The sequence below is a fragment of the Apostichopus japonicus genome, chromosome 18 (genome assembly GCF_037975245.1).
Source record: "Apostichopus japonicus isolate 1M-3 chromosome 18, ASM3797524v1, whole genome shotgun sequence".
NCBI classification, from domain to species: Eukaryota; Metazoa; Echinodermata; class Holothuroidea; order Aspidochirotida; family Stichopodidae; genus Apostichopus; species Apostichopus japonicus.
In genome coordinates, this window is record NC_092578.1 from 10,239,602 (window position 1) to 10,295,061 (window position 55,460).

At 36.7% G+C, this 55,460-nt stretch overlaps 2 protein-coding genes across 2 annotated transcripts; both read right to left on the reverse strand.

Annotated features, from left to right (window-relative positions):
• Positions 1-37,519: 37,519 nt before the first annotated feature.
• On the reverse strand, positions 37,520-47,984 carry LOC139959154 (uncharacterized). The gene is made up of 5 exons (XM_071956751.1): positions 47,893-47,984; positions 47,005-47,385; positions 41,929-41,982; positions 37,841-38,221; positions 37,520-37,557 (listed from the first exon to the last, which is right to left on the reverse strand). Exons 1-5 carry the CDS (start codon positions 47,972-47,974, stop codon positions 37,520-37,522), a joined length of 936 nt encoding a protein of 311 aa, XP_071812852.1. The 5' UTR covers positions 47,975-47,984.
• Positions 47,985-51,223: 3,239 nt separating this feature from the next.
• Positions 51,224-53,576, reverse strand: LOC139959155 (uncharacterized). Its single transcript, XM_071956752.1, has 3 exons — positions 53,570-53,576; positions 52,126-52,506; positions 51,224-51,842 (listed from the first exon to the last, which is right to left on the reverse strand). Exons 1-3 carry the CDS (start codon positions 53,574-53,576, stop codon positions 51,805-51,807), a joined length of 426 nt encoding a protein of 141 aa, XP_071812853.1. The 3' UTR covers positions 51,224-51,804.
• Positions 53,577-55,460: the final 1,884 nt, after the last annotated feature.

Sequence of the window (55,460 nt, forward strand, 5' to 3'; positions counted from 1 at the left end):
TCATCATTTTTGATCAGCACATACTCAGAAGTGTCCGAACGCACCACCACAACCTTTATGGTAGCACCCTCCGGGATGCCTTGTCCCAGGTTCAATGTCATCGGAATTCCACCTTCTCCAAGGTTCAAGGCGTACACTTCCACGTCTGTCAGAGTTTCAGAAACTGAGGCAGCTATCTCATCTGCATCATCAGCAGCTACAGTACTCAACTGGTCACTCACTACTTTGATGTTTGCTTCTTCGCAAGCTGTGGGGTCGAAAATCACAAAAATCATTTCATTTCAATCATCATAGTTCAAACATGTCTTAACAGACAAAATACAGAAACAATCATATGGTGTAACCCTACCTTCAGCTAAATCATCCAGTCTAATTTACATTATATACACTTAGCAAGTTTACATCATCTAAGATTGTTAAATTTTCATCAGTCATCCTCCCAGATGAAGTATGTCCACAGGAAAAGTTGCAATGTTTACTAAGTAGCAACTATCACCCAGGGACAACCTCACTTTAATTCATAATAAAGTACAAACTTCCTTTCAACATCAGTCTCACAATGACTGACTAAGATGTCAACCACATACTCATTAAATAAACAAATTAACCAATGTGTCTGCATAATATTTGTCATTGTCAGATGTTTTGTTGTTGATTTGATCGTTGAGATCCCCAAAGATACCCAAATTTGCAAACAAAGAGGTCACTCTAACCCTAAGGTTATGACAGAACATCTCAAAGCTTTCAAGAGAACAGTCACTGAATTTGATAATTACCTAGAGTGGTTGTGCTCTCTTCAGTTGTTTCCTCTGTTGTAGTTGTCGAGGGAGCTGAAAGAGGAAAATGTAAAGTAATCATTCATTCTTCAAATACTTCTTCTAACACTCAACAAGACTCTACGTTGTACAATATATATGTCTAAATCAGGGGGTAGCTCTGCAAACTTTAACCTGAAAACCTGCAGAAATCATTCAAGCAGGGGGTATGTTTGCAAACAAACCTCTACTGCTGTTCATGTGCAAGGCCAATATACATGATGACATATCTTCTTGAATAAGTAACACAATAATATAGTTCATTTAACCTCATTAATTGCTAAGCTTAGTTCCCTCAGTTCCCTCATCCACCAGATGTACCTGCAGAGCAAGCCGCCTTTCAACATAGGAATCAGTGGCGAATCTTCTTTTTCATTATCTTGTAATACTAATGCATCTTCTAGATGACATAATACTCCCAACAGCTACAGCATCTATGGTGTTATTACACTCTCTACTTCAGTCAATCACATTTTATGCCTCTTATGTATCTACTGCCAAAATCCTCAGTTTCACATTGCTTGCTCAATTGATTATCATCCTTTCAAATCCAATATCTTCAACTTAGAATAAAAGTTTTTGTAATTAAAGGTAATAACAGTACTGCATTTGCTTCCAACAAGTTCAATTCCGCAAGAAACTTTGGGACCAAATCCAAATCTTTGACACAATCAATTGCAGTGGACATTGATAGTAATATGTCATATGAATAGAAAAAGTTACCAACCTCCAGTAGTCGTAGCTTCTGTGGTGGTTGTTGGAGTAGCTAAAAATTTAAAATGGGATTCAGGTGTTACATAATAAAATCTCATTTATTTCCTTCTTCTTTGGGGTATATAGCGTATCTATTAGTGTTCACTGATTATAATGTAAACTGTTCCATCTGTGTATTACATTTCATGCTACTAAAACTGACAGGAAAAGTCAGAAAAGCAAAGTGAACAACAGAAATATTGTCTCAAAGCATAAAGAAAGTGGTCTTTCCATGTAACTATGGCAATCATCTATATATTAACGTATCAATAGAAACAATTCAGATGTAATAACTCACCACAAATCTTCACGGTTATCATTTCTTCGCCGAGAGTAATGCCAGACACCAGTAATACGACTTTGTTTATAGCAAATGTTGGCAGCTTTTCTGTAATCGAGTCTGCTTGTCCAAATTCTACAGGAGTTTCACCATCATCATTTTTGATCAGCACATACTCAGAAGTGTCCGAACGCACCACCACAACCTTTATGGTAGCACCCTCCGGGATGCCTTGTCCCAGGTTCAATGTCATCGGAATTCCACCTTCTCCAAGGTTCAAGGCGTACACTTCCACGTCTGTCAGAGTTTCAGAAACTGAGGCAGCTATCTCATCTGCATCATCAGCAGCTACAGTACTCAACTGGTCACTCACTACTTTGATGTTTGCTTCTTCGCAAGCTGTGGGGTCAAAAATCACAAAAATCATTTCATTTCAATCATCATAGTTCAAACATGTCTTAACAGACAAAATACAGAAACAATCATATGGTTTAACCCTACCTTCAGCTAAATCATCCAGTCTAATTTACATTATATACACTTAGCAAGTTTACATCATCTAAGATTGTTAAATTTTCATCAGTCATCCTCCCAGATGAAGTATGTCCACAGGAAAAGTTGCAATGTTTACTAAGTAGCAACTATCACCCAGGGACAACCTCACTTTAATTCATAATAAAGTACAAACTTCCTTTCAACATCAGTCTCACAATGACTGACTAAGATGTCAACCACATACTCATTAAATAAACAAATTAACCAATGTGTCTGCATAATATTTGTCATTGTCAGATGTTTTGTTGTTGATTTGATCGTTGAGATCCCCAAAGATACCCAAATTTGCAAACAAAGAGGTCACTCTAACCCTAAGGTTATGACAGAACATCTCAAAGCTTTCAAGAGAACAGTCACTGAATTTGATAATTACCTAGAGTGGTTGTGCTCTCTTCAGTTGTTTCCTCTGTTGTAGTTGTCGAGGGAGCTGAAAGAGGAAAATGTAAAGTAATCATTCATTCTTCAAATACTTCTTCTAACACTCAACAAGACTCTACGTTGTACAATATATATGTCTAAATCAGGGGGTAGCTCTGCAAACTTTAACCTGAAAACCTGCAGAAATCATTCAAGCAGGGGGTATGTTTGCAAACAAACCTCTACTGCTGTTCATGTGCAAGGCCAATATACATGATGACATATCTTCTTGAATAAGTAACACAATAATATAGTTCATTTAACCTCATTAATTGCTAAGCTTAGTTCCCTCAGTTCCCTCTTCCACCAGATGTACCTGCAGAGCAAGCCTCCTTTCAACATAGGAATCAGTGGCGAATCTTCTTTTTCATTATCTTGTAATACTAATGCATCTTCTAGATGACATAATACTCCCAACAGCTACAGCATCTATGGTGTTATTACACTCTCTACTTCAGTCAATCACATTTTATGCCTCTTATGTATCTACTGCCAAAATCCTCAGTTTCACATTGCTCAATTGATTATCATCCTTTCACACCCAAAATCTTCAACTTAGAATAAAAGATTAATTCAAGATAATAACAGTACTGCATTTGCTTCCAACAAACTCAATTCCGCAAGAAACTTTGGTACCAAATCCAAATCTTTGACACAATTAATTGCAGTGGACATTGATAGTAATATGTCATATGAATAGAAAAAGTTACCAACCTCCAGTAGTCGTAGCTTCTGTGGTGGTTGCTAAAAATTTAAAATGGGATTCAGGTGTTACATAATAAAATCTCATTTATTTCCTTCTTCTTTGGGGTATATAGCGTATCTATTAGTGTTCACTGATTATAATGTAAACTGTTCCATCTGTGTATTACATTTCATGCTACTAAAACTGACAGGAAAAGTCAGAAAAGCAAAGTGAACAACAGAAATATTGTCTCAAAGCATAAAGAAAGTGGTCTTTCCATGTAACTATGGCAATCATCTATATATTAACCTATCAATAGAAACAATTCAGATGTAATAACTCACCACAAATCTTCACGGTTATCATTTCTTCGCCGAGAGTAATGCCAGACACCAGTAATACGACTTTGTTTATAGCAAATGTTGGCAGCTTTTCTGTAATCGAGTCTCCTTGTCCAAATTCTACAGGAGTTTCACCATCATCATTTTTGATCAGCACATACTCAGAAGTGTCCGAACGCACCACCACAACCTTTATGGTAGCACCCTCCGGGATGCCTTGTCCCAGGTTCAATGTCATCGGAATTCCACCTTCTCCAAGGTTCAAGGCGTACACTTCCACGTCTGTCAGAGTTTCAGAAACTGAGGCAGCTATCTCATCTGCATCATCAGCAGCTACAGTACTCAACTGGTCACTCACTACTTTGATGTTTGCTTCTTCGCAAGCTGTGGGGTCAAAAATCACAAAAATCATTTCATTTCAATCATCATAGTTCAAACATGTCTTAACAGACAAAATACAGAAACAATCATATGGTTTAACCCTACCTTCAGCTAAATCATCCAGTCTAATTTACATTATATACACTTAGCAAGTTTACATCATCTAAGATTGTTAAATTTTCATCAGTCATCCTCCCAGATGAAGTATGTCCACAGGAAAAGTTGCAATGTTTACTAAGTAGCAACTATCACCCAGGGACAACCTCACTTTAATTCATAATAAAGTACAAACTTCCTTTCAACATCAGTCTCACAATGACTGACTAAGATGTCAACCACATACTCATTAAATAAACAAATTAACCAATGTGTCTGCATAATATTTGTCATTGTCAGATGTTTTGTTGTTGATTTGATCGTTGAGATCCCCAAAGATACCCAAATTTGCAAACAAAGAGGTCACTCTAACCCTAAGGTTATGACAGAACATCTCAAAGCTTTCAAGAGAACAGTCACTGAATTTGATAATTACCTAGAGTGGTTGTGCTCTCTTCAGTTGTTTCCTCTGTTGTAGTTGTCGAGGGAGCTGAAAGAGGAAAATGTAAAGTAATCATTCATTCTTCAAATACTTCTTCTAACACTTAACAAGACTCTACGTTGTACAATATATATGTCTAAATCAGGGGGTAGCTCTGCAAACTTTAACCTGAAAACCTGCAGAAATCATTCAAGCAGGGGGTATGTTTGCAAACAAACCTCTACTGCTGTTCATGTGCAAGGCCAATATACATGATGACATATCTTCTTGAATAAGTAACACAATAATATAGTTCATTTAACATCATTAATTGCTAAGCTTAGTTCCCTCAGTTCCCTCTTCCACCAGATGTACCTGCAGAGCAAGCCTCCTTTCAACATAGGAATCAGTGGCGAATCTTCTTTTTCATTATCTTGTAATACTAATGCATCTTCTAGATGACATAATACTCCCAACAGCTACAGCATCTATGGTGTTATTACACTCTCTACTTCAGTCAATCACATTTTATGCCTCTTATGTATCTACTGCCAAAATCCTCAGTTTCACATTGCTTGCTCAATTGATTATCATCCTTTCAAATCCAATATCTTCAACTTAGAATAAAAGTTTTTGTAATTAAAGGTAATAACAGTACTGCATTTGCTTCCAACAAGTTCAATTCCGCAAGAAACTTTGGGACCAAATCCAAATCTTTGACACAATCAATTGCAGTGGACATTGATAGTAATATGTCATATGAATAGAAAAAGTTACCAACCTCCAGTAGTCGTAGCTTCTGTGGTGGTTGTTGGAGTAGCTAAAAATTTAAAATGGGATTCAGGTGTTACATAATAAAATCTCATTTATTTCCTTCTTCTTTGGGGTATATAGCGTATCTATTAGTGTTCACTGATTATAATGTAAACTGTTCCATCTGTGTATTACATTTCATGCTACTAAAACTGACAGGAAAAGTCAGAAAAGCAAAGTGAACAACAGAAATATTGTCTCAAAGCATAAAGAAAGTGGTCTTTCCATGTAACTATGGCAATCATCTATATATTAACCTATCAATAGAAACAATTCAGATGTAATAACTCACCACAAATCTTCACGGTTATCATTTCTTCGCCGAGAGTAATGCCAGACACCAGTAATACGACTTTGTTTATAGCAAATGTTGGCAGCTTTTCTGTAATCGAGTCTGCTTGTCCAAATTCTACAGGAGTTTCACCATCATCATTTTTGATCAGCACATACTCAGAAGTGTCCGAACGCACCACCACAACCTTTATGGTAGCACCCTCCGGGATGCCTTGTCCCAGGTTCAATGTCATCGGAATTCCACCTTCTCCAAGGTTCAAGGCGTACACTTCCACGTCTGTCAGAGTTTCAGAAACTGAGGCAGCTATCTCATCTGCATCATCAGCAGCTACAGTACTCAACTGGTCACTCACTACTTTGATGTTTGCTTCTTCGCAAGCTGTGGGGTCAAAAATCACAAAAATCATTTCATTTCAATCATCATAGTTCAAACATGTCTTAACAGACAAAATACAGAAACAATCATATGGTTTAACCCTACCTTCAGCTAAATCATCCAGTCTAATTTACATTATATACACTTAGCAAGTTTACATCATCTAAGATTGTTAAATTTTCATCAGTCATCCTCCCAGATGAAGTATGTCCACAGGAAAAGTTGCAATGTTTACTAAGTAGCAACTATCACCCAGGGACAACCTCACTTTAATTCATAATAAAGTACAAACTTCCTTTCAACATCAGTCTCACAATGACTGACTAAGATGTCAACCACATACTCATTAAATAAACAAATTAACCAATGTGTCTGCATAATATTTGTCATTGTCAGATGTTTTGTTGTTGATTTGATCGTTGAGATCCCCAAAGATACCCAAATTTGCAAACAAAGAGGTCACTCTAACCCTAAGGTTATGACAGAACATCTCAAAGCTTTCAAGAGAACAGTCACTGAATTTGATAATTACCTAGAGTGGTTGTGCTCTCTTCAGTTGTTTCCTCTGTTGTAGTTGTCGAGGGAGCTGAAAGAGGAAAATGTAAAGTAATCATTCATTCTTCAAATACTTCTTCTAACACTCAACAAGACTCTACGTTGTACAATATATATGTCTAAATCAGGGGGTAGCTCTGCAAACTTTAACCTGAAAACCTGCAGAAATCATTCAAGCAGGGGGTATGTTTGCAAACAAACCTCTACTGCTGTTCATGTGCAAGGCCAATATACATGATGACATATCTTCTTGAATAAGTAACACAATAATATAGTTCATTTAACCTCATTAATTGCTAAGCTTAGTTCCCTCAGTTCCCTCTTCCACCAGATGTACCTGCAGAGCAAGCCTCCTTTCAACATAGGAATCAGTGGCGAATCTTCTTTTTCATTATCTTGTAATACTAATGCATCTTCTAGATGACATAATACTCCCAACAGCTACAGCATCTATGGTGTTATTACACTCTCTACTTCAGTCAATCACATTTTATGCCTCTTATGTATCTACTGCCAAAATCCTCAGTTTCACATTGCTCAATTGATTATCATCCTTTCACACCCAAAATCTTCAACTTAGAATAAAAGATTAATTCAAGATAATAACAGTACTGCATTTGCTTCCAACAAACTCAATTCCGCAAGAAACTTTGGTACCAAATCCAAATCTTTGACACAATTAATTGCAGTGGACATTGATAGTAATATGTCATATGAATAGAAAAAGTTACCAACCTCCAGTAGTCGTAGCTTCTGTGGTGGTTGCTAAAAATTTAAAATGGGATTCAGGTGTTACATAATAAAATCTCATTTATTTCCTTCTTCTTTGGGGTATATAGCGTATCTATTAGTGTTCACTGATTATAATGTAAACTGTTCCATCTGTGTATTACATTTCATGCTACTAAAACTGACAGGAAAAGTCAGAAAAGCAAAGTGAACAACAGAAATATTGTCTCAAAGCATAAAGAAAGTGGTCTTTCCATGTAACTATGGCAATCATCTATATATTAACCTATCAATAGAAACAATTCAGATGTAATAACTCACCACAAATCTTCACGGTTATCATTTCTTCGCCGAGAGTAATGCCAGACACCAGTAATACGACTTTGTTTATAGCAAATGTTGGCAGCTTTTCTGTAATCGAGTCTGCTTGTCCAAATTCTACAGGAGTTTCACCATCATCATTTTTGATCAGCACATACTCAGAAGTGTCCGAACGCACCACCACAACCTTTATGGTAGCACCCTCCGGGATGCCTTGTCCCAGGTTCAATGTCATCGGAATTCCACCTTCTCCAAGGTTCAAGGCGTACACTTCCACGTCTGTCAGAGTTTCAGAAACTGAGGCAGCTATCTCATCTGCATCATCAGCAGCTACAGTACTCAACTGGTCACTCACTACTTTGATGTTTGCTTCTTCGCAAGCTGTGGGGTCAAAAATCACAAAAATCATTTCATTTCAATCATCATAGTTCAAACATGTCTTAACAGACAAAATACAGAAACAATCATATGGTTTAACCCTACCTTCAGCTAAATCATCCAGTCTAATTTACATTATATACACTTAGCAAGTTTACATCATCTAAGATTGTTAAATTTTCATCAGTCATCCTCCCAGATGAAGTATGTCCACAGGAAAAGTTGCAATGTTTACTAAGTAGCAACTATCACCCAGGGACAACCTCACTTTAATTCATAATAAAGTACAAACTTCCTTTCAACATCAGTCTCACAATGACTGACTAAGATGTCAACCACATACTCATTAAATAAACAAAATAACCAATGTGTCTGCATAATATTTGTCATTGTCAGATGTTTTGTTGTTGATTTGATCGTTGAGATCCCCAAAGATACCCAAATTTGCAAACAAAGAGGTCACTCTAACCCTAAGGTTATGACAGAACATCTCAAAGCTTTCAAGAGAACAGTCACTGAATTTGATAATTACCTAGAGTGGTTGTGCTCTCTTCAGTTGTTTCCTCTGTTGTAGTTGTCGAGGGAGCTGAAAGAGGAAAATGTAAAGTAATCATTCATTCTTCAAATACTTCTTCTAACACTTAACAAGACTCTACGTTGTACAATATATATGTCTAAATCAGGGGGTAGCTCTGCAAACTTTAACCTGAAAACCTGCAGAAATCATTCAAGCAGGGGGTATGTTTGCAAACAAACCTCTACTGCTGTTCATGTGCAAGGCCAATATACATGATGACATATCTTCTTGAATAAGTAACACAATAATATAGTTCATTTAACATCATTAATTGCTAAGCTTAGTTCCCTCAGTTCCCTCTTCCACCAGATGTACCTGCAGAGCAAGCCTCCTTTCAACATAGGAATCAGTGGCGAATCTTCTTTTTCATTATCTTGTAATACTAATGCATCTTCTAGATGACATAATACTCCCAACAGCTACAGCATCTATGGTGTTATTACACTCTCTACTTCAGTCAATCACATTTTATGCCTCTTATGTATCTACTGCCAAAATCCTCAGTTTCACATTGCTTGCTCAATTGATTATCATCCTTTCAAATCCAATATCTTCAACTTAGAATAAAAGTTTTTGTAATTAAAGGTAATAACAGTACTGCATTTGCTTCCAACAAGTTCAATTCCGCAAGAAACTTTGGGACCAAATCCAAATCTTTGACACAATCAATTGCAGTGGACATTGATAGTAATATGTCATATGAATAGAAAAAGTTACCAACCTCCAGTAGTCGTAGCTTCTGTGGTGGTTGTTGGAGTAGCTAAAAATTTAAAATGGGATTCAGGTGTTACATAATAAAATCTCATTTATTTCCTTCTTCTTTGGGGTATATAGCGTATCTATTAGTGTTCACTGATTATAATGTAAACTGTTCCATCTGTGTATTACATTTCATGCTACTAAAACTGACAGGAAAAGTCAGAAAAGCAAAGTGAACAACAGAAATATTGTCTCAAAGCATAAAGAAAGTGGTCTTTCCATGTAACTATGGCAATCATCTATATATTAACCTATCAATAGAAACAATTCAGATGTAATAACTCACCACAAATCTTCACGGTTATCATTTCTTCGCCGAGAGTAATGCCAGACACCAGTAATACGACTTTGTTTATAGCAAATGTTGGCAGCTTTTCTGTAATCGAGTCTGCTTGTCCAAATTCTACAGGAGTTTCACCATCATCATTTTTGATCAGCACATACTCAGAAGTGTCCGAACGCACCACCACAACCTTTATGGTAGCACCCTCCGGGATGCCTTGTCCCAGGTTCAATGTCATCGGAATTCCACCTTCTCCAAGGTTCAAGGCGTACACTTCCACGTCTGTCAGAGTTTCAGAAACTGAGGCAGCTATCTCATCTGCATCATCAGCAGCTACAGTACTCAACTGGTCACTCACTACTTTGATGTTTGCTTCTTCGCAAGCTGTGGGGTCAAAAATCACAAAAATCATTTCATTTCAATCATCATAGTTCAAACATGTCTTAACAGACAAAATACAGAAACAATCATATGGTTTAACCCTACCTTCAGCTAAATCATCCAGTCTAATTTACATTATATACACTTAGCAAGTTTACATCATCTAAGATTGTTAAATTTTCATCAGTCATCCTCCCAGATGAAGTATGTCCACAGGAAAAGTTGCAATGTTTACTAAGTAGCAACTATCACCCAGGGACAACCTCACTTTAATTCATAATAAAGTACAAACTTCCTTTCAACATCAGTCTCACAATGACTGACTAAGATGTCAACCACATACTCATTAAATAAACAAATTAACCAATGTGTCTGCATAATATTTGTCATTGTCAGATGTTTTGTTGTTGATTTGATCGTTGAGATCCCCAAAGATACCCAAATTTGCAAACAAAGAGGTCACTCTAACCCTAAGGTTATGACAGAACATCTCAAAGCTTTCAAGAGAACAGTCACTGAATTTGATAATTACCTAGAGTGGTTGTGCTCTCTTCAGTTGTTTCCTCTGTTGTAGTTGTCGAGGGAGCTGAAAGAGGAAAATGTAAAGTAATCATTCATTCTTCAAATACTTCTTCTAACACTCAACAAGACTCTACGTTGTACAATATATATGTCTAAATCAGGGGGTAGCTCTGCAAACTTTAACCTGAAAACCTGCAGAAATCATTCAAGCAGGGGGTATGTTTGCAAACAAACCTCTACTGCTGTTCATGTGCAAGGCCAATATACATGATGACATATCTTCTTGAATAAGTAACACAATAATATAGTTCATTTAACCTCATTAATTGCTAAGCTTAGTTCCCTCAGTTCCCTCTTCCACCAGATGTACCTGCAGAGCAAGCCTCCTTTCAACATAGGAATCAGTGGCGAATCTTCTTTTTCATTATCTTGTAATACTAATGCATCTTCTAGATGACATAATACTCCCAACAGCTACAGCATCTATGGTGTTATTACACTCTCTACTTCAGTCAATCACATTTTATGCCTCTTATGTATCTACTGCCAAAATCCTCAGTTTCACATTGCTTGCTCAATTGATTATCATCCTTTCAAATCCAATATCTTCAACTTAGAATAAAAGTTTTTGTAATTAAAGGTAATAACAGTACTGCATTTGCTTCCAACAAGTTCAATTCCGCAAGAAACTTTGGGACCAAATCCAAATCTTTGACACAATCAATTGCAGTGGACATTGATAGTAATATGTCATATGAATAGAAAAAGTTACCAACCTCCAGTAGTCGTAGCTTCTGTGGTGGTTGTTGGAGTAGCTAAAAATTTAAAATGGGATTCAGGTGTTACATAATAAAATCTCATTTATTTCCTTCTTCTTTGGGGTATATAGCGTATCTATTAGTGTTCACTGATTATAATGTAAACTGTTCCATCTGTGTATTACATTTCATGCTACTAAAACTGACAGGAAAAGTCAGAAAAGCAAAGTGAACAACAGAAATATTGTCTCAAAGCATAAAGAAAGTGGTCTTTCCATGTAACTATGGCAATCATCTATATATTAACCTATCAATAGAAACAATTCAGATGTAATAACTCACCACAAATCTTCACGGTTATCATTTCTTCGCCGAGAGTAATGCCAGACACCAGTAATACGACTTTGTTTATAGCAAATGTTGGCAGCTTTTCTGTAATCGAGTCTGCTTGTCCAAATTCTACAGGAGTTTCACCATCATCATTTTTGATCAGCACATACTCAGAAGTGTCCGAACGCACCACCACAACCTTTATGGTAGCACCCTCCGGGATGCCTTGTCCCAGGTTCAATGTCATCGGAATTCCACCTTCTCCAAGGTTCAAGGCGTACACTTCCACGTCTGTCAGAGTTTCAGAAACTGAGGCAGCTATCTCATCTGCATCATCAGCAGCTACAGTACTCAACTGGTCACTCACTACTTTGATGTTTGCTTCTTCGCAAGCTGTGGGGTCAAAAATCACAAAAATCATTTCATTTCAATCATCATAGTTCAAACATGTCTTAACAGACAAAATACAGAAACAATCATATGGTTTAACCCTACCTTCAGCTAAATCATCCAGTCTAATTTACATTATATACACTTAGCAAGTTTACATCATCTAAGATTGTTAAATTTTCATCAGTCATCCTCCCAGATGAAGTATGTCCACAGGAAAAGTTGCAATGTTTACTAAGTAGCAACTATCACCCAGGGACAACCTCACTTTAATTCATAATAAAGTACAAACTTCCTTTCAACATCAGTCTCACAATGACTGACTAAGATGTCAACCACATACTCATTAAATAAACAAATTAACCAATGTGTCTGCATAATATTTGTCATTGTCAGATGTTTTGTTGTTGATTTGATCGTTGAGATCCCCAAAGATACCCAAATTTGCAAACAAAGAGGTCACTCTAACCCTAAGGTTATGACAGAACATCTCAAAGCTTTCAAGAGAACAGTCACTGAATTTGATAATTACCTAGAGTGGTTGTGCTCTCTTCAGTTGTTTCCTCTGTTGTAGTTGTCGAGGGAGCTGAAAGAGGAAAATGTAAAGTAATCATTCATTCTTCAAATACTTCTTCTAACACTCAACAAGACTCTACGTTGTACAATATATATGTCTAAATCAGGGGGTAGCTCTGCAAACTTTAACCTGAAAACCTGCAGAAATCATTCAAGCAGGGGGTATGTTTGCAAACAAACCTCTACTGCTGTTCATGTGCAAGGCCAATATACATGATGACATATCTTCTTGAATAAGTAACACAATAATATAGTTCATTTAACCTCATTAATTGCTAAGCTTAGTTCCCTCAGTTCCCTCTTCCACCAGATGTACCTGCAGAGCAAGCCTCCTTTCAACATAGGAATCAGTGGCGAATCTTCTTTTTCATTATCTTGTAATACTAATGCATCTTCTAGATGACATAATACTCCCAACAGCTACAGCATCTATGGTGTTATTACACTCTCTACTTCAGTCAATCACATTTTATGCCTCTTATGTATCTACTGCCAAAATCCTCAGTTTCACATTGCTTGCTCAATTGATTATCATCCTTTCAATCCAATATCTTCAACTTAGAATAAAAGTTTTTGTAATTAAAGGTAATAACAGTACTGCATTTGCTTCCAACAAGTTCAATTCCGCAAGAAACTTTGGGACCAAATCCAAATCTTTGACACAATCAATTGCAGTGGACATTGATAGTAATATGTCATATGAATAGAAAAAGTTACCAACCTCCAGTAGTCGTAGCTTCTGTGGTGGTTGTTGGAGTAGCTAAAAATTTAAAATGGGATTCAGGTGTTACATAATAAAATCTCATTTATTTCCTTCTTCTTTGGGGTATATAGCGTATCTATTAGTGTTCACTGATTATAATGTAAACTGTTCCATCTGTGTATTACATTTCATGCTACTAAAACTGACAGGAAAAGTCAGAAAAGCAAAGTGAACAACAGAAATATTGTCTCAAAGCATAAAGAAAGTGGTCTTTCCATGTAACTATGGCAATCATCTATATATCAACCTATCAATATATTAACCTATCAATAGAAACAATTCAGATGTAATAACTCACCACAAATCTTCACGGTTATCATTTCTTCGCCGAGAGTAATGCCAGACACCAGTAATACGACTTTGTTTATAGCAAATGTTGGCAGCTTTTCTGTAATCGAGTCTGCTTGTCCAAATTCTACAGGAGTTTCACCATCATCATTTTTGATCAGCACATACTCAGAAGTGTCCGAACGCACCACCACAACCTTTATGGTAGCACCCTCCGGGATGCCTTGTCCCAGGTTCAATGTCATCGGAATTCCACCTTCTCCAAGGTTCAAGGCGTACACTTCCACGTCTGTCAGAGTTTCAGAAACTGAGGCAGCTATCTCATCTGCATCATCAGCAGCTACAGTACTCAACTGGTCACTCACTACTTTGATGTTTGCTTCTTCGCAAGCTGTGGGGTCAAAAATCACAAAAATCATTTCATTTCAATCATCATAGTTCAAACATGTCTTAACAGACAAAATACAGAAACAATCATATGGTTTAACCCTACCTTCAGCTAAATCATCCAGTCTAATTTACATTATATACACTTAGCAAGTTTACATCATCTAAGATTGTTAAATTTTCATCAGTCATCCTCCCAGATGAAGTATGTCCACAGGAAAAGTTGCAATGTTTACTAAGTAGCAACTATCACCCAGGGACAACCTCACTTTAATTCATAATAAAGTACAAACTTCCTTTCAACATCAGTCTCACAATGACTGACTAAGATGTCAACCACATACTCATTAAATAAACAAATTAACCAATGTGTCTGCATAATATTTGTCATTGTCAGATGTTTTGTTGTTGATTTGATCGTTGAGATCCCCAAAGATACCCAAATTTGCAAACAAAGAGGTCACTCTAACCCTAAGGTTATGACAGAACATCTCAAAGCTTTCAAGAGAACAGTCACTGAATTTGATAATTACCTAGAGTGGTTGTGCTCTCTTCAGTTGTTTCCTCTGTTGTAGTTGTCGAGGGAGCTGAAAGAGGAAAATGTAAAGTAATCATTCATTCTTCAAATACTTCTTCTAACACTCAACAAGACTCTACGTTGTACAATATATATGTCTAAATCAGGGGGTAGCTCTGCAAACTTTAACCTGAAAACCTGCAGAAATCATTCAAGCAGGGGGTATGTTTGCAAACAAACCTCTACTGCTGTTCATGTGCAAGGCCAATATACATGATGACATATCTTCTTGAATAAGTAACACAATAATATAGTTCATTTAACCTCATTAATTGCTAAGCTTAGTTCCCTCAGTTCCCTCTTCCACCAGATGTACCTGCAGAGCAAGCCTCCTTTCAACATAGGAATCAGTGGCGAATCTTCTTTTTCATTATCTTGTAATACTAATGCATCTTCTAGATGACATAATACTCCCAACAGCTACAGCATCTATGGTGTTATTACACTCTCTACTTCAGTCAATCACATTTTATGCCTCTTATGTATCTACTGCCAAAATCCTCAGTTTCACATTGCTTGCTCAATTGATTATCATCCTTTCAATCCAATATCTTCAACTTAGAATAAAAGTTTTTGTAATTAAAGGTAATAACAGTACTGCATTTGCTTCCAACAAGTTCAATTCCGCAAGAAACTTTGGGACCAAATCCAAATCTTTGACACAATCAATTGCAGTGGACATTGATAGTAATATGTCATATGAATAGAAAAAGTTACCAACCTCCAGTAGTCGTAGCTTCTGTGGTGGTTGTTGGAGTAGCTAAAAATTTAAAATGGGATTCAGGTGTTACATAATAAAATCTCATTTATTTCCTTCTTCTTTGGGGTATATAGCGTATCTATTAGTGTTCACTGATTATAATGTAAACTGTTCCATCTGTGTATTACATTTCATGCTACTAAAACTGACAGGAAAAGTCAGAAAAGCAAAGTGAACAACAGAAATATTGTCTCAAAGCATAAAGAAAGTGGTCTTTCCATGTAACTATGGCAATCATCTATATATCAACCTATCAATATATTAACCTATCAATAGAAACAATTCAGATGTAATAACTCACCACAAATCTTCACGGTTATCATTTCTTCGCCGAGAGTAATGCCAGACACCAGTAATACGACTTTGTTTATAGCAAATGTTGGCAGCTTTTCTGTAATCGAGTCTGCTTGTCCAAATTCTACAGGAGTTTCACCATCATCATTTTTGATCAGCACATACTCAGAAGTGTCCGAACGCACCACCACAACCTTTATGGTAGCACCCTCCGGGATGCCTTGTCCCAGGTTCAATGTCATCGGAATTCCACCTTCTCCAAGGTTCAAGGCGTACACTTCCACGTCTGTCAGAGTTTCAGAAACTGAGGCAGCTATCTCATCTGCATCATCAGCAGCTACAGTACTCAACTGGTCACTCACTACTTTGATGTTTGCTTCTTCGCAAGCTGTGGGGTCAAAAATCACAAAAATCATTTCATTTCAATCATCATAGTTCAAACATGTCTTAACAGACAAAATACAGAAACAATCATATGGTTTAACCCTACCTTCAGCTAAATCATCCAGTCTAATTTACATTATATACACTTAGCAAGTTTACATCATCTAAGATTGTTAAATTTTCATCAGTCATCCTCCCAGATGAAGTATGTCCACAGGAAAAGTTGCAATGTTTACTAAGTAGCAACTATCACCCAGGGACAACCTCACTTTAATTCATAATAAAGTACAAACTTCCTTTCAACATCAGTCTCACAATGACTGACTAAGATGTCAACCACATACTCATTAAATAAACAAATTAACCAATGTGTCTGCATAATATTTGTCATTGTCAGATGTTTTGTTGTTGATTTGATCGTTGAGATCCCCAAAGATACCCAAATTTGCAAACAAAGAGGTCACTCTAACCCTAAGGTTATGACAGAACATCTCAAAGCTTTCAAGAGAACAGTCACTGAATTTGATAATTACCTAGAGTGGTTGTGCTCTCTTCAGTTGTTTCCTCTGTTGTAGTTGTCGAGGGAGCTGAAAGAGGAAAATGTAAAGTAATCATTCATTCTTCAAATACTTCTTCTAACACTCAACAAGACTCTACGTTGTACAATATATATGTCTAAATCAGGGGGTAGCTCTGCAAACTTTAACCTGAAAACCTGCAGAAATCATTCAAGCAGGGGGTATGTTTGCAAACAAACCTCTACTGCTGTTCATGTGCAAGGCCAATATACATGATGACATATCTTCTTGAATAAGTAACACAATAATATAGTTCATTTAACCTCATTAATTGCTAAGCTTAGTTCCCTCAGTTCCCTCTTCCACCAGATGTACCTGCAGAGCAAGCCTCCTTTCAACATAGGAATCAGTGGCGAATCTTCTTTTTCATTATCTTGTAATACTAATGCATCTTCTAGATGACATAATACTCCCAACAGCTACAGCATCTATGGTGTTATTACACTCTCTACTTCAGTCAATCACATTTTATGCCTCTTATGTATCTACTGCCAAAATCCTCAGTTTCACATTGCTTGCTCAATTGATTATCATCCTTTCAAATCCAATATCTTCAACTTAGAATAAAAGTTTTTGTAATTAAAGGTAATAACAGTACTGCATTTGCTTCCAACAAGTTCAATTCCGCAAGAAACTTTGGGACCAAATCCAAATCTTTGACACAATCAATTGCAGTGGACATTGATAGTAATATGTCATATGAATAGAAAAAGTTACCAACCTCCAGTAGTCGTAGCTTCTGTGGTGGTTGTTGGAGTAGCTAAAAATTTAAAATGGGATTCAGGTGTTACATAATAAAATCTCATTTATTTCCTTCTTCTTTGGGGTATATAGCGTATCTATTAGTGTTCACTGATTATAATGTAAACTGTTCCATCTGTGTATTACATTTCATGCTACTAAAACTGACAGGAAAAGTCAGAAAAGCAAAGTGAACAACAGAAATATTGTCTCAAAGCATAAAGAAAGTGGTCTTTCCATGTAACTATGGCAATCATCTATATATTAACCTATCAATAGAAACAATTCAGATGTAATAACTCACCACAAATCTTCACGGTTATCATTTCTTCGCCGAGAGTAATGCCAGACACCAGTAATACGACTTTGTTTATAGCAAATGTTGGCAGCTTTTCTGTAATCGAGTCTGCTTGTCCAAATTCTACAGGAGTTTCACCATCATCATTTTTGATCAGCACATACTCAGAAGTGTCCGAACGCACCACCACAACCTTTATGGTAGCACCCTCCGGGATGCCTTGTCCCAGGTTCAATGTCATCGGAATTCCACCTTCTCCAAGGTTCAAGGCGTACACTTCCACGTCTGTCAGAGTTTCAGAAACTGAGGCAGCTATCTCATCTGCATCATCAGCAGCTACAGTACTCAACTGGTCACTCACTACTTTGATGTTTGCTTCTTCGCAAGCTGTGGGGTCAAAAATCACAAAAATCATTTCATTTCAATCATCATAGTTCAAACATGTCTTAACAGACAAAATACAGAAACAATCATATGGTTTAACCCTACCTTCAGCTAAATCATCCAGTCTAATTTACATTATATACACTTAGCAAGTTTACATCATCTAAGATTGTTAAATTTTCATCAGTCATCCTCCCAGATGAAGTATGTCCACAGGAAAAGTTGCAATGTTTACTAAGTAGCAACTATCACCCAGGGACAACCTCACTTTAATTCATAATAAAGTACAAACTTCCTTTCAACATCAGTCTCACAATGACTGACTAAGATGTCAACCACATACTCATTAAATAAACAAATTAACCAATGTGTCTGCATAATATTTGTCATTGTCAGATGTTTTGTTGTTGATTAGATCGTTGAGATCCCCAAAGATACCCAAATTTGCAAACAAAGAGGTCACTCTAACCCTAAGGTTATGACAGAACATCTCAAAGCTTTCAAGAGAACAGTCACTGAATTTGATAATTACCTAGAGTGGTTGTGCTCTCTTCAGTTGTTTCCTCTGTTGTAGTTGTCGAGGGAGCTGAAAGAGGAAAATGTAAAGTAATCATTCATTCTTCAAATACTTCTTCTAACACTCAACAAGACTCTACGTTGTACAATATATATGTCTAAATCAGGGGGTAGCTCTGCAAACTTTAACCTGAAAACCTGCAGAAATCATTCAAGCAGGGGGTATGTTTGCAAACAAACCTCTACTGCTGTTCATGTGCAAGGCCAATATACATGATGACATATCTTCTTGAATAAGTAACACAATAATATAGTTCATTTAACCTCATTAATTGCTAAGCTTAGTTCCCTCAGTTCCCTCTTCCACCAGATGTACCTGCAGAGCAAGCCTCCTTTCAACATAGGAATCAGTGGCGAATCTTCTTTTTCATTATCTTGTAATACTAATGCATCTTCTAGATGACATAATACTCCCAACAGCTACAGCATCTATGGTGTTATTACACTCTCTACTTCAGTCAATCACATTTTATGCCTCTTATGTATCTACTGCCAAAATCCTCAGTTTCACATTGCTTGCTCAATTGATTATCATCCTTTCAAATCCAATATCTTCAACTTAGAATAAAAGTTTTTGTAATTAAAGGTAATAACAGTACTGCATTTGCTTCCAACAAGTTCAATTCCGCAAGAAACTTTGGGACCAAATCCAAATCTTTGACACAATCAATTGCAGTGGACATTGATAGTAATATGTCATATGAATAGAAAAAGTTACCAACCTCCAGTAGTCGTAGCTTCTGTGGTGGTTGTTGGAGTAGCTAAAAATTTAAAATGGGATTCAGGTGTTACATAATAAAATCTCATTTATTTCCTTCTTCTTTGGGGTATATAGCGTATCTATTAGTGTTCACTGATTATAATGTAAACTGTTCCATCTGTGTATTACATTTCATGCTACTAAAACTGACAGGAAAAGTCAGAAAAGCAAAGTGAACAACAGAAATATTGTCTCAAAGCATAAAGAAAGTGGTCTTTCCATGTAACTATGGCAATCATCTATATATTAACCTATCAATAGAAACAATTCAGATGTAATAACTCACCACAAATCTTCACGGTTATCATTTCTTCGCCGAGAGTAATGCCAGACACCAGTAATACGACTTTGTTTATAGCAAATGTTGGCAGCTTTTCTGTAATCGAGTCTGCTTGTCCAAATTCTACAGGAGTTTCACCATCATCATTTTTGATCAGCACATACTCAGAAGTGTCCGAACGCACCACCACAACCTTTATGGTAGCACCCTCCGGGATGCCTTGTCCCAGGTTCAATGTCATCGGAATTCCACCTTCTCCAAGGTTCAAGGCGTACACTTCCACGTCTGTCAGAGTTTCAGAAACTGAGGCAGCTATCTCATCTGCATCATCAGCAGCTACAGTACTCAACTGGTCACTCACTACTTTGATGTTTGCTTCTTCGCAAGCTGTGGGGTCAAAAATCACAAAAATCATTTCATTTCAATCATCATAGTTCAAACATGTCTTAACAGACAAAATACAGAAACAATCATATGGTGTAACCCTACCTTCAGCTAAATCATCCAGTCTAATTTACATTATATACACTTAGCAAGTTTACATCATCTAAGATTGTTAAATTTTCATCAGTCATCCTCCCAGATGAAGTATGTCCACAGGAAAAGTTGCAATGTTTACTAAGTAGCAACTATCACCCAGGGACAACCTCACTTTAATTCATAATAAAGTACAAACTTCCTTTCAACATCAGTCTCACAATGACTGACTAAGATGTCAACCACATACTCATTAAATGAACAAATTAACCAATGTGTCTGCATAATATTTGTCATTGTCAGATGTTTTGTTGTTGATTTGATCGTTGAGATCCCCAAAGATACCCAAATTTGCAAACAAAGAGGTCACTCTAACCCTAAGGTTATGACAGAACATCTCAAAGCTTTCAAGAGAACAGTCACTGAATTTGATAATTACCTAGAGTGGTTGTGCTCTCTTCAGTTGTTTCCTCTGTTGTAGTTGTCGAGGGAGCTGAAAGAGGAAAATGTAAAGTAATCATTCATTCTTCAAATACTTCTTCTAACACTCAACAAGACTCTACGTTGTACAATATATATGTCTAAATCAGGGGGTAGCTCTGCAAACTTTAACCTGAAAACCTGCAGAAATCATTCAAGCAGGGGGTATGTTTGCAAACAAACCTCTACTGCTGTTCATGTGCAAGGCCAATATACATGATGACATATCTTCTTGAATAAGTAACACAATAATATAGTTCATTTAACCTCATTAATTGCTAAGCTTAGTTCCCTCAGTTCCCTCTTCCACCAGATGTACCTGCAGAGCAAGCCTCCTTTCAACATAGGAATCAGTGGCGAATCTTCTTTTTCATTATCTTGTAATACTAATGCATCTTCTAGATGACATAATACTCCCAACAGCTACAGCATCTATGGTGTTATTACACTCTCTACTTCAGTCAATCACATTTTATGCCTCTTATGTATCTACTGCCAAAATCCTCAGTTTCACATTGCTTGCTCAATTGATTATCATCCTTTCAAATCCAATATCTTCAACTTAGAATAAAAGTTTTTGTAATTAAAGGTAATAACAGTACTGCATTTGCTTCCAACAAGTTCAATTCCGCAAGAAACTTTGGGACCAAATCCAAATCTTTGACACAATCAATTGCAGTGGACATTGATAGTAATATGTCATATGAATAGAAAAAGTTACCAACCTCCAGTAGTCGTAGCTTCTGTGGTGGTTGTTGGAGTAGCTAAAAATTTAAAATGGGATTCAGGTGTTACATAATAAAATCTCATTTATTTCCTTCTTCTTTGGGGTATATAGCGTATCTATTAGTGTTCACTGATTATAATGTAAACTGTTCCATCTGTGTATTACATTTCATGCTACTAAAACTGACAGGAAAAGTCAGAAAAGCAAAGTGAACAACAGAAATATTGTCTCAAAGCATAAAGAAAGTGGTCTTTCCATGTAACTATGGCAATCATCTATATATTAACCTATCAATAGAAACAATTCAGATGTAATAACTCACCACAAATCTTCACGGTTATCATTTCTTCGCCGAGAGTAATGCCAGACACCAGTAATACGACTTTGTTTATAGCAAATGTTGGCAGCTTTTCTGTAATCGAGTCTGCTTGTCCAAATTCTACAGGAGTTTCACCATCATCATTTTTGATCAGCACATACTCAGAAGTGTCCGAACGCACCACCACAACCTTTATGGTAGCACCCTCCGGGATGCCTTGTCCCAGGTTCAATGTCATCGGAATTCCACCTTCTCCAAGGTTTAAGGCGTACACTTCCACGTCTGTCAGAGTTTCAGAAACTGAGGCAGCTATCTCATCTGCATCATCAGCAGCTACAGTACTCAACTGGTCACTCACTACTTTGATGTTTGCTTCTTCGCAAGCTGTGGGGTCAAAAATCACAAAAATCATTTCATTTCAATCATCATAGTTCAAACATGTCTTAACAGACAAAATACAGAACAATCATATGGTTTAACCCTACCTTCAGCTAAATCATCCAGTCTAATTTACATTATATACACTTAGCAAGTTTACATCATCTAAGATTGTTAAATTTTCATCAGTCATCCTCCCAGATGAAGTATGTCCACAGGAAAAGTTGCAATGTTTACTAAGTAGCAACTATCACCCAGGGACAACCTCACTTTAATTCATAATAAAGTACAAACTTCCTTTCAACATCAGTCTCACAATGACTGACTAAGATGTCAACCACATACTCATTAAATAAACAAATTAACCAATGTGTCTGCATAATATTTGTCATTGTCAGATGTTTTGTTGTTGATTTGATCGTTGAGATCCCCAAAGATACCCAAATTTGCAAACAAAGAGGTCACTCTAACCCTAAGGTTATGACAGAACATCTCAAAGCTTTCAAGAGAACAGTCACTGAATTTGATAATTACCTAGAGTGGTTGTGCTCTCTTCAGTTGTTTCCTCTGTTGTAGTTGTCGAGGGAGCTGAAAGAGGAAAATGTAAAGTAATCATTCATTCTTCAAATACTTCTTCTAACACTCAACAAGACTCTACGTTGTACAATATATATGTCTAAATCAGGGGGTAGCTCTGCAAACTTTAACCTGAAAACCTGCAGAAATCATTCAAGCAGGGGGTATGTTTGCAAACAAACCTCTACTGCTGTTCATGTGCAAGGCCAATATACATGATGACATATCTTCTTGAATAAGTAACACAATAATATAGTTCATTTAACCTCATTAATTGCTAAGCTTAGTTCCCTCAGTTCCCTCTTCCACCAGATGTACCTGCAGAGCAAGCCTCCTTTCAACATAGGAATCAGTGGCGAATCTTCTTTTTCATTATCTTGTAATACTAATGCATCTTCTAGATGACATAATACTCCCAACAGCTACAGCATCTATGGTGTTATTACACTCTCTACTTCAGTCAATCACATTTTATGCCTCTTATGTATCTACTGCCAAAATCCTCAGTTTCACATTGCTTGCTCAATTGCTTATCATCCTTTCAAATCCAATATCTTCAACTTAGAATAAAAGTTTTTGTAATTAAAGGTAATAACAGTACTGCATTTGCTTCCAACAAGTTCAATTCCGCAAGAAACTTTGGGACCAAATCCAAATCTTTGACACAATCAATTGCAGTGGACATTGATAGTAATATGTCATATGAATAGAAAAAGTTACCAACCTCCAGTAGTCGTAGCTTCTGTGGTGGTTGTTGGAGTAGCTAAAAATTTAAAATGGGATTCAGGTGTTACATAATAAAATCTCATTTATTTTCTTCTTCTTTGGGGTATATAGCGTATCTATTAGTGTTCACTGATTATAATGTAAACTGTTCCATCTGTGTATTACATTTCATGCTACTAAAACTGACAGGAAAAGTCAGAAAAGCAAAGTGAACAACAGAAATATTGTCTCAAAGCATAAAGAAAGTGGTCTTTCCATGTAACTATGGCAATCATCTATATATTAACCTATCAATAGAAACAATTCAGATGTAATAACTCACCACAAATCTTCACGGTTATCATTTCTTCGCCGAGAGTAATGCCAGACACCAGTAATACGACTTTGTTTATAGCAAATGTTGGCAGCTTTTCTGTAATCGAGTCTGCTTGTCCAAATTCTACAGGAGTTTCACCATCATCATTTTTGATCAGCACATACTCAGAAGTGTCCGAACGCACCACCACAACCTTTATGGTAGCACCCTCCGGGATGCCTTGTCCCAGGTTCAATGTCATCGGAATTCCACCTTCTCCAAGGTTCAAGGCGTACACTTCCACGTCTGTCAGAGTTTCAGAAACTGAGGCAGCTATCTCATCTGCATCATCAGCAGCTACAGTACTCAACTGGTCACTCACTACTTTGATGTTTGCTTCTTCGCAAGCTGTGGGGTCAAAAATCACAAAAATCATTTCATTTCAATCATCATAGTTCAAACATGTCTTAACAGACAAAATACAGAAACAATCATATGGTGTAACCCTACCTTCAGCTAAATCATCCAGTCTAATTTACATTATATACACTTAGCAAGTTTACATCATCTAAGATTGTTAAATTTTCATCAGTCATCCTCCCAGATGAAGTATGTCCACAGGAAAAGTTGCAATGTTTACTAAGTAGCAACTATCACCCAGGGACAACCTCACTTTAATTCATAATAAAGTACAAACTTCCTTTCAACATCAGTCTCACAATGACTGACTAAGATGTCAACCACATACTCATTAAATAAACAAATTAACCAATGTGTCTGCATAATATTTGTCATTGTCAGATGTTTTGTTGTTGATTTGATCGTTGAGATCCCCAAAGATACCCAAATTTGCAAACAAAGAGGTCACTCTAACCCTAAGGTTATGACAGAACATCTCAAAGCTTTCAAGAGAACAGTCACTGAATTTGATATTTACCTAGAGTGGTTGTGCTCTCTTCAGTTGTTTCCTCTGTTGTAGTTGTCGAGGGAGCTGAAAGAGGAAAATGTAAAGTAATCATTCATTCTTCAAATACTTCTTCTAACTCTCAACAAGACTCTACGTTGTACAATATATATGTCTAAATCAGGGGGTAGCTCTGCAAACTTTAACCTGAAAACCTGCAGAAATCATTCAAGCAGGGGGTATGTTTGCAAACAAACCTCTACTGCTGTTCATGTGCAAGGCCAATATACATGATGACATATCTTCTTGAATAAGTAACACAATAATATAGTTCATTTAACCTCATTAATTGCTAAGCTTAGTTCCCTCAGTTCCCTCTTCCACCAGATGTACCTGCAGAGCAAGCCTCCTTTCAACATAGGAATCAGTGGCGAATCTTCTTTTTCATTATCTTGTAATACTAATGCATCTTCTAGATGACATAATACTCCCAACAGCTACAGCATCTATGGTGTTATTACACTCTCTACTTCAGTCAATCACATTTTATGCCTCTTATGTATCTACTGCCAAAATCCTCAGTTTCACATTGCTTGCTCAATTGATTATCATCCTTTCAAATCCAATATCTTCAACTTAGAATAAAAGTTTTTGTAATTAAAGGTAATAACAGTACTGCATTTGCTTCCAACAAGTTCAATTCCGCAAGAAACTTTGGGACCAAATCCAAATCTTTGACACAATCAATTGCAGTGGACATTGATAGTAATATGTCATATGAATAGAAAAAGTTACCAACCTCCAGTAGTCGTAGCTTCTGTGGTGGTTGTTGGAGTAGCTAAAAATTTAAAATGGGATTCAGGTGTTACATAATAAAATCTCATTTATTTCCTTCTTCTTTGGGGTATATAGCGTATCTATTAGTGTTCACTGATTATAATGTAAACTGTTCCATCTGTGTATTACATTTCATGCTACTAAAACTGACAGGAAAAGTCAGAAAAGCAAAGTGAACAACAGAAATATTGTCTCAAAGCATAAAGAAAGTGGTCTTTCCATGTAACTATGGCAATCATCTATATATTAACCTATCAATAGAAACAATTCAGATGTAATAACTCACCACAAATCTTCACGGTTATCATTTCTTCGCCGAGAGTAATGCCAGACACCAGTAATACGACTTTGTTTATAGCAAATGTTGGCAGCTTTTCTGTAATCGAGTCTGCTTGTCCAAATTCTACAGGAGTTTCACCATCATCATTTTTGATCAGCACATACTCAGAAGTGTCCGAACGCACCACCACAACCTTTATGGTAGCACCCTCCGGGATGCCTTGTCCCAGGTTCAATGTCATCGGAATTCCACCTTCTCCAAGGTTCAAGGCGTACACTTCCACGTCTGTCAGAGTTTCAGAAACTGAGGCAGCTATCTCATCTGCATCATCAGCAGCTACAGTACTCAACTGGTCACTCACTACTTTGATGTTTGCTTCTTCGCAAGCTGTGGGGTCAAAAATCACAAAAATCATTTCATTTCAATCATCATAGTTCAAACATGTCTTAACAGACAAAATACAGAAACAATCATATGGTGTAACCCTACCTTCAGCTAAATCATCCAGTCTAATTTACATTATATACACTTAGCAAGTTTACATCATCTAAGATTGTTAAATTTTCATCAGTCATCCTCCCAGATGAAGTATGTCCACAGGAAAAGTTGCAATGTTTACTAAGTAGCAACTATCACCCAGGGACAACCTCACTTTAATTCATAATAAAGTACAAACTTCCTTTCAACATCAGTCTCACAATGACTGACTAAGATGTCAACCACATACTCATTAAATAAACAAATTAACCAATGTGTCTGCATAATATTTGTCATTGTCAGATGTTTTGTTGTTGATTTGATCGTTGAGATCCCCAAAGATACCCAAATTTGCAAACAAAGAGGTCACTCTAACCCTAAGGTTATGACAGAACATCTCAAAGCTTTCAAGAGAACAGTCACTGAATTTGATAATTACCTAGAGTGGTTGTGCTCTCTTCAGTTGTTTCCTCTGTTGTAGTTGTCGAGGGAGCTGAAAGAGGAAAATGTAAAGTAATCATTCATTCTTCAAATACTTCTTCTAACACTCAACAAGACTCTACGTTGTACAATATATATGTCTAAATCAGGGGGTAGCTCTGCAATTTTTAACCTGAAAACCTGCAGAAATCATTCAAGCAGGGGGTATGTTTGCAAACAAACCTCTACTGCTGTTCATGTGCAAGGCCAATATACATGATGACATATCTTCTTGAATAAGTAACACAATAATATAGTTCATTTAACCTCATTAATTGCTAAGCTTAGTTCCCTCAGTTCCCTCTTCCACCAGATGTACCTGCAGAGCAAGCCTCCTTTCAACATAGGAATCAGTGGCGAATCTTCTTTTTCATTATCTTGTAATACTAATGCATCTTCTAGATGACATAATACTCCCAACAGCTACAGCATCTATGGTGTTATTACACTCTCTACTTCAGTCAATCACATTTTATGCCTCTTATGTATCTACTGCCAAAATCCTCAGTTTCACATTGCTTGCTCAATTGATTATCATCCTTTCAAATCCAATATCTTCAACTTAGAATAAAAGTTTTTGTAATTAAAGGTAATAACAGTACTGCATTTGCTTCCAACAAGTTCAATTCCGCAAGAAACTTTGGGACCAAATCCAAATCTTTGACACAATCAATTGCAGTGGACATTGATAGTAATATGTCATATGAATAGAAAAAGTTACCAACCTCCAGTAGTCGTAGCTTCTGTGGTGGTTGTTGGAGTAGCTAAAAATTTAAAATGGGATTCAGGTGTTACATAATAAAATCTCATTTATTTCCTTCTTCTTTGGGGTATATAGCGTATCTATTAGTGTTCACTGATTATAATGTAAACTGTTCCATCTGTGTATTACATTTCATGCTACTAAAACTGACAGGAAAAGTCAGAAAAGCAAAGTGAACAACAGAAATATTGTCTCAAAGCATAAAGAAAGTGGTCTTTCCATGTAACTATGGCAATCATCTATATATTAACCTATCAATAGAAACAATTCAGATGTAATAACTCACCACAAATCTTCACGGTTATCATTTCTTCGCCGAGAGTAATGCCAGACACCAGTAATACGACTTTGTTTATAGCAAATGTTGGCAGCTTTTCTGTAATCGAGTCTGCTTGTCCAAATTCTACAGGAGTTTCACCATCATCATTTTTGATCAGCACATACTCAGAAGTGTCCGAACGCACCACCACAACCTTTATGGTAGCACCCTCCGGGATGCCTTGTCCCAGGTTCAATGTCATCGGAATTCCACCTTCTCCAAGGTTCAAGGCGTACACTTCCACGTCTGTCAGAGTTTCAGAAACTGAGGCAGCTATCTCATCTGCATCATCAGCAGCTACAGTACTCAACTGGTCACTCACTACTTTGATGTTTGCTTCTTCGCAAGCTGTGGGGTCAAAAATCACAAAAATCATTTCATTTCAATCATCATAGTTCAAACATGTCTTAACAGACAAAATACAGAAACAATCATATGGTGTAACCCTACCTTCAGCTAAATCATCCAGTCTAATTTACATTATATACACTTAGCAAGTTTACATCATCTAAGATTGTTAAATTTTCATCAGTCATCCTCCCAGATGAAGTATGTCCACAGGAAAAGTTGCAATGTTTACTAAGTAGCAACTATCACCCAGGGACAACCTCACTTTAATTCATAATAAAGTACAAACTTCCTTTCAACATCAGTCTCACAATGACTGACTAAGATGTCAACCACATACTCATTAAATAAACAAATTAACCAATGTGTCTGCATAATATTTGTCATTGTCAGATGTTTTGTTGTTGATTTGATCGTTGAGATCCCCAAAGATACCCAAATTTGCAAACAAAGAGGTCACTCTAACCCTAAGGTTATGACAGAACATCTCAAAGCTTTCAAGAGAACAGTCACTGAATTTGATATTTACCTAGAGTGGTTGTGCTCTCTTCAGTTGTTTCCTCTGTTGTAGTTGTCGAGGGAGCTGAAAGAGGAAAATGTAAAGTAATCATTCATTCTTCAAATACTTCTTCTAACTCTCAACAAGACTCTACGTTGTACAATATATATGTCTAAATCAGGGGGTAGCTCTGCAAACTTTAACCTGAAAACCTGCAGAAATCATTCAAGCAGGGGGTATGTTTGCAAACAAACCTCTACTGCTGTTCATGTGCAAGGCCAATATACATGATGACATATCTTCTTGAATAAGTAACACAATAATATAGTTCATTTAACCTCATTAATTGCTAAGCTTAGTTCCCTCAGTTCCCTCTTCCACCAGATGTACCTGCAGAGCAAGCCTCCTTTCAACATAGGAATCAGTGGCGAATCTTCTTTTTCATTATCTTGTAATACTAATGCATCTTCTAGATGACATAATACTCCCAACAGCTACAGCATCTATGGTGTTATTACACTCTCTACTTCAGTCAATCACATTTTATGCCTCTTATGTATCTACTGCCAAAATCCTCAGTTTCACATTGCTTGCTCAATTGATTATCATCCTTTCAAATCCAATATCTTCAACTTAGAATAAAAGTTTTTGTAATTAAAGGTAATAACAGTACTGCATTTGCTTCCAACAAGTTCAATTCCGCAAGAAACTTTGGGACCAAATCCAAATCTTTGACACAATCAATTGCAGTGGACATTGATAGTAATATGTCATATGAATAGAAAAAGTTACCAACCTCCAGTAGTCGTAGCTTCTGTGGTGGTTGTTGGAGTAGCTAAAAATTTAAAATGGGATTCAGGTGTTACATAATAAAATCTCATTTATTTCCTTCTTCTTTGGGGTATATAGCGTATCTATTAGTGTTCACTGATTATAATGTAAACTGTTCCATCTGTGTATTACATTTCATGCTACTAAAACTGACAGGAAAAGTCAGAAAAGCAAAGTGAACAACAGAAATATTGTCTCAAAGCATAAAGAAAGTGGTCTTTCCATGTAACTATGGCAATCATCTATATATTAACCTATCAATAGAAACAATTCAGATGTAATAACTCACCACAAATCTTCACGGTTATCATTTCTTCGCCGAGAGTAATGCCAGACACCAGTAATACGACTTTGTTTATAGCAAATGTTGGCAGCTTTTCTGTAATCGAGTCTGCTTGTCCAAATTCTACAGGAGTTTCACCATCATCATTTTTGATCAGCACATACTCAGAAGTGTCCGAACGCACCACCACAACCTTTATGGTAGCACCCTCCGGGATGCCTTGTCCCAGGTTCAATGTCATCGGAATTCCACCTTCTCCAAGGTTCAAGGCGTACACTTCCACGTCTGTCAGAGTTTCAGAAACTGAGGCAGCTATCTCATCTGCATCATCAGCAGCTACAGTACTCAACTGGTCACTCACTACTTTGATGTTTGCTTCTTCGCAAGCTGTGGGGTCAAAAATCACAAAAATCATTTCATTTCAATCATCATAGTTCAAACATGTCTTAACAGACAAAATACAGAAACAATCATATGGTGTAACCCTACCTTCAGCTAAATCATCCAGTCTAATTTACATTATATACACTTAGCAAGTTTACATCATCTAAGATTGTTAAATTTTCATCAGTCATCCTCCCAGATGAAGTATGTCCACAGGAAAAGTTGCAATGTTTACTAAGTAGCAACTATCACCCAGGGACAACCTCACTTTAATTCATAATAAAGTACAAACTTCCTTTCAACATCAGTCTCACAATGACTGACTAAGATGTCAACCACATACTCATTAAATAAACAAATTAACCAATGTGTCTGCATAATATTTGTCATTGTCAGATGTTTTGTTGTTGATTTGATCGTTGAGATCCCCAAAGATACCCAAATTTGCAAACAAAGAGGTCACTCTAACCCTAAGGTTATGACAGAACATCTCAAAGCTTTCAAGAGAACAGTCACTGAATTTGATAATTACCTAGAGTGGTTGTGCTCTCTTCAGTTGTTTCCTCTGTTGTAGTTGTCGAGGGAGCTGAAAGAGGAAAATGTAAAGTAATCATTCATTCTTCAAATACTTCTTCTAACACTCAACAAGACTCTACGTTGTACAATATATATGTCTAAATCAGGGGGTAGCTCTGCAAACTTTAACCTGAAAACCTGCAGAAATCATTCAAGCAGGGGGTATGTTTGCAAACAAACCTCTACTGCTGTTCATGTGCAAGGCCAATATACATGATGACATATCTTCTTGAATAAGTAACACAATAATATAGTTCATTTAACCTCATTAATTGCTAAGCTTAGTTCCCTCAGTTCCCTCTTCCACCAGATGTACCTGCAGAGCAAGCCTCCTTTCAACATAGGAATCAGTGGCGAATCTTCTTTTTCATTATCTTGTAATACTAATGCATCTTCTAGATGACATAATACTCCCAACAGCTACAGCATCTATGGTGTTATTACACTCTCTACTTCAGTCAATCACATTTTATGCCTCTTATGTATCTACTGCCAAAATCCTCAGTTTCACATTGCTTGCTCAATTGATTATCATCCTTTCAAATCCAATATCTTCAACTTAGAATAAAAGTTTTTGTAATTAAAGGTAATAACAGTACTGCATTTGCTTCCAACAAGTTCAATTCCGCAAGAAACTTTGGGACCAAATCCAAATCTTTGACACAATCAATTGCAGTGGACATTGATAGTAATATGTCATATGAATAGAAAAAGTTACCAACCTCCAGTAGTCGTAGCTTCTGTGGTGGTTGTTGGAGTAGCTAAAAATTTAAAATGGGATTCAGGTGTTACATAATAAAATCTCATTTATTTCCTTCTTCTTTGGGGTATATAGCGTATCTATTAGTGTTCACTGATTATAATGTAAACTGTTCCATCTGTGTATTACATTTCATGCTACTAAAACTGACAGGAAAAGTCAGAAAAGCAAAGTGAACAACAGAAATATTGTCTCAAAGCATAAAGAAAGTGGTCTTTCCATGTAACTATGGCAATCATCTATATATTAACCTATCAATAGAAACAATTCAGATGTAATAACTCACCACAAATCTTCACGGTTATCATTTCTTCGCCGAGAGTAATGCCAGACACCAGTAATACGACTTTGTTTATAGCAAATGTTGGCAGCTTTTCTGTAATCGAGTCTGCTTGTCCAAATTCTACAGGAGTTTCACCATCATCATTTTTGATCAGCACATACTCAGAAGTGTCCGAACGCACCACCACAACCTTTATGGTAGCACCCTCCGGGATGCCTTGTCCCAGGTTCAATGTCATCGGAATTCCACCTTCTCCAAGGTTCAAGGCGTACACTTCCACGTCTGTCAGAGTTTCAGAAACTGAGGCAGCTATCTCATCTGCATCATCAGCAGCTACAGTACTCAACTGGTCACTCACTACTTTGATGTTTGCTTCTTCGCAAGCTGTGGGGTCAAAAATCACAAAAATCATTTCATTTCAATCATCATAGTTCAAACATGTCTTAACAGACAAAATACAGAAACAATCATATGGTGTAACCCTACCTTCAGCTAAATCATCCAGTCTAATTTACATTATATACACTTAGCAAGTTTACATCATCTAAGATTGTTAAATTTTCATCAGTCATCCTCCCAGATGAAGTATGTCCACAGGAAAAGTTGCAATGTTTACTAAGTAGCAACTATCACCCAGGGACAACCTCACTTTAATTCATAATAAAGTACAAACTTCCTTTCAACATCAGTCTCACAATGACTGACTAAGATGTCAACCACATACTCATTAAATAAACAAATTAACCAATGTGTCTGCATAATATTTGTCATTGTCAGATGTTTTGTTGTTGATTTGATCGTTGAGATCCCCAAAGATACCCAAATTTGCAAACAAAGAGGTCACTCTAACCCTAAGGTTATGACAGAACATCTCAAAGCTTTCAAGAGAACAGTCACTGAATTTGATATTTACCTAGAGTGGTTGTGCTCTCTTCAGTTGTTTCCTCTGTTGTAGTTGTCGAGGGAGCTGAAAGAGGAAAATGTAAAGTAATCATTCATTCTTCAAATACTTCTTCTAACTCTCAACAAGACTCTACGTTGTACAATATATATGTCTAAATCAGGGGGTAGCTCTGCAAACTTTAACCTGAAAACCTGCAGAAATCATTCAAGCAGGGGGTATGTTTGCAAACAAACCTCTACTGCTGTTCATGTGCAAGGCCAATATACATGATGACATATCTTCTTGAATAAGTAACACAATAATATAGTTCATTTAACCTCATTAATTGCTAAGCTTAGTTCCCTCAGTTCCCTCTTCCACCAGATGTACCTGCAGAGCAAGCCTCCTTTCAACATAGGAATCAGTGGCGAATCTTCTTTTTCATTATCTTGTAATACTAATGCATCTTCTAGATGACATAATACTCCCAACAGCTACAGCATCTATGGTGTTATTACACTCTCTACTTCAGTCAATCACATTTTATGCCTCTTATGTATCTACTGCCAAAATCCTCAGTTTCACATTGCTTGCTCAATTGATTATCATCCTTTCAAATCCAATATCTTCAACTTAGAATAAAAGTTTTTGTAATTAAAGGTAATAACAGTACTGCATTTGCTTCCAACAAGTTCAATTCCGCAAGAAACTTTGGGACCAAATCCAAATCTTTGACACAATCAATTGCAGTGGACATTGATAGTAATATGTCATATGAATAGAAAAAGTTACCAACCTCCAGTAGTCGTAGCTTCTGTGGTGGTTGTTGGAGTAGCTAAAAATTTAAAATGGGATTCAGGTGTTACATAATAAAATCTCATTTATTTCCTTCTTCTTTGGGGTATATAGCGTATCTATTAGTGTTCACTGATTATAATGTAAACTGTTCCATCTGTGTATTACATTTCATGCTACTAAAACTGACAGGAAAAGTCAGAAAAGCAAAGTGAACAACAGAAATATTGTCTCAAAGCATAAAGAAAGTGGTCTTTCCATGTAACTATGGCAATCATCTATATATTAACCTATCAATAGAAACAATTCAGATGTAATAACTCACCACAAATCTTCACGGTTATCATTTCTTCGCCGAGAGTAATGCCAGACACCAGTAATACGACTTTGTTTATAGCAAATGTTGGCAGCTTTTCTGTAATCGAGTCTGCTTGTCCAAATTCTACAGGAGTTTCACCATCATCATTTTTGATCAGCACATACTCAGAAGTGTCCGAACGCACCACCACAACCTTTATGGTAGCACCCTCCGGGATGCCTTGTCCCAGGTTCAATGTCATCGGAATTCCACCTTCTCCAAGGTTCAAGGCGTACACTTCCACGTCTGTCAGAGTTTCAGAAACTGAGGCAGCTATCTCATCTGCATCATCAGCAGCTACAGTACTCAACTGGTCACTCACTACTTTGATGTTTGCTTCTTCGCAAGCTGTGGGGTCAAAAATCACAAAAATCATTTCATTTCAATCATCATAGTTCAAACATGTCTTAACAGACAAAATACAGAAACAATCATATGGTGTAACCCTACCTTCAGCTAAATCATCCAGTCTAATTTACATTATATACACTTAGCAAGTTTACATCATCTAAGATTGTTAAATTTTCATCAGTCATCCTCCCAGATGAAGTATGTCCACAGGAAAAGTTGCAATGTTTACTAAGTAGCAACTATCACCCAGGGACAACCTCACTTTAATTCATAATAAAGTACAAACTTCCTTTCAACATCAGTCTCACAATGACTGACTAAGATGTCAACCACATACTCATTAAATAAACAAATTAACCAATGTGTCTGCATAATATTTGTCATTGTCAGATGTTTTGTTGTTGATTTGATCGTTGAGATCCCCAAAGATACCCAAATTTGCAAACAAAGAGGTCACTCTAACCCTAAGGTTATGACAGAACATCTCAAAGCTTTCAAGAGAACAGTCACTGAATTTGATAATTACCTAGAGTGGTTGTGCTCTCTTCAGTTGTTTCCTCTGTTGTAGTTGTCGAGGGAGCTGAAAGAGGAAAATGTAAAGTAATCATTCATTCTTCAAATACTTCTTCTAACACTCAACAAGACTCTACGTTGTACAATATATATGTCTAAATCAGGGGGTAGCTCTGCAATTTTTAACCTGAAAACCTGCAGAAATCATTCAAGCAGGGGGTATGTTTGCAAACAAACCTCTACTGCTGTTCATGTGCAAGGCCAATATACATGATGACATATCTTCTTGAATAAGTAACACAATAATATAGTTCATTTAACCTCATTAATTGCTAAGCTTAGTTCCCTCAGTTCCCTCTTCCACCAGATGTACCTGCAGAGCAAGCCTCCTTTCAACATAGGAATCAGTGGCGAATCTTCTTTTTCATTATCTTGTAATACTAATGCATCTTCTAGATGACATAATACTCCCAACAGCTACAGCATCTATGGTGTTATTACACTCTCTACTTCAGTCAATCACATTTTATGCCTCTTATGTATCTACTGCCAAAATCCTCAGTTTCACATTGCTTGCTCAATTGATTATCATCCTTTCAAATCCAATATCTTCAACTTAGAATAAAAGTTTTTGTAATTAAAGGTAATAACAGTACTGCATTTGCTTCCAACAAGTTCAATTCCGCAAGAAACTTTGGGACCAAATCCAAATCTTTGACACAATCAATTGCAGTGGACATTGATAGTAATATGTCATATGAATAGAAAAAGTTACCAACCTCCAGTAGTCGTAGCTTCTGTGGTGGTTGTTGGAGTAGCTAAAAATTTAAAATGGGATTCAGGTGTTACATAATAAAATCTCATTTATTTCCTTCTTCTTTGGGGTATATAGCGTATCTATTAGTGTTCACTGATTATAATGTAAACTGTTCCATCTGTGTATTACATTTCATGCTACTAAAACTGACAGGAAAAGTCAGAAAAGCAAAGTGAACAACAGAAATATTGTCTCAAAGCATAAAGAAAGTGGTCTTTCCATGTAACTATGGCAATCATCTATATATTAACCTATCAATAGAAACAATTCAGATGTAATAACTCACCACAAATCTTCACGGTTATCATTTCTTCGCCGAGAGTAATGCCAGACACCAGTAATACGACTTTGTTTATAGCAAATGTTGGCAGCTTTTCTGTAATCGAGTCTGCTTGTCCAAATTCTACAGGAGTTTCACCATCATCATTTTTGATCAGCACATACTCAGAAGTGTCCGAACGCACCACCACAACCTTTATGGTAGCACCCTCCGGGATGCCTTGTCCCAGGTTCAATGTCATCGGAATTCCACCTTCTCCAAGGTTCAAGGCGTACACTTCCACGTCTGTCAGAGTTTCAGAAACTGAGGCAGCTATCTCATCTGCATCATCAGCAGCTACAGTACTCAACTGGTCACTCACTACTTTGATGTTTGCTTCTTCGCAAGCTGTGGGGTCAAAAATCACAAAAATCATTTCATTTCAATCATCATAGTTCAAACATGTCTTAACAGACAAAATACAGAAACAATCATATGGTGTAACCCTACCTTCAGCTAAATCATCCAGTCTAATTTACATTATATACACTTAGCAAGTTTACATCATCTAAGATTGTTAAATTTTCATCAGTCATCCTCCCAGATGAAGTATGTCCACAGGAAAAGTTGCAATGTTTACTAAGTAGCAACTATCACCCAGGGACAACCTCACTTTAATTCATAATAAAGTACAAACTTCCTTTCAACATCAGTCTCACAATGACTGACTAAGATGTCAACCACATACTCATTAAATAAACAAATTAACCAATGTGTCTGCATAATATTTGTCATTGTCAGATGTTTTGTTGTTGATTTGATCGTTGAGATCCCCAAAGATACCCAAATTTGCAAACAAAGAGGTCACTCTAACCCTAAGGTTATGACAGAACATCTCAAAGCTTTCAAGAGAACAGTCACTGAATTTGATAATTACCTAGAGTGGTTGTGCTCTCTTCAGTTGTTTCCTCTGTTGTAGTTGTCGAGGGAGCTGAAGGAGGAAAATGTAAAGTAATCATTCATTCTTCAAATACTTCTTCTAACACTCAACAAGACTCTACGTTGTACAATATATATGTCTAAATCAGGGGGTAGCTCTGCAAACTTTAACCTGAAAACCTGCAGAAATCATTCAAGCAGGGGATATGTTTGCAAACAAACCTCTACTGCTGTTCATGTGCAAGGCCAATATACATGATGACATATCTTCTTGAATAAGTAACACAATAATATAGTTCATTTAACCTCATTAATTGCTAAGCTTAGTTCCTTCAGTTCCCTCTTCCACCAGATGTACCTGCAGAGCAAGCCTTCTTTCAACATAGGAATCACTGGCGAATCTTCTTTTTCATTATCTTGTAATACTAATGCATCTTCTAGATGACATAATACTCCCAACAGCTACAGCATCTATGGTGTTATTGCACTCCCTACTTCAGTCAATCACATTTTATGCCTCTTATGTATCTACTGCCAAAATCCTCAGTTTCACATTGCTCAATTGATTATCATCCTTTCATATTCAAAATCTTCAACTTAGAATAAAAGTTTAATTCAAGATAATAACAGTACTGCATTGCTTCCAACAAGCTCAATTCAGCAAGAAACTTTGGGACCAAATCCAAATCTTTGACCCCATCAATTGCAGTGGACATTGATAGTAATATGTCATATGAACAGAAAAGTTACCAACCTCCAGTAGTCGTAGCTTCTGTGGTGGTTGCTAAAAGTTAAAATGGGATTCAGGTGTTATATAATAAAATCTCATAATTTCCTTCTTCTTTGGGGTATATAGCGTATCTATTAGTGTTCACTGATTATAATGTAAACTGTTCCATCTGTGTATTACATTTCATGCTACTAAAACTGACAGGAAAAGTCAGAAAAGCAAAGTGAACAACAGAAATATTGTCTCAAAGCATAAAGAAAGTGGTCTTTCCATGTAACTATGGCAATCATCTATGAATTAACCTATCAATAGTAAAAATTCAGATGTAATAACTCACCACAAATCTTCACCGTTATCATTTCTTCGCCGAGAGTAATGCCAGACACCAGTAATACGACTTTGTTTATAGCAAATGCTGGCAGCTTTTCTGTAATCGAGTCTGCTTGTCCAAATTCTACAGGAGTTTCACCATCATCATTTTTGATCAGCACATACTCAGAAGTGTCCGAACGCACCACCACAACCTTTATGGTAGCACCCTCCGGGATGCCTTGTCCCAGGTTCAATGTCATCGGAATTCCACCTTCTCCAAGGTTCAAGGCGTACACTTCCACGTCTGTCAGAGTTTCAGAAACTGAGGCAGCTATCTCATCGGCATCATCAGCAGCTACAGTACTCAACTGGTCGCTCACTACTTTGATGTTTGCTTCTTCGCAAGCTTGGCGTCAAAAATCACAAAAATCATTTCATTTCAATCATCATAGTTCAAACATGTCTTAACAGACAAAATACAGAAACAATCATATGGTGTAACCCTACCTTCAGCTAAATCATCCAGTCTAATTTACGTTATACACACTTAGCAAGTTTTTATTATCTAAGATGGCTCAATTTCATCAGTCGTCCTCCAATATTCACAGGAAAAGTTGCAATGTTTACTAAGTAGCAACTATCACCCAGAGACAATCTCACTTTAATTCATTACAAAGTATAAACTTCCTTTCAACATCAGTCTCACCCTGACTAACACTTCAAACTCATAAAATAAACAAATAAACCAATGTGTCTGCATAATATTTGTCATTGTCAGATAATTTTCTGTTGATTTGATAGTTGAGATCCCCAAATTTGGAAACAAAGAGGTCACTCTAACCCTAAGGTTATGGTATGACAGTACATCTCAAAGCTTTCAAGAGAACAGTGACTGAATTTGATAATTACCTAGAGTGGTTGTACTCTCTTCAGTAGTTTCCTCTGTTGTAGTTGTCGAGGGAGCTTAAAGAGGAAAATGTAAAGTAATCAGTCATTCTCCAAAAACTTCTTTTAATACTCAACAAGACTCTAAACTGTACAATATATATGATGTCTAAATCAGGGGGTAGCTCTGCAAACTCTAACCTGAAAAACTGCATAAATCATTCAAGCAGGGTATGTTTGCAACCAAACCACTATTGCTGTTCATGTGCAAGGCCAATATACATGATGACATATCTTCTTGAATGAGTGACACGACAATATAGTCCATTTAACATGACAACATACATTATTAATTGCTAGGCTTAGTTCACTCTTCCACCAGATCATCGTAATATGTAATATAAATAGAAAAGTTACCAACCTCCAGTAGTCGTAGCTTCTGTGGTGGTTGTTGGAGTAGCTAAAAATTGAAAATGGGATTCAGATGTTTCTTAATAAAAATCTCATTATTTCCTTCTTCTTTGGGGTATATAGCATATCTATTAGTGTTGGCTAATGATAATGTAAATTGTTCCATTTGTGTATTACAATTCATGCTACTAAAACTGACGGGAAAAGTCAGAAAAGCAAAGTGAACAACAGAAATTTTGTCTCAAAACATAAAGCAAGTCGTCTTTCCATGTAACTATGGCAATCATCTATGAATTAACCTATCAATAGTTAAATTCAGATATAACAACTCACCACAAATCTTCACAGTTATCATTTCTTCGTCGAGAGTAATGCCAGACACCAGTAATACAACTTTGTTTATAGCAAATGTTGGCAGCTTTTCTGTGATCGAGTCTGCCTGTCCAAATTCTACAGGAGTTTCACCATCATCATTTTTGATCAGCACATACTCAGAAGTGTCCGAACGCACCACCACAACCTTTATGGTAGCACCCTCCGGGATGCCTTCTCTCAGGTTCAATGTCATCGGAATTCCATCTTCTCCAAGGTTCAAGGTGTATACTTCCACGTCTGTCAGAGTTTCAGAAACTGAGTCGGCTATCTCTTGGGCATCATCAGCAGCTACAGCACTCAACTGGCCGGTCACTACTTTGATGTTTGCTTCTTCGCAAGCTGTGGGGTCAAAAATTCAAAAATCATTTCATTTCAATCATCATAGTTCAATCATGTCTAACAGAAAAAATACAGAAACAATCATATGGTGTAACCCTACTTCAGCTTAACCATCCAGTCTAATTTACGTTATATACACTTAGCAAGTTTTTATTATCTAAGATGGCTCAATTTCATCAGTCGTCCTCCGATATTCACAGGAAAAGTTGCAATGTTTACTAAGTAGCAACTATCACCCAGAGACAATCTCACTTTAATTCATTACAAAGTATAAACTTCCTTTCAACATCAGTCTCACCCTGACTAACACTTCAAACTCATAAAATAAACAAATTAACCAATGTGTCTGCATAATATTTGTCATTGTCAGATGTTTTTCTGTTGATTTGATAGTTGAGATCCCCAAATTTGGAAACAAAGAGGTCACTCTAACCCTAAGGTTATGGTATGACAGTACATCTCAAAGCTTTCAAGAGAACAGTGACTGAACTTGATAATTACCTAGAGTGGTTGTACTCTCTTCAGTAGTTTCCTCTGTTGTAGTTGTCGAGGGAGCTTAAAGAGGAAAATGTAAAGTAATCAGTCATTCTCCAAAAACTTCTTCTAATACTCAACAAGACTCTAAACTGTACAATATATATGATGTCTAAATCAGGGGGTAGCTCTGCAAACTCTAACCTGAAAAACTGCATAAATCATTCAAGCAGGGTATGTTTGCAACCAAACCACTATTGCTGTTCATGTGCAAGGCCAATATACATGATGACATATCTTCTTGAATGAGTGACACGACAATATAGTCCATTTAACATGACAACATACATTATTAATTGCTAGGCTTAGTTCACTCTTCCACCAGATCATCGTAATATGTAATATAAATAGAAAAGTTACCAACCTCCAGTAGTCGTAGCTTCTGTGGTGGTTGTTGGAGTAGCTAAAAATTGAAAATGGGATTCAGATGTTTCTTAATAAAAATCTCATTATTTCCTTCTTCTTTGGGGTATATAGCATATCTATTAGTGTTGGCTAATTATAATGTAAATTGTTCCATTTGTGTATTACAATTCATGCTACTAAAACTGACGGGAAAAGTCAGAAAAGCAAAGTGAACAACAGAAATTTTGTCTCAAAACATAAAGCAAGTCGTCTTTCCATGTAACTATGGCAATCATATATGAATTAACCTATCAATAGTTAAATTCAGATATAACAACTCACCACAAATCTTCACAGTTATCATTTCTTCGTCGAGAGTAATGCCAGACACCAGTAATACGACTTTGTTTATAGCAAATGTTGGCAGCTTTTCTGTGATCGAGTCTGCCTGTCCAAATTCTACAGGAGTTTCACCATCATCATTTTTGATCAGCACATACTCAGAAGTGTCCGAACGCACCACCACAACCTTTATGGTAGCACCCTCCGGGATGCCTTCTCTCAGGTTCAATGTCATCGGAATTCCATCTTCTCCAAGGTTCAAGGTGTATACTTCCACGTCTGTCAGAGTTTCAGAAACTGAGTCGGCTATCTCTTGGGCATCATCAGCAGCTACAGCACTCAACTGGCCGGTCACTACTTTGATGTTTGCTTCTTCGCAAGCTGTGGGGTCAAAAATTCAAAAATCATTTCATTTTAATCATCATAGTTCAATCATGTCTAACAGAAAACATACAGAAACAATCATATGGTGTAACCCTACTTCAGCTTAACCATCCAGTCTAATGTACGTTATATACACTTAGCAAGTTTTTATTATCTAAGATGGCTCAATTTCATCAGTCGTCCTCCGATATTCACAGGAAAAGTTGCAATGTTTACTAAGTAGCAACTATCACCCAGAGACAATCTCACTTTAATTCATTACAAAGTATAAACTTCCTTTCAACATCAGTCTCACCCTGACTAACACCACAAACTCATAAAATAAACAAATTAACCAATGTGTCTGCATAATATTTGTCATTGTCAGATGTTTTTCTGTTGATTTGATAGTTGAGATCCCCAAATTTGCAAACAAAGAGGTCACTCTAACCCTAAGGTTATGGTATGACAGTACATCTCAAAGCTTTCAACAGAACAGTGACTGAATTTGATAATTACCTAGAGTGGTTGTACTCTCTTCAGTAGTTTCCTCTGTTGTAGTTGTCGAGGGAGCTTCAAGAGGAAAATGTAAAGTAATCAAGCATTCTTCAAATACTTCTTCTAACACTCAACAAGACTCTAGGTTGCACAATATATATGTCTAAATCAGGGGGTAGCTCTGCAAATGTTAACCTGAAAACCTGCAGAAATCTTTCAAGCAGGGGATATGTTTGCAAACAAACCTCTACTGCTGTTCATGTGCAAGGCCAATATACATGATGACATATCTTCTTGAATAAGTAACACAATAAAATAGTTCATTTAACCTCATAAATTGCTAAGCTTAGTTCCCTCTTCCACCAGATATACCTGCAGAGCAAGCCTCCTTTCAACATAGGAATCAGTGGCAGATCTTCTTTTTCATTATCTTGTAATACTAATGCATCTCCTAGATGACATAATACTCCCAACAGCTACAGCATCTATGGTGTTATTGCACTCCCTACTTCAGTCAATCACATTTTATGCCCCTTATGTATCTACTGCCAAAATCCTCAGTTTCACATTGCTCAATTGATTATCATCCTTTCACATCCAAAATCTTCAAACTTAGAATAAAAGTTTCTGTAATTAAAGATAATAACAGTACTGCATTTGCTTCCAACAAGTTCAATTCCACAAGAAACTTTGGTACCAAATCCAATTCTTTGACACAATCAATTGCAGTGGATATGGATCGTAATATGTCATATGAATAGAAAAAGTTACCAACCTCCAGTAGTCGTAGCTTCTGTGGTGGTTGTTGGAGTAGCTAAAAATTAAAAATGGGATTCATGGTTACATAATAAAATCTCATTACTTCTTTCTTCTTTGGGGTATATAGCGTATCTATTAGTGTTCACTGATTATAATGTAAACTGTTCCATCTGTGTAGTACATTTCATGCTACTAAAACTGACGGGAAAAGTCAGAAAAGCAAAGTGAACAACAGAAATATTGTCTCAAAGCATAAAGAAAGTGGTCTTTCCATGTAACTATGGAAATCATCTATGAATTAACCTATCAATAGAAACAATTCAGATGTAATAACTCACCACAAATCTTCACGGTTATCATTTCTTCGCCGAGAGTAATGCCAGACACCAGTAATACGACTTTGTTTATAGCAAATGTTGGCAGCTTTTCTGTAATCGAGTCTGCTTGTCCAAATTCTACAGGAGTTTCACCATCATCATTTTTGATCAGCACATACTCAGAAGTGTCCGAACGCACCACCACAACCTTGATGGTAGCACCCTCCGGGATGCCTTGTCCCAGGTTCAATGTCATCGGAATTCCACCTTCTCCAAGGTTCAAGGCGTACACTTCCACGTCTGTCAGAGTTTCAGAAACTGAGGCAGCTATCTCATCGGCATCATCAGCAGCTGCAGTACTCAACTGGTCACTCACTACTTTGATGTTTGCTTCTTCGCAAGCTGTGGGGTCAAAAATCACAAAAATCATTTCATTTCAATCATCATAGTTCAAACATGTCTTAACAGACAAAATACAGAAACAATCATATGGTGTAACCCTACCTTCAGCTAAATCATCCAGTCTAATTTACATTATATACACTTAGCAAGTTTATATCATCTAAGATTGTTAAATTTTCATCAGTCATCCTCCCAGATGAAGTATGTCCACAGGAAAAGTTGCAATGCTTACTGAGTAGCAACTATCACCCAGGGACAACCTCACTTTAATTCATAATAAAGTACAAACTTCCTTTCAACATCAGTCTCACAATGACTGACTAAGATGTCAACCACATACTCATTAAATAAACAAATTAACCAATGTGTCTGCATAATATTTGTCATTGTCAGATGTTTTGTTGTTGATTTGATCGTTGAGATCCCCAAAGATACCCAAATTTGCAAACAAAGAGGTCACTCTAACCCTAAGGTTATGACAGAACATCTCAAAGCTTTCAAGAGAACAGTCACTGAATTTGATAATTACCTAGAGTGGTTGTGCTCTCTTCAGTTGTTTCCTCTGTTGTAGTTGTCGAGGGAGCTGAAAGAGGAAAATGTAAAGTAATCATTCATTCTTCAAATACTTCTTCTAACACTCAACAAGACTCTACGTTGTACAATATATATGTCGAAATCAGGGGGTAGCTCTGCAATTTTTAACCTGAAAACCTGCAGAAATCATTCAAGCAGGGGGTATGTTTGCAAACAAACCTCTACTGCTGTTCATGTGCAAGGCCAATATACATGATGACATATCTTCTTGAATAAGTAACACAATAATATAGTTCATTTAACCTCATTAATTGCTAAGCTTAGTTCCCTCAGTTCCCTCTTCCACCAGATGTACCTGCAGAGCAAGCCTCCTTTCAACATAGGAATCAGTGGCGAATCTTCTTTTTCATTATCTTGTAATACTAATGCATCTTCTAGATGACATAATACTCCCAACAGCTACAGCATCTATGGTGTTATTACACTCTCTACTTCAGTCAATCACATTTTATGCCTCTTATGTATCTACTGCCAAAATCCTCAGTTTCACATTGCTTGCTCAATTGATTATCATCCTTTCAAATCCAATATCTTCAACTTAGAATAAAAGTTTTTGTAATTAAAGGTAATAACAGTACTGCATTTGCTTCCAACAAGTTCAATTCCGCAAGAAACTTTGGGACCAAATCCAAATCTTTGACACAATCAATTGCAGTGGACAATGATAGTAATATGTCATATGAATAGAAAAAGTTACCAACCTCCAGTAGTCGTAGCTTCTGTGGTGGTTGTTGGAGTAGCTAAAAATTTAAAATGGGATTCAGGTGTTACATAATAAAATCTCATTTATTTCCTTCTTCTTTGGGGTATATAGCGTATCTATTAGTGTTCACTGATTATAATGTAAACTGTTCCATCTGTGTATTACATTTCATGCTACTAAAACTGACAGGAAAAGTCAGAAAAGCAAAGTGAACAACAGAAATATTGTCTCAAAGCATAAAGAAAGTGGTCTTTCCATGTAACTATGGCAATCATCTATATATTAACCTATCAATAGAAACAATTCAGATGTAATAACTCACCACAAATCTTCACGGTTATCATTTCTTCGCCGAGAGTAATGCCAGACACCAGTAATACGACTTTGTTTATAGCAAATGTTGGCAGCTTTTCTGTAATCGAGTCTGCTTGTCCAAATTCTACAGGAGTTTCACCATCATCATTTTTGATCAGCACATACTCAGAAGTGTCCGAACGCACCACCACAACCTTTATGGTAGCACCCTCCGGGATGCCTTGTCCCAGGTTCAATGTCATCGGAATTCCACCTTCTCCAAGGTTCAAGGCGTACACTTCCACGTCTGTCAGAGTTTCAGAAACTGAGGCAGCTATCTCATCTGCATCATCAGCAGCTACAGTACTCAACTGGTCACTGACTACTTTGATGTTTGCTTCTTCGCAAGCTGTGGGGTCAAAAATCACAAAAATCATTTCATTTCAATCATCATAGTTCAAACATGTCTTAACAGACAAAATACAGAAACAATCATATGGTGTAACCCTACCTTCAGCTAAATCATCCAGTCTAATTTACATTATATACACTTAGCAAGTTTACATCATCTAAGATTGTTAAATTTTCATCAGTCATCCTCCCAGATGAAGTATGTCCACAGGAAAAGTTGCAATGTTTACTAAGTAGCAACTATCACCCAGGGACAACCTCACTTTAATTCATAATAAAGTACAAACTTCCTTTCAATATCAGTCTCACAATGACTGACTAAGATGTCAACCACATACTCATTAAATAAACAAATTAACCAATGTGTCTGCATAATATTTGTCATTGTCAGATGTTTTGTTGTTGATTTGATCGTTGAGATCCCCAAAGATACCCAAATTTGCAAACAAAGAGGTCACTCTAACCCTAAGGTTATGACAGAACATCTCAAAGCTTTCAAGAGAACAGTCACTGAATTTGATAATTACCTAGAGTGGTTGTGCTCTCTTCAGTTGTTTCCTCTGTTGTAGTTGTCGAGGGAGCTGAAAGAGGAAAATGTAAAGTAATCATTCATTCTTCAAATACTTCTTCTAACACTCAACAAGACTCTACGTTGTACAATATATATGTCGAAATCAGGGGGTAGCTCTGCAAACTTTAACCTGAAAACCTGCAGAAATCATTCAAGCAGGGGTTATGTTTGCAAACAAACCTCTACTGCTGTTCATGTGCAAGGCCAATATACATGATGACATATCTTCTTGAATAAGTAACACAATAATATAGTTCATTTAACCTCATTAATTGCTAAGCTTAGTTCCCTCAGTTCCCTCTTCCACCAGATGTACCTGCAGAGCAAGCCTCCTTTCAACATAGGAATCAGTGGCGAATCTTCTTTTTCATTATCTTGTAATACTAATGCATATTCTAGATGACATAATACTCCCAACAGCTACAGCATCTATGGTGTTATTACACTCTCTACTTCAGTCAATCACATTTTATGCCTCTTATGTATCTACTGCCAAAATCCTCAGTTTCACATTGCTTGCTCAATTGATTATCATCCTTTCAAATCCAATATCTTCAACTTAGAATAAAAGTTTTTGTTATTAAAGGTAATAACAGTACTGCATTTGCTTCCAACAAGCTCAATTCCACAAGAAACTTTGGTACCAAATCCAAATCTTTGACACAATCAATTGCAGTGGCCATTGATAGTAATATGTCATATGAATAGAAAAAGTTACCAACCTCCAGTAGTCGTAGCTTCTGTGGTGGTTGTTGGAGTAGCTAAAAATTTAAAATGGGATTCAGGTGTTACATAATAAAATCTCATTTATTTCCTTCTTCTTTGGGGTATATAGCGTATCTATTAATGTTCACTGATTATAATGTAAGCTGTTCCATTTGTGTATCACAATTCATGCTACTAAAACTGACGGGAAAAGTCAGAAAAGCAAAGTGAACAACAGAAATATTGTCTCAAAACATAAAGCAAGTCGTCTTTCCATGTAACTATGGCAATCATCTATGAATTAACCTATCAATAGAAACAATTCAGATGTAATAACTCACCACAAATCTTCACGGTTATCATTTCTTCGCCGAGAGTAATGCCAGACACCAGTAATACGACTTTGTTTATAGCAAATGTTGGCAGCTTTTCTGTAATCGAGTCTGCTTGTCCAAATTCTACAGGAGTTTCCCCATCATCATTTTTGATCAGCACATACTCAGAAGTGTCCGAACGCACCACCACAACCTTTATGGTAGCACCCTCCGGGATGCCTTGTCCCAGGTTCAATGTCATCGGAATTCCACCTTCTCCGAGGTTCAAGGCGTACACTTCCACGTCTGTCAGAGTTTCAGAAACTGAGGCGGCTATCTCATTGGCATCATCAGCAGCTACAGTACTCAACTGGTCACTCACCACTTTGATGTTTGCTTCTTCGCAAGCTGTGGGGTCAAAAATTCAAAAATCATTTCATTTCAATCACAATAGTTCAATCATGTATTAACAGAAACAATCATATGGTGTAACCCTACCTTCAGCTAAATCATCCAATCTAATTTACATTATATACACTTAGCAAGTTTACATCATCTAAGATTGTTAAATTTTCATCAGTCATCCTCCCAGATGAAGTATGTCCACAGGAAAAGTTGTAATGTTTACTCAGTAGCAACTATAACCCAGGGACAACCTCACTTTAATTCATAATAAAGTACAAACTTCCTTTCAACATCAGTCTCACAATGACTGACTAAGATGTCAACCACATACTCATAAAATAAACAAATTAACCAATGTGTCTGCATAATATTTGTCATTGTCAGATGTTTTGTTGTTGATTTGATTGTTGAGATCCCCAAATTTGCAAACAAAGAGGTCATTCTAACCCTAAGGTTATGACAGAACATCTCAAAGCTTTCAAGAGAACAGTGACTGAATTTGATATTTACCTAGAGTGGTTGTACTCTCTTCAGTAGTTTCCTCTGTTGTAGTTGTCGAGGGAGCTGAAAGAGGAAAATGTAAAGTAATCATTCATTCTTCAAATACTTCTTCTAACTCTCAACAAGACTCTACGTTGTACAATATATATGTCTAAATCAGGGGGTAGCTCTGCAAACTCTAACCTGAAAAACTGCATAAATCATTCAAGCAGGGTATGTTTGCAACCAAACCACTATTGCTGTTCACGTGCAAGGCCAATATACATGATGAAATATCTTCTTGAATGAGTGACACAACAATATAGTCCATTTAACATCACAACATACATTATTAATTGCTAGGCTTAGTTCACTCTTCCACCAGATCATCGTAATATGTAATATAAATAGAAAAGTTACCAACCTCCAGTAGTCGTAGCTTCTGTGGTGGTTGTTGGAGTAGCTAAATATTAAAATGGGATTCAGGTGTTACTTAATAAAAATCTCATTATTCCTTCTTCTTCAAGGTATATAGCATATCTATTAGTGTTGGCTAATTATAATGTAAGCTGTTCCATTTGTGTATCACAATTCATGCTACTAAAACTGACGGGAAAAGTCAGAAAAGCAAAGTGAACAACAGAAATTTTGTCTCAAAACATAAAGCAAGTCGTCTTTCCAGGCAATCATCTATGAATTAACCTATCAATAGTTAAATTCAGATGTAATAACTCACCACAAATCTTCACAGTTATCATTTCTTCGTCGAGAGTAATGCCAGACACCAGTAATACGACTTTGTTTATAGCAAATGTTGGCAGCTTTTCTGTAATCGAGTCTGCCTGTCCAAATTCTACAGGAGTTTCACCATCATCATTTTTGATCAGCACATACTCAGAAGTGTCCGAACGCACCACCACAACCTTTATGGTAGCACCCTCCGGGATGCCTTCTCTCAGGTTCAATGTCATCGGAATTCCATCTTCTCCAAGGTTCAAGGTGTATACTTCCACGTCTGTCAGAGTTTCAGAAACTGAGTCGGCTATCTCTTGGGCATCATCAGCAGCTACAGCACTCAACTGGCCGGTCACTACTTTGATGTTTGCTTCTTCGCAATCTGTGGGGTCAAAAATTCAAAAATCATTTCATTTCAATCATCATAGTTCAATCATGTCTTAACAGAAACAATCATATGGTGTAACCCTACCTTCAGCTAAACCATCCAGTCTAACTTACGTTATATACCCTTAGCAAGTTTTCATTATCTAAGATGGCTCAATTTCATCAGTCGTCCTCCGATATTCACAGGAAAAGTTGCAATGTTTACTAAGTAGCAACTATCACCCAGAGACAATCTCACTTTAATTCATTACAAAGTATAAACTTCCTTTCAACATCAGTCTCACCCTGACTAACACCACAAACTCATAAAATAAACAAATTAACCAATGTGTCTGCATAATATTTGTCATTGTCAGATGTTTTTCTGTTGATTTGATAGTTGAGATCCCCAAATTTGCAAACAAAGAGGTCACTCTAACCCTAAGGTTATGGTATGACAGTACATCTCAAAGCTTTCAAGAGAACAGTCACTGAATTTGATAATTACCTAGAGTGGTTGTACTCTCTTCAGTAGTTTCCTCTGTTGTAGTTGTCGAGGGAGCTTAAAGAGGAAAATGTAAAGTAATCAGTCATTCTCCAAAAACTTCTTCTAAAACTCAACAAGACTCAAAACTGTACAATATATATGATGTCTAAATCAGGGGGTAGCTCTGCAAACTCTAACCTGAAAAACTGCATAAATCATTCAAGCAGGGTATGTTTGCAACCAAACCACTATTGCTGTTCATGTGCAAGGCCAATATACATGATGACATATCTTCTTGAATGAGTGACACAACAATATAGTCCATTTAACATCACAACATACATTATTAATTGCTAGGCTTAGTTCACTCTTCCACCAGATCATCGTAATATGTAATATAAATAGAAAAGTTACCAACCTCCAGTAGTCGTAGCTTCTGTGGTGGTTGTTGGAGTAGCTAAAAATTGAAAATGGGATTCAGATGTTTCTTAATAAAAATCTCATTATTTCCTTCTTTTTTGGGGTATATAGCATATCTATTAGTGTTGGCTAATTATAATGTAAATTGTTCCATTTGTGTATTACAATTCATGATACTAAAACTGACGGGAAAAGTCAGAAAAGCAAAGTGAACAACAGAAATTTTGTCTCAAAACATAAAGCAAGTCGTCTCTCCAGGCAATCATCTATGAATTAACCTATCAATAGTTAAATTCAGATGTAATAACTCACCACAAATCTTCACAGTTATCATTTCTTCGTCGAGAGTAATGCCAGACACCAGTAATACGACTTTGTTTATAGCAAATGTTGGCAGCTTTTCTGTAATCGAGTCTGCCTGTCCAAATTCTACAGGAGTTTCCCCATCATCATTTTTGATCAGCACATACTCAGAAGTGTCCGAACGCACCACCACAACCTTTATGGTAGCACCCTCCGGGATGCCTTCTCTCAGGTTCAATGTCATCGGAATTCCACCTTCTCCAAGGTTCAAGGTGTATACTTCCACGTCTGTCAGAGTTTCAGAAACTGAGTCGGCTATCTCTTGGGCATCATCAGCAGCTACAGCACTCAACTGGCCGGTCACTACTTTGATGTTTGCTTCTTCGCAAGCTGTGGGGTCAAAAATTCAAAAATCATTTCATTTCAATCATCATAGTTCAATCATGTCTTAACAGAAACAATCATATGGTGTAACCCTACCTTCAGCTAAACCATCCAGTCTAACTTACGTTATATACACTTAGCAAGTTTTCATTATCTAAGATGGCTCAATTTCATCAGTCGTCCTCCGATATTCACAGGAAAAGTTGCAATGTTTACTAAGTAGCAACTATCACCCAGAGACAATCTCACTTTAATTCATTACAAAGTATAAACTTCCTTTCAACATCAGTCTCACCCTGACTAACACCACAAACTCATAAAATAAACAAATTAACCAATGTGTCTGCATAATATTTGTCATTTTCAGATGTTTTTCTGATGATTTGATAGTTGAGATCCCCAAATTTGCAAACAAAGAGGTCACTCTAACCCTAAGGTTATGGTATGACAGTACATCTCAAAGCTTTCAAGAAAACAGTCACTGAATTTGATAATTACCTAGAGTGGTTGTACTCTCTTCAGTAGTTTCCTCTGTTGTAGTTGTCGAGGGAGCTTAAAGAGGAAAATGTAAAGTAATCAGTCATTCTCCAAATACTTATTTTAATACTCAACAAGACTCTACTATGTTGTACAATATATATGTCGAAATCAGGGGTAGCTCTGCAAACTTTAACCTGAAAACCTGCAGAAATCATTCAAGCAGGGGGTATGTTTGCAAACAAACCTCTACTGCTGTTCATGTGCAAGGCCAATATACATGATGTGACATATCTTCTTGAATAAGTAACACAATAATATAGTTCATTTAACCTCATAAACTGCTAAGCTTAGTTCCCTCTTCCACCAGATGTACCTGCAGAGCAAGCCTCCTTTCAACATAGGAATCAGTGGCAGATCTTCTTTTTCATTATCTTGTAATAGTAATGCATCTTCTAGATGACATAATACTCCCAACAGCTACAGCATCTATGGTGTTATTGCACTCCCTACTTCAGTCAATCACATTTTATGCCCCTTATGTATCTACTGCCAAAATCCTCAGTTTCACATTGCTCAATTGATTATCATCCTTTCACATCCAAAATCTTCAAACTTAGAATAAAAGTTTCTGTAATTAAAGATAATAACAGTACTGCATTTGCTTCCAACAAGTTCAATCTGCAAGAAACTTTGGTACCAAATCCAAAACTTTGACACAATCAATTGCAGTGGATATGGATCGTAATATGTCATATGAATAGAAAAAGTTACCAACCTCCAGTAGTCGTAGCTTCTGTGGTGGTTGCTAAAAGTTAAAATGGGATTCAGGTGTTATATAATAAAATCTCATAATTTCCTTCTTCTTTGGGGTATATAGCGTATCTATTAGTGTTCACTGATTATAATGTAAACTGTTCCATTTGTGTATTACATTTCATGCTACTAAAACTGAGGGGAAAAGTCAGAAAAGCAAAGTGAACAACAGAAATATTGTCTCAAAACATAAAGAAAGTGGTCTTTCCATGTAACTATGGCAATCATCTATGAATTAAACTATCATTAGTTAAAACTCAGATGTAATAACTCACCACAAATCTTCACAGTTATCATTTCTTCGCCGAGAGTAATGCCAGACACCAGTAATACGACTTTGTTTATAGCAAATGTTGGCAGCTTTTCTGTAATCGAGTCTGCCTGTCCAAATTCTACAGGAGTTTCACCATCATCATTTTTGATCAGCACATACTCAGAAGTGTCCGAACGCACCACCACAACCTTTATGGTAGCACCCTCCGGGATGCCTTCTCTCAGGTTCAATGTCATCGGAATTCCATCTTCTCCAAGGTTCAAGGTGTATACTTCCACGTCTGTCAGAGTTTCAGAAACTGAGTCGGCTATCTCTTGGGCATCATCAGCACCTACAGCACTCAACTGGCCGGTCACTACTTTGATGTTTGCTTCTTCGCAAGCTGTGGGGTCAAAAATTCAAAAATCATTTCATTTCAATCACAATAGTTCAATCATGTATTAACAGAAACAATCATATGGTGTAACCCTACCTTCAGCTAAACCATCCAGTCTAACTTACGTTATATACCCTTAGCAAGTTTTCATTATCTAAGATGGCTCAATTTCATCAGTCGTCCTCCGATATTCACAGGAAAAGTTGCAATGTTTACTAAGTAGCAACTATCACCCAGAGACAATCTCACTTTAATTCATTACAAAGTATAAACTTCCTTTCAACATCAGTCTCACCCTGACTAACACCACAAACTCATAAAATAAACAAATTAACCAATGTGTCTGCATAATATTTGTCATTGTCAGATGTTTTTCTGTTGATTTGATAGTTGAGATCCCCAAATTTGCAAACAAAGAGGTCACTCTAACCCTAAGGTTATGTTATGACAGTACATCTCAAAGCTTTCAAGAGAACAGTCACTGAATTTGATAATTACCTAGAGTGGTTGTACTCTCTTCAGTAGTTTCCTCTGTTGTAGTTGTCGAGGGAGCTTAAAGAGGAAAATGTAAAGTAATCAGTCATTCTCCAAAAACTTCTTCTAAAACTCAACAAGACTCAAAACTGTACAATATATATGATGTCTAAATCAGGGGGTAGCTCTGCACACTCTAACCTGAAAAACTGCATAAATCATTCAAGCAGGGTATGTTTGCAACCAAACCACTATTGCTGTTCATGTGCAAGGCCAATATACATGTCTGACGATGACATATCTTCTTGAATGAGTGACACAACAATATAGTCCATTTAACATCACAACATACATTATTAATTGCTAGGCTTAGTTCACTCTTCCACCAGATGATCGTAATATGTAATATAAATAGAAAAGTTACCAACCTCCAGTAGTCGTAGCTTCTGTGGTGGTTGTTGGAGTAGCTAAAAATTGAAAATGGGATTCAGATGTTTCTTAATAAAAATCTCATTATTTCCTTCTTTTTTGGGGTATATAGCATATCTATTAGTGTTGGCTAATTATAATGTAAATTGTTCCATTTGTGTATTACAATTCATGCTAAAACTGACGGGAAAAGTCAGAAAAGCAAAGTGAACAACAGAAATTTTGTCTCAAAACATAAAGCAAGTCGTCTTTCCATGTAACTATGGCAATCATCTATGAATTAACCTATCAATAGTTAAATTCAAATGTAATAACTCACCACAAATCTTCACAGTTATCATTTCTTCGTCGAGAGTAATGCCAGACACCAGTAATACGACTTTGTTTATAGCAAATGTTGGCAGCTTTTCTGTAATCGAGTCTGCCTGTCCAAATTCTACAGGAGTTTCACCATCATCATTTTTTATCAGCACATACTCAGAAGTGTCCGAACGCACCACCACAACCTTTATGGTAACACCCTCCGGGATGCCTTCTCTCAGGTTCAATGTCATCGGAATTCCACCTTCTCCAAGGTTCAAGGTGTATACTTCCACGTCTGTCAGAGTTTCAGAAACTGAGTCGGCTATCTCTTGGGCATCATCAGCAGCTACAGCACTCAACTGGCCGGTCACTACTTTGATGTTTGCTTCTTCGCAAGCTGTGGGGTCAAAAATTCAAAAATCATTTCATTTCAATCATCATAGTTCAATCATGTCTTAACAGAAAAAATACAGAAACAATCATATGGTGTAACCCTACCTTCAGCTAAACCATCCAGTCTAACTTACGTTATATACACTTAGCAAGTTTTCATTATCTAAGATGGCTCAATTTCATCAGTCGTCCTCCGATATTCACAGGAAAAGTTGCAATGTTTACTAAGTAGCAACTATCACCCAGAGACAATCTCACTTTAATTCATTACAAAGTATAAACTTCCTTTCAACATCAGTCTCACCCTGACTAACACCACAAACTCATAAAATAAACAAATTAACCAATGTGTCTGCATAATATTTGTCATTGTCAGATGTTTTTCTGTTGATTTGATAGTTGAGATCCCCAAATTTGGAAACAAAGAGGTCACTCTAACCCTAATGTTATGGTATGACAGTACATCTCAAAGCTTTCAACAGAACAGTGACTGAATTTGATAATTACCTAGAGTGGTTGTACTCTCTTCAGTAGTTTCCTCTGTTGTAGTTGTCGAAGGAGCTTAAAGAGGAAAATGTAAAGTAATCAGTTATTCTCCAAATACTTCTTCTAATACTCAACAAGACTCTAGACTGTACAATATATATGATGTCTAAATCAGGGGGTAGCTCTGCAAACTCTAACCTGAAAAACTGCATAAATCATTCAAGCAGGGTATGTTTGCAACCAAACCACTATTGCTGTTCACGTGCAAGGCCAATATACATGATGAAATATCTTCTTGAATGAGTGACACAACAATATAGTCCATTTAACATCACAACATACATTATTAATTGCTAGGCTTAGTTCACTCTTCCACCAGATGATCGTAATATGTAATATAAATAGAAAAGTTACCAACCTCCAGTAGTCGTAGCTTCTGTGGTGGTTGTTGGAGTAGCTAAAAATTGAAAATGGGATTCAGATGTTTCTTAATAAAAATCTCATTATTTCCTTCTTCTTTGGGGTATATAGCATATCTATTAGTGTTGGCTAATTATAATGTAAATTGTTCCATTTGTGTATTACAATTCATGCTACTAAAACTGACGGGAAAACTCAGAAAAGCAAAGTGAACAACAGAAATTTTGTCTCAAAACATAAAGCAAGTCGTCTTTCCATGTAACTATGGCAATCATCATCTATGAATTAACCTATCAATAGTTAAATTCAGCTGTAATAACTCACCACAAATCTTCACAGTTATCATTTCTTCGTCGAGAGTAATGCCAGACACCAGTAATACGACTTTGTTTATAGCAAATGTGGGCAGCTTTTCTGTAATCGAGTCTGCCTGTCCAAATTCTACAGGAGTTTCC

What these genes read in the sequence shown, in the direction of transcription:
- LOC139959154 (XM_071956751.1), bottom strand. Translation starts at nt 47,974, where the DNA reads ATGATTACTTTACATTTTCCTCTTTCAGCTCCCTCGACAACTACAACA. An exon ending in AGAGAGTACAACCACTCTAG is followed by an intron (nt 47,386 to 47,892) that starts GTAAATATCAAA and finishes TTGACCCCACAG; the next exon opens with CTTGCGAAGAAGCAAACATC. An exon ending in AGAGAGTACAACCACTCTAG is followed by an intron (nt 38,222 to 41,928) that starts GTAATTATCAAA and finishes TTTGACGCCAAG; the next exon opens with CTTGCGAAGAAGCAAACATC.
- LOC139959155 (XM_071956752.1), bottom strand. An exon ending in GATAACTGTGAAGATTTGTG is followed by an intron (nt 51,843 to 52,125) that starts GTGAGTTATTAC and finishes TTTAACTTTTAG; the next exon opens with CAACCACCACAGAAGCTACG.